The 72089-nt window shown below is 39.3% G+C and overlaps 1 protein-coding gene and 3 long non-coding RNA genes across 8 annotated transcripts; 2 read left to right on the top strand and 2 right to left on the bottom strand.

Moving 5' to 3' along the window:
* Nucleotides 1-19164: 19164 nt before the first annotated feature.
* Nucleotides 19165-25323, bottom strand: MYCN (MYCN proto-oncogene, bHLH transcription factor). Of its 5 annotated transcripts, none has more exons than XM_084512888.1 (3): nt 25188-25323; nt 21838-22679; nt 19165-20706 (listed from the first exon to the last, which is right to left on the bottom strand). In XM_084512888.1, exons 2-3 carry the CDS (start codon nt 22574-22576, stop codon nt 20108-20110), a joined length of 1338 nt encoding a protein of 445 aa, XP_084369014.1. In that variant the 5' UTR covers nt 22577-22679; nt 25188-25323; the 3' UTR covers nt 19165-20107. The 5 variants fall into 5 exon arrangements, with proteins under 5 accessions (XP_084369014.1, XP_084369017.1, XP_084369016.1 ...); XM_084512891.1 differs by having other exon boundaries at nt 25154-25224; XM_084512890.1 differs by lacking the exon at nt 25188-25323 and adding an exon at nt 24215-24314.
* A 4810-nt stretch (nt 25324-30133) lies between these two features.
* Nucleotides 30134-53481, top strand: LOC311435052. The gene is made up of 5 exons (XR_014691888.1): nt 30134-30383; nt 35764-35837; nt 41053-41175; nt 51455-51537; nt 52732-53481. It is a non-coding gene; the product is annotated as an uncharacterized lncRNA (long non-coding RNA).
* LOC311435051 lies at nt 32323-67586 on the bottom strand. The gene is made up of 7 exons (XR_014691887.1): nt 67404-67586; nt 60345-60432; nt 59137-59180; nt 50653-50749; nt 35109-35251; nt 34333-34469; nt 32323-33317 (listed from the first exon to the last, which is right to left on the bottom strand). It is a non-coding gene; the product is annotated as an uncharacterized lncRNA (long non-coding RNA).
* Nucleotides 65805-67280, top strand: LOC311435309. The gene is made up of 2 exons (XR_014692051.1): nt 65805-66502; nt 66922-67280. It is a non-coding gene; the product is annotated as an uncharacterized lncRNA (long non-coding RNA).
* Nucleotides 67587-72089: the final 4503 nt, after the last annotated feature.

Raw genomic sequence — 72089 nt, 5'->3', positions numbered from 1 at the left:
ATTTGGGTGTGGTCTAGGAGAAATCACAGAAAATTAACCTCCTGCTAAAAATGAAGTCATTATTCTTTAGGGGTTTAGGACCCCATCTGCAAAATATAGACACAGTGCTTTATTTCATATTTATTGGGGAGAAAGACTCAGATTGAATATTTAGTGGGAACTTGGTACCTCAGATAGTGACATTGAAATTTTGCTACATTTGATCAAAGTGTTAATCATATTGTCTAGTGGTCTGTTGAGCCACTGCAGAATACTGTGTGTATGGAACTAAGATTAAAAACAAGTGACTCTACATTCAAAATAATATTTTAATTCACATCCACAACTACAACAGTAAACAAGATTCCCTCTAATAACAGAGAAAGGGAGTTGGGTGAGGGGTATAGGACAGACAATGAAAATAAGTCCAGGCTTTCATTTTCATAATTATATCCCATCATTCATGTCCAATTTCATAAGTGTTTAATAAATGCTTAATAGAAATACTAAAAAAAATAAAAAATAAAGAAGTTAGTACAACTTTTTATTTCTTTTTTTTGAATGTTTCTTGCTATAACTGATTATACATGTAATTATGAAAAAAAAAAAAGATTAATTTTCTATCAGTTTACTCATAGATAGATAGATAGGATGAATTAAGATGAGTATACGTTTTTTTCCTATGACATCTCACTGGAGACTGAAGTTTAATAATATCGGTATTTATAATTTTTGGATTTTCTGATCCATTTGCCATAAACTATTTCCATAAATTAAGCTTACTAGGGGCAAGATGTGTTTGAGGCAATAATGAGGCATATAATGAGGCAATATTGCTCTTTTCCATGGTTTTGCATTAATATATTCATTTTACTTTAGATGGCCTTGTATTCCTGGAGTTGGCAATTCTGATTTTATAAATCCTAAAGTAGTTGCACATATTTAAGGATTCCAAGGCACTTTACTGACTTTGCTATATTTAGCATATTTTAATTTAAGCAATTATGCTCTGCCTATCAGGAAACCTTCCTGCCATTTCACTTAGTTTAAACTACTCCTCACTACTGCTGGATGGTTTTCATCTGCATTTTAAGAGGAAAGTGCCAGCTCCTGGCTACAGTAAGCATCATTGCTCCATAGAATTGTATTGATTTACACCAGCTCAGGATCTAATCCATATTTTCTATCTCTGTGACATGATTTAAGCTAAATTACACCCTATAAATCTATTCTCAGTTGTTATTTTCTGCTTCTCCAGCCTCCAATAGGAAAGCTTGTATTCAGGTTTCACAGCCGGGCAACAAAAGGCTTCCCCTGGGTACTATGCTACTCTTTTAAAAACTAAAGCACATGGGCTATGGAGGCACAGCATTTAAATAGCAACATTCATTACCCAGGCTGAAGGAAAAAAGGTCAGCTCCAGCAGTAATCTCATGCTGTAAATTTGCTAGAGAAACTACATGCCAGTAAAAGTACACATTAAACAATATTGTCGGCACTAGGACACTCGAGCCCCACCAGCATTATCAGTAGTGTTAAGCACAACATTCACGGGAGCCCTTTGTACTGGGAAGGAAACCACCACATGCTTCCCTGACGGCCACCCCACAAGTTGCGCTGAGGCTGCGGGGTCAGGCCCAGTCACCCTAAACATTCACATATGCATATATATACATGTCTATAGACGTATACAATCCACAGTGCCCCATGAGGAGGGCGTGCAGCGCACTTCAACCCCAGGGAAGAAGGATCCCCCATGAGATTGCGGGCAGCAGCCCCCGCTGACAGATTTTTCAGCACGTTGCAGACGGGTTGGCCGGCTGCCTGGCAATCCACTAGGGCTGACACATTTTGGGCAGAGCAGCGGTACGGAGGGAGCCATGTGGCCGATGTTAGTAAACATTATCCCGCACAGTCTGGCGTGCCACCGCCGGCAGCGGGAGGGTGAGCGGCTGGCGGGGCGCAGGGCCCGGCCGGGGCGGCCGAGCTGCCCGGGGCTGCCAGCCAAGGCCCGTCAGCCAGCAGCTGCTCCCGTTTCTGTGGCAACCGTGGCTGAACAATGGGCTGCAAATCCAGCGGGCGCCCTGCGTGGAGAGGGCCTGATGGAGATAGAAGGCCCAATACCAGCACTCCTAGCCCCCTAGATAAACAATATGCCCTGAAAAAAAATACAGAAAATAGCATAAAACAGCACTGGGCTGTGTTATCTCCCCCACTTCAGGCACATTTCCCCTCGGTACCTGGACGTTCAGGCATATGGGGTCCTCCATTTTGGTTGTGCCTCACTAGCCACTGAGGCGGAGGGGCCAGTGTAGGAGTAAGGGGTGGATTGCACAGCATTAAAGTAACGGGTTCAATTTCAATGGAAATTTGTTGGGCTCTGAAGGAGTTTTGTCTCTCATGTCATGATTTTAGACCTGGGTGGCAGAGTCTGGGTTTTGGTATTTATCTCAGTAATCTCAGAGGCAGAGGGGCTTCTGGGCATGGCTGCCCCCATGGGGACAGCCCTCTCTGTTTTATGCCCAAACTGCGCTTTCAGCCTGATTCTGCCATCAAAAGTAAGCCTTCTTCCCACAAGCAGTGAAAAAAGGGCTGGATTTAATACTCCTCAAGTCCCTCTTGACAAGTAACTGAGCGGTCTTGAGCTTCCCACTCAGAAGCCTGAAAAAGCAAAGGCAGACTCCCTCATGCACTTGCAGAATGAAGAATTTCTCCCACTTGTAAGGCCTCTACAGCTGTGCACAAACAAGGAAATCTTTGCAAGAGGAGTGGACACAGTCATAAACTTGGAAAAAATACAGCAGCAGCCTCTGTGTGCAAATAAAAATACCATCCTCTCCTAGTAAGCCCAATATTAATTTACTGAAGTCTTTTCCTACCAACCATGGTATCCCAGAGAAGCTGTTCCTTAACAGGTGTCAGAAGCTCCTCTTTCACCTATGTTATTGCACACAGATAACAAACCCCAGCAGCCATTTGGACAGCAATCCTAGATTTTTTAGAAGGTTTATAGAGATAAGCAGAACTTTTCTGGAATATATTTGAGTCTCCTGTCCTCTATCAGGCACAAAATCTTCAGAAAGTACAGTTTCATAAAACACAGCCCTTTCTTCATACCAAATCAGTCTATTGGGACTGATGTCTCTTGTACAAGACTCTTGTGGATTCTCATACAACTTTTAAGAGCAATTGATTCTTATTACACAGCATAGAAACATTCACGCTTTCCTCAAAACCTCTTGGGAATCTGTTAGCCAGCAGAAATCTGTAACCTCATATAATTATGTTGACTTACCAAGTGCCAACACAGGAATTGTGTGTCATAAAGAACAAATGTCCTTGTGTGATAAGAAAGGACTGTATGGAAGTGTCTTTGCTTTTTCTGCAGGAGTGTGTGTATGTATGCAAGATGACAAGAGCCTAACCTATGGCATGGGAGGAAGTAATTAAGAAAAATCTCCCAAATGCCAACCATGACATCTCTATGGGTAATATGTCATATGTAGTCCTATGAAAATCCAAAAGAGAGCTAGAGCTTTTGAGTTCAATATGTATGTGCAATGAATACTTATGATCATGATTTATAAAATGTAGTAATGCTCTTAGAAATGTTCTGAACCCCAAAGGAAGTTCAGTGTATGCAAAGTGTGCTAATTATGAGATACCGTACATATGTCACCACATTTCAGTCAGCAAGTAATCTATTGACTATATGTGCATTTTGCATCTGAGGTGCAGTTCTGAAAAGCAGGGAGGAAAGGAAGTGAGATGTTACAGCTTTTACAGCCTTGACTGGCCACATTCTTGTTGCATAAAGGAAACAAAGAGAATGAGAAAGAGAGTCCTGTATTGAAGTAGGGGTGAGAGACAAAGCTGAGAGGCAAAACTGGAGGCTGGATTTCCTACCTGTCTCTGTATGTCAGCTGGGACCTGTAAATGGCCAAATACAACAGGAGAAATCCTTTGACCTTGGAAAAACTCTTCTGGGCACTACACATGAATATGAGCTGCAATTAATTAAGTTAGTTGGCATAAAGACAAAAGCTTTGTTAGAAGAAATCTAGAATTAATTGGGTCTGATTATTATAGAAGTAATTGAAAGACTGAAGTTGAGAGACCTTTTTTTTTCCACTTGGACATGAAAAATTAATGGTTATATTTATTACAATAATTTCAATAGGCTGTCTCTGGACCTAAGTCAAATTGTCATGGTGTGGTACATCATATATGGTTGCTCATAGCTGTTTGCATTGATAAAACTAAGTCCCACGCGTTCCAGCACAGGGTGGCCACATCCAGATTGCTTGTTGGGAGTGCTCCCTGGCTGCTGCTAATCCCCAGCTGTGCCTGAACACAGCTGTGGAAATGCTAGTTGAGTCAAAGCCCTGCCAGAAAGCGTTCTGATCATGTAACAGTGGGGACAATCACAGGCCACTGCTAATGTCTGTGCCCTGGGCCTCTTACTAGCTCATAGGTAATCTGTCAGATCCAAATGCTAAATCAGTAGGCTTCAGTAGAAACTGGGTCAAGCTCAGTTTGTCATTCTGTATTGAATTTTCTAATCACTGGTTCTTAATTTCCCCAGCTCTAGTTGTTTATAGTACAATTATAACATTGCAAAGCAAAAGAAGAAAGAAATAGGATTAGGAAGTTCAGAACAAACAAAATCGGGCATTCTTGAATATGTACAAGGTGGGTCACTGTCTGAAGAAGGCATGATTAAGCCCTACTTTAAGTTAATTAATTTCTTTGTAAGAAAATTGGTGATGAAAGACAGCAGGAGAGGTGGAGAGAAAGTCTGGGAATCAACAGCATCTACTTTGAAGCCACAATACCTTTGTCTTCAATAGCGCTGCACAAATCACTCAATCCTTCTGCCTTCACTGCCTACTTCAGCGGAGGAGTAGAAGGCTCTGCAGAGCTTTTAGCATTCTAAAATACCAAGGAAGCCTGAATGTGGAAGAGGACTCATAACTCCACTGCAACTAGTCAAATATCATGGATTTACTGAAGGCCTAAAGCTTTAAAAGTACTGTTCTCTTTGGGAATGGGGATATACATGTAAGAAAGTTTTGTAAACTCTGCACTGCATTGCATATTTAGGTGACAAAAAATAGTCCCTCCTCAAAAAAGAGTGCCCTCCTCAGAGGAATAACTCACTGTGGTTTACATCCTGATTTATGACTGAATGAAATGAAAAGAGATTCCTGCTGTTTTACGTGCTCTTATTGTTCACAATTCACAGGTACTTGGTAGGACTTTTGCTGTTGTCCAATTGTTATTCCTTCTTTTTCAGTCTTTGTAATCTTGTACTCTGGTTTATTTGTCAATACATTGCACATAATGCTCCTAGTAACAAAGTACAATAAAAATCAAAATATAATGGATTGGCTGTAGTTAGAATAGAAAACAGATGGGATATGTTTCAGCATGCTTGAAAAATTAATACAGAATATCTAATAACTAGCATTATTCTCATTATTCTCATTATTCTCATTTTGCCATTCATACCAGAAATAGGCATTAAATCAATAACCTTGATGAGCATCTGTAGCTCCGTGAGGTGTGTCTCACTGCCCAAGTTCTGGGATGGACACCCTGCATTGGGGGAAGTGATTCCAGAGTTTTTCAAGGTTCTACTGGTGCTGTAATTACTGCAGTATCATTACTTAGTTTATTAAGTCAAGCAATTTGGAATGATATTTCCTGCTTTTGTTTTCACATTATTTTCATTTTACTACATTATTTTCATTTTACTTTCTTCATCTACAAACGTATGCCCAATATAACATGAGGATAAAATTGTAAGGCTTACCCAATTACTACTGCATTACACCTGTAAGAACAATGCAGATACTGAACATTAGACAAATTACTAATAGAGCAATGCAGCAGTTCTTTCTTTAGCACAAGATTTCTCTGGGAATGTTATTTTATTGTATTTCATTTACTGCTTATTTGTTTAAGGGGGAGGAACAGACATTGCTGTATTTCAGTTTGATTCAGCAAGCGTTCTGGCCTCAATCCAGCAAATCATTTACACATGTGCTTAACTGTAATGAAATAAAATTTTAGCTCTTAGTACTGCCTATGTATTTAACATATTGCATGAGCTGGACCAGAATGATCCAGAATGATGAAAAACCTTAAAAATAAGGCCCATGCATTTTTACACACACATAAAAAAAAAAAAAAAAAAAAAAAAAAAAAAGATATTGTTAAAAGGGGCATTTTCTACTGCCTGTGCTATGAAAATACTGTGCAGCTCCTCCCACCCCTCCCCAAAAAGCCAACTAACTTTTTTTGATCTGACAATCTGACAGCTATATCCTGTGTAACTGCCAGTCTGGCCCTTTTTAAAAATATCCTATTAAGTTAAGTGGAAGCTTTGCCTGAGCAAGGTATGCAGAAATGAGTCACAGGGAGTATATGGAATTTTCTCAGGACTTAGGGCTGTGCCTGTTGTAGCCAAAGGCTAAATCTCTGGTGGAGCTCAGTAGTGTTTCTCTGAATACATTCACTTTCTGTACCAATCTCTGTTTTAGTGGGAAACATAAAACCAACATGAAAGTCATGCTGAAACATACCACAAAGAAAGGTGTGTTCTTAACTTGGGTTACCTAACCCAGGTTAGATAATTTAAGCTGCGGTTGCACAGCAATTTAAACTAATCTAAGTCTTGCCTGCCAGGGAGGGTGGAACCACATCAGCCAACAGTTAGGTGGGCATCAGCCACCGCTGAGCCCCAGCCCCAGTTTCAGCTAGCAGCTCAGAGAGACAACGTTACCTAGGTTTGCTAAAATGGACCATGATGCACAAACCCCACTGAAAGTCTTCATTGTGTCCATGTAAAGACATTGCTGGATATTTATGAGTTTTTTCAATGTAGACCTGGAGAACTTTTTAGAGACACAGCAACTTACTGGAGCTGACAGCTGACCACAGTAAAAAAAAAAAAGACACAGCTTTTTCTTCAGGAAGCTTACAATCCGTATGCTGTATTTCCACTGTAAAGACCTTAAGCTTCTAGCTGAAAGAATAAAAGAGAAAGAAAAAAAAATAATAAGTTGACTTTACTATTTATGAGAAGCTCCCAGTGTAAAATAATAATAATAGTAATTGTTTTGCAGGTTAGTTGTCTAGGGATTTATTTATTTAAATATTTGTTTTCTTGTTTCTTCCAAGAGCAGAAACAACCCTCTTGAATTGCTCTGCTGTGAATCAATCTTTTTTTTTTTTTTTTTTTTTTTTTCAACAGCAGCATCAAAAATGACTAGGTTTCATTCATTAACAGAATAATACATGTATTTTGCTCAGTAATGTTTGTTTGAATTACAACTGTGTAGAATTCAGAACAAAGGTAGTGTGGCTGCACTGACCTGCTCAAAATTCATATTTAGATAGTTTCTCCTATAATACCTGATTGAGTATACCAATTACCTAAAATATTGAAGTTCTTCTGCTACTCCATTTCATTAAGAAAGAAAAGAAAAGAAAAGAAAAGAAAAGAAAAGAAAAGAAAAGAAAAGAAAAGAAAAGAAAAGAAAAGAAAAGAAAAGAAAAGAAAAGAAAAGAAAAGAAAAGAAAAGAAAAGAAAAGAAAAGAAAAGAAAAGAAGAGAAAAGAAGAAACATGCACGTGTACGTATGAACAGCTGTTAGCCTTGATTTTTAAAACAATGTTGTGCTGCCCCATTTATCTGAAGATTTCTTGGTATTTTGAACGATAAAGGGGGGTACAGATTTGCTTTTCTTGCCTTCTCTCATGTTTAAATTTCATTTCTGAATGCTAACTTCAGCACCAGGTTTCTCTGCATACCAGAGGGGTGGTCTCTGGGGACAGAGGGAAGGGGAAATGGTTATAAGAAGAGGCATATTATATATGGTCATATAAAATTATCCAAGGTGTCTGTTTCTATCTTATTCCTTTTCTGGTGTACAGAAGAAAATAAGCATTATAAGCCCCAAGGCACTTCTCTGTGTCTGCTTCTGCAGAATGTCTACCCCTGAGGCTTACAGGAACACCCACAACTAGGAGAAAGGATTCAGCCCAGCATTGAAAGACTGTAGTGTTTGGAAATGGAAAATGCATGAAATGTGTGTTAACCCGAACTGGAAAACCTAAGCAAGTCATTTTACTTACAGCCAACAAAACCTTCAAGAAAACTTGTACTGATTTATGTTCATGTATCCACATTTGGATCTCCATCTTACCTGTCTGGATACAGCTTTGTGTTTGATTCAGTGTAAGGATGATGTGAGGCAACATTGTAGGCGTTTGTGTATTGGATTTTGGCTTGTTTTGTAAGTGCTATAGAATTTCCTGTCTGAAGATTGTTGGTCTTTTATCTTCTCATCTCTAATTACTACTATTATATTCCAAAAGACTAGAAATAAACTAAATTCTGTGCTAACCTGAAACTTAAGAGCAGAGGATGAGGAATAGGGCAGAGAATTTGTTTAGTTTTGATCTAAGGTAGATCAAAAACAAACAAACTGTTTGAGAGTCTACTGACTCTCATTTAATCCAGATCTCCTCCTCTGAACTATCTCTGAAATTTCTTACCACAGACCTAGAAGAAATTGGCTGTTTTTGTATCTTTTCTTCACTCCCTTGCAGTTTCCTGGAGGTCAGAGAGCTGTACCAATCTCTCTGGCCCAGTGTGGCCCAGGAAATTGCAAATATTTTCATCTGTGTCAGGTTCTACATATGCAAGTTAGGAGGTTCAAAGGGAAGCTTAATTGACACTAATCCTCATCTTGACTTTTGCTCACCTCCTCCTCTTTTCCCACTAAGACTTCCCACCTTCCCACCTCAAAGCCACAGAAGCTTTGCAATTTTTCTTATAAAAATATATATATTTAACCCTTTGGCAATCTCTTAATGCCCTTTTATTAAATCCCTTAACTCCTTTTATTAAGTCCAGGGTAATTAAAATGATTATAAACCTCTCTTGAGAGATTATTCCCTTTAATCACAGTGCATATTTGCTGAGATGTAGGCGACATTTGTGGTATATCAAATATATTTTGGGCAAAGATGTTTAATAACAATTTTTAAAACTAAAATCTTGATTAAGGGGGTTTAAGGCATTAAAAATCATATCTACATGTGGTCATGACAAAACATTGAAGGACTTCAAATACTTTTCTGCATGTACAATGGCACAGTTGTAATCAGGTTTCTCAATTTATTTCAACTCCAGCTCCTCAACTGGCATAATCTGTCCTAATGCCATTGGCTCCCAAGGTGCTACACTATATCGGGTCTGTTTTCTGGGCAACCGGAACAAATGAACAGTAAATGCAAAGTAAAATCTTTTGGGGGTCATTATTACCTAGTCAATGGGAGAAAAATCAAGGACATTTCTTCTGAAATGAGCTTAAATGTTCTTGGCTGGGACTCCCAAACTGCACTCATCTCATCTCCAGCATAGTAAAGTGGTCAGCTGCATATACATGAAAATACACAGGGTTGGATGTTGTTGGCAACGTGTTTATATACAATAATATACAAGCAGGTCTAGGAACGCCTATTCTGGTGTAAAATTTAAATACACTCTAAACCATCATGCAGGTTTGGGGTTTAATGTGGACATTAGCTAAAATTTCTCATAAAAAGTAGGCTTCATTGTGGATACCACATTAAATAAGACCAAGTGACTGCTAAATCAGTCCTTAGCAGCAGCTAATCTTTTCTCTTAACTATCTGTGATCATTTAATCTCTGTTTCTTTATGCCTGTTAATATATGGTCTGAATTTTATTTGGTACTTCTAGAACCAAGATCCCCAAAGTTTAAGAGGTGATGAGAGAAAAAGGTGATAACACACACACATTATAGATGCTTGCTACTAGACTGATTCCAGAAGATTCAAGATTAAAGAATTCTGATAAGAAAAACACTAGGTGTCCAAGATCTGTTTTGTTTTATTGCTATTCTTTTTTTCTTTTTTTTTTTTTTTTTTAAAGAGATGAAAAACATTACATAAAAAATAAACATATAATCAAGAGGATCAATAGCCAAATGTCTTATTCTTGACCACTTCTAATTGCTGTTTATTTTCACTGGTGCTTATATAACTTAAGCATCCAAGCACTACATATTGTCAACACCAGCAGCAGAAAAGAAAGATATAAAGATATAAAGTTCATGAGTAACTCAACTGCTCCTTGGTTAAGATTGAATCGATATCCTTAAGTTGTTCCAGAAGAACAAAATTTATTCTTTAAAAGCCCTTCTACCTCTGACAAAAGTGAAACAATACTAATTTGTTATGCTTTATTCTATCTGTTCTATTCTAATTACATGCTTGCATTTTCATAAAATGCCCTTTCACAAACAAACGCCGGTGAGAACTTCAGAACTCCAAAGAGTGAAAGAATATAAAATACAATTCAATGTAACTTGGTATACTTAGAATTTTTATTTAGACATCATTACATGCCTTGGGTTCATGATTTATACTTTTCTACAGAGGTCAGCAGTTACAGCCATTCACCAAGAGTTCAACAGGTCATAGAATGGGACCCTGTGTTTTATACTTAAATAACAAAATTACATTAAAACATAAGATAACTATTAGTAAGGGTGAACAAGACTGCAAATCAAAAAAAAAAAAAAAAAAAAAAAGACTAATTTAAGTGTTTGAATCAAAAGATGGATTGACATGGTATTGAGAAGGGATTGATATGAAGCAGTTATCAAAGACCACAGGAGCTGTGAAAAGAAGTAATTTTTTAAAAGGAACAGAGAAATAGGTCTATAAGTACTACTACAGTAACTGTACTGTAGAAACAATTGAAGGTAAAGGTGAAGGTAATCTCTGGTAAAGTTAGAACTATAAGAAGTCATATAACAGATCTAGCTGCAGAAGTTAATAGTGATTTTTCTAAACACTCATCTGCTCTGTTTTTCGTCTGTTGCTTTACTTTTTATTCTTCTATGAAAACCAAGTGAGTTGTGCTATCATTTCATTTAACTTAAAACGTTGTCAGTTTATCAACATCTAAAATATATCAGCATGCCTTGTAATTGAGCTTTGTGTAGGTTCTGAGAAGCAGAAAATAAGGTCCTGCTCACCATGCAATACAGTAACCTGAGAGATATTTTAGGAAATTTTATCAGTAACGTAGACAATTTTCTGGCAATGATGAGTACTGCTATACATTGATAATAAGCAGGATATGTGAAAAGACAAAAGAAATATAAAGGTACATAAGTTATGGAGATATTATTATAGAAAACCAAAGCAAAATATCATTTTCCTTGCTTGAGTGCTGCAGAAAAGACAACCTAGATGGAATGGGATTTAAGATCACTTGACTAATTCAAGAAAAACCTTCAAATGAGTGAAAGAAATTTGTTGAAGACACAAGTAGTGGGACTCTTGAAATTAGTTGTTAATACATAGGTGTTTACCTGTGCACTAGAGAACTAATTCAATTCATCCTGAAATAGACATCTATGCTGAATCACTCTCCAGACTCCATTGACCTAAACAGGACTTAGACATCAAGCTTTCAGTTAGGTATCTGTACAAACACATCTAGATCTAGGTCTCTTATGGTGAACCCCATGTTAGATATCTACAGTGTTGGTATATGTATCTGGTCATCCAAGGCTCCACTATAGTCTATAAAAAAAAAATGGGTACCTCTAGGGCAAGATTAATTTGTATTATTTCAAATAATTATTTAAAGATTAAATTAATTGAGTGCTAAAAATGCGTTTTCTTTATTGGCAGAAAAGAGTTGGTATCTATATGGTCAGGTGAATCCCCCTTGCCTCGTGCATGGTTACTTATCTGAGGGAGGCAAAAAAGTAAAACCAGAAGTCATAAATCAAAACATCATAAAAATATTTAAAAGTTAAATACTGTAGCATATTACACCATTACATAGCTTCATTAGCAACATTAATGTAAGCCTGAAGGAAGAAAGGTTCATATAGATTCACAACACTATATTTCCAATGCTATTTTGTATACCTACGTTCCTATTCCACTCATGCAAGAAATCCTTATATGTACATACTGAACAAATAACACATTGGAGCTGAAGCACATGACATTCTACCCAGGCTCTTTTGGCCTGAAGTAGAGCTTTTAGAGAAAAGCTACAATTCTAATTATAAATATTGAGGATGTGACTCAGGAGTGGTGCCTGGGAACCATGACCAAAACTAATGCTTGTAGGAAAATATGAGAAACAAAAAGCCCTCAGAAACAGTTTACACTATACTTTTCATGAGCAGGTTTCTAGATAAAACAGAAAAAAAATGCATTTCTGTTAGATTTTTGTCTTTCGTTGTTGTTGTTATTGTTGTTGTTGTTTATTTATTTATTTATTTATTAAATAAGAATTTTCTAATCCTTACTTAAAAGCTCGTGCAGTTCTAAAGGGAGAAACCTAACATTCCCAATTTCTTAGGATAGAGGAATATAAAGCATGTACTTCTAAACTTTTCCTAAAATAAACAAATGAAGAATAAATGAATAAATAAATAAAGCATTGCAACTTTCAGGGAAAGGCTTATTTATTAAAGGCTGTTGGCAGTTCTGTGTTGTTCTCTGTTTAGCAGCTACTTTAGCAATCTAAAACCTGCATACAAAGCTGGCACAAAGCTGTGCCAGGAAGGTTTAGTTTAGACTGGACGTTAGGAAAAAAATTATTTACCATGAGGTTGGCCAAACACTGGAATGGGCTTCCTACGAGGTGGTTGATGCCTGTCATTGTTCAAGCAGCATTTGGATAATGCCCTTAATAACATTCTTTAACTTTTGGTTAGTCCTGGAGTGGTTAGGCAGTTGGACTGGATAATCTTTGAAGGCCCCTTCAAATTGAACTATTCTATTCTATTCTATTCTATTCTATTCTATTCTATTCTATTCTATTCTATTCTATTCTATTCTATTCTATTCTATTCTGTTCTGTTCTGTTCTGTTCTGTTCTGTTCTGTCCCGTTCTGTCTCGTTCTGTTCCGTTCCATTCTGTTCCGTTGCATTGCATTCTATGCTGTTTTATTCCTTGTCCTTTAGGGCCGCATTCACAGACCCTGTACAGGTGTTTAAACACCCTTCAGTTTCACAGGACAAACATTTATACAAATAATTTGGTGGTAGGAAACTGTAGATTTTAGATTTATGTGCTGTGACATCTATATCTATGCTTAAATAACTGACTTTCTCCAGTCCTGTCCTCAACTGCTACTAACCCCTAAGCCTCCTGAATTCCATTCATCATATGTGTAAAGTGGCCAAAATACTGCTCTGAACTTAATGAACTGCTCAGAGACTCACTTAGTGGATGCCAAAGCTTTGTGATATTCTTGAAATGAGACAGACAACACCCATCTCACCAGTACTGCAAAATCCTGTAGGCATGCTCTGATCATGTCCAAGACATTAACACATGATGGGTCTCTCCACACTACAGCTAGAAATAGATGATGGATTGAAGGACTCTATGATGTTCCCACAAAAACAAAAGCAAAAACAAAAGGAAATTGTACATGCTGCTTGCTAGGGCACTCATTTTGGAGATAAAATATCCAGTCTTTACTCTTGCTGTGGAACACCAGAATAAATCCTGCAAGAATACACTCAAGCATCACCATTGTCTAGTAGGTCTGATTTTACTCCCTTTTATATGACTGATTACATTTGTAGGGAAAATAATGAAGTCTTTATCACTTGCACTTTTTCCTCTTCCTCTTCCTCTTCCTCTTCCTCTTCCTCTTCCTCTTCCTCTTCCTCTTCCTCTCTTTTCCTTTCCCTTTTTCACATTCCTCATACTAAATCAACATTTTCCTCATAACTCCACATGCAGTCCAGAAACAAAATTTTACCTTAAAGTCACAGGCATGTAACGCCAAGGATATGAATATCGAAGATACTTGATCTCTAAATCTTTACTCTTTGAATACAGAATTTCCCTTTTTTTTACATTGTTCCTTTAAAAACAGTGGCTGAAAAAATAGTATAAAAAAAGTGACCAATGTGATCTAATTTTAGAAGACAAAGGGAATTTCTTCAGGAAGGATCCTTGACTAGCAGTTACTAAAAAGCAAATTCATAACAATATTTCAAGGTTATTTAAGATTTGAAGAGTTTAAAAGAAAGAAATTATATAAGTCATTAAAATTGTTTGATGAGTACTTGCCACTACCACACTCTGATTATAATGGATAGTTCCCCCATTTCCTACATAATTAATTGCAATAGCAATTACATATAAAATTAAATTTAATGCAATATTACTTACAACATTATTATTATTAAACCTATGTCATAATGCCGAAACAAATGAAATATGCCAATTAAATTAACTGTATACTTCATACATACTTCTACATCCATCCATACACTATTTTATTGCAATAAATACATCTATTAACCTGCAACTCAAAGCATTGCTTTAAATTTAATTTGTTAAGTAACATCAGCTACAGGTCAAATTACTCATTGATGGTACCCAACAGCAATAAAGAAGCCCTTAACATAGTTCCCGTAACTGCCTCTTTCACATTGCAATCATTTTTCTTCCGTGATACAGAGCAATGTACAGTCTCATTCCAGTAAAAGCCCAATATATGCTCTGAACTGTCCTTTGGGATGAACCTGTCTCTCTCTGCTGGTGACATAAAGAGAATTAGGAAGCTAAGCAGCGAGGTGCTTAATGTGCCATGCTTGTAATGCCTGTAGATTAAAAGATGCAACTAAAAGAAATCAAAAACATGATTCATGCTACCTCTAACATTAGACTAGACTGTATTTAGATGTTAGACACTGTTTTTCTAGACATAATAGTGTAATGATTAATGTAGCAATTCACAGGACTACGAACTCACCTGTTTCAGACAAATAACAGAATACAGTTCATCTGCCTAAATAAATGCAGCATAACACAGAAAGCAGTAAACATTTAAAGCAGACAAATGAGGTTGGAAAATTGGGACCATGAATATGACAAATAAACAATCTTATTTTACTGTAAAATTAAAATATTTAAATTTATCAAAGCAATATTGGATGGAAAATCTATATCATGGGAAATGGTATAGGTCACAAACTGAGCAGCTGTAATAATATACATGAAGCCTAACAATGATTATGCAAATTAAATTTAATTCAACAGTTCAGAGATGAGTAACAAATAGGTCTAATTCAGTTATGTCTGATGCATGCTACACACCCATCCATTTCACCGGGGTGTTTAAAAATACTGGCTATTAATTGATTTATTTTGTGGATATGTTTAATTTTCTAGTTTTGCATTGTTTAGGAGTGTCACACAATAATTGTAAATACAGGAAACAAAATACACTTGTTTGCTTGCTTTTTCTTCAAAGGACCAACTGGCCAGTCTTGTTACTTACTCGGTTAAAATACAGACTTGGCCTTATTTAGCAGGGTTCATGAACTGACGCATATGTATAGCATACATTTTAATGTATACATAGAGCACATATACAAGGGCTTTTCCTAGCTCACAGATCGAGAATTCATTTTATCTTCTTTGTTCCTAATTCACATATACCTAATTTAATTGAAGGAAGGATCTGGCCAGCAGAAGCACAAAGCTGCACACACAACCTAACCCCAAAATGCCCATTTCCCTGGGGCCAAGCCTCCTTGCAGGGTCAGTACAAGCAGAAAGCAAAAACTAGCCTGTGTTTAGGTAGCCCAGAAGAAGAGCAAGCTTGTCTGGGCACAGATGAGGGCTCAGGATTCAGGCAGGCTGCTGGGGCAAGCTGCCACCCTGTGTATTGGTGCTACAGCACTAGCCAGAAGGGCTATGGCAAAGCCCACTGTGCTGGCCCTACAGTCAGCCTGGCCAATATTTTTCTGTGAGCCTTCTGGAAGCGTTGCACATCTCATGCTTCTACCGAATTCTCTGCGTACTTTACAGGGGTGATGTGACGCCCTTTTGATAGCCTTGGGTTCCTGAGAGAAAACCCCCATTTCTAGCATAAAGGAGAAAGGGGAAAAGGAAAGGAGAAAAGGAGTCAAGGAAGAGGAAGGAAGCCAGGTATAAATCATGAAGCAATCGCCAAGAGTGTGATAAACAATATGCTACATTAAAAAGTAGTTAAATTCATGATCCCAACCTTAAAGCTTTAAATAAAATTAATCTTTTGATTTAAAGTAGCTACCAGTCAGGAAACTCAGAATGGGATCCTTTTAAAGTCATTTTTTTTTCTAGCTTGGTTTATCAGCATATTTACCAGGAGCAAATGTGACCTCTGCAAATTATACACATCATGAAAACCCAAGAAGTTCTGCCAAGAGCTGGTGATAAGTTGCTATAACAGCAGCTTGGGGGTTGAGAAATGCACTTTCCTTTGCACTCATGGTAACAGGTGACCTGGTGGTAATGACATCATTAACACATTTCACCTTTTTAAGCTCTCCCGCTGGTGTTTTACTTATACTGGTTTATGGGGGAATCATTTAATTTTGGTGTTTGAAGTCCCTTGTGTTCTTAGTGGTATTTTTTGGGGAAAAAAAAAAAAAAAATGGAAAGAGATTGTCCTCAGGAATGTGATTTGGGACAAAACCATTTGATTCTATCAGCAGATTCTGTCTTGTGTGAAAAAGAACTTGGGAGTTTTTATAGTGATCAGATAAGATTGTGATTAATCTAATTCGGTTTTCCCTTCAGGAATAGGCAATACCCTCTTTTAATAAGCAGTTATTAGGCACTTGCCAAATCTTCTAACAGCTTCTCCAGATATGTATGCATTTTTATGCAAGCTAGGTATGTCTATGAAAAACAGAAACCAAACCAACAAAAAACACTCCAAATGGAATAGTTTCTCCATTCGATACTTGACAGTCCTTATGGACTCTCCACTCTAGATATGCATGAAGCAGGATCTTTTGTTCCTGTTGTTACCATGTCTCTGTGTACTTCTCTATGTACCCTTGTAGGTAATGATTTTTCTGAAAATATTATCAAATGCATTGTTTATCTCTTCTTTTCAAAAGCTGTCTTATGACACCTCTCCTTTTCATTTCTTGTAAATATAAAAGAATCTGAAACTCCTATTTAACAATTGCAATTTAATAACATCCTACATCCGAGATTTTTATTTACAGAAACGTTTGCCCTTGACAACTTGCTCCCTACATCAACAATGTGAAAACAAACCTATTAACCCCTGAAACTTACAAAGAGAAAGGGAAAAAAAAAAAAAAAAAAAGAGAGAGAGAGAAAGATAAACCCACCCACAGCAAACACTACAGCATATGGAAGCATTTCTGAAATGTATGGGGCCAGATCCTATCTCCATTGACATTAATCAGACGTTTATCACCGAATTCAAAAGGATCACCCACTGAAAAAGAAAAAAAGAAAAAAAGAAAAAAAGAAAAAAAGAAAAAAAAAAAGAAAAAAAAAAAAGAAAAAAAAACGAAAAAAAAAAAAAGAGGCTTTCAGAATGGGATTTTGTGCTCAATTTCCAAACAGACTTGAGTATTTGACACCTTTATTATACTCTAAATGCTTGGATAACACAACAATACAGGACAGGACTGTTTTCAGTCTCAAGAAAGGAGAAGTAATTGCTGTCTTCAACTACATAATGGGAGGTTACAGAAAAGGTGGAGCCAGACGCTTCTTCGAGGTTAAACACAAGAAAGATGGGAGGCAATGGACTGAAACAGCAACAAGAAACATTCCAAAGAAATATTAGAAAAATGTTCATAGCAGTCAAAAATTGAAATGTGTTGTCTAGCTATCGAATCTCGATCCTTGAGGACATTCAAAATTTGGCCGCATATGACTCTGAGCACCCCGATCTCACATAGAATTTGCCCTTTATTTGAGTGGAGGATTTGGATCAGTTGTCCTCCGGGAAGGGCAGGGAAGAGCAGGGAAGGGCAGAATAGAATAAACATTCTATTTATGGAACAATTGCGGTTCTCAAGTCTCCTTTGAGAATATTTGAGAATATATTGCTTTGATATATTAAGTCTACATATTCAGACCAAATCTTCCAATGGCAAAACTGAATTCAAAAAGCATTGTAGAAATTTGTGCCAGTTGAGGATCTGGGTTTGCTGCACTGGAACAGAAGTTCAATTCCAAATGTTCTTGGTACAGAAGTTGGCTGGGGCCCAAGAATGCACAGGCTGTGGGTACACAAACAAGCTACTGTAGGGCATGGATATATGGCACATATGCTACTGTGATTTTGTTCCCATACTGGTCTTACTCTGTTATCTCATGGCAAAGGAGATGCTCCATACACCAAGCAATCTACATCCCCTGTATCATAACTGAAGGGTAGGATGTCCCAGATTAGCTCCTTGCAAGTTCATCCTTATAACATTTACTGGTCACTGTTCAGTGATCCACACCTTATTTTTCAGGTTCAGTGCAGGGAAAAGACAGCATCACAAATACCTGTGCAGTCCAGAAAATAAAATAGCTCCTTCATCTTAAGAAGCCAACGAAAATACAACCAAATATATTTCACAATTTGCAAGTCTTGCTCCTGTCACACAAAATGCCATCACACCACTTCAGAAAGCAACCTGCCGAATTTTGTTCGGACTACGTACATACCACTTGACGCATGCCTTGCAGCTCTCTGTACCTCAGAACTGTAACTTCCCTGTGATTTTTATTCTTCAGTAACTTAGCACAGTGGTAACAAGCAGGATCTTTGGCTAGACAAGAAAGAACATCAATCCTTCTGTGCAATGATGGACAGCTTTAGGGATACGCCTTTTGTAATGCAAATAAGAACTGCCCAATAAGATCTTGGTTTACTACAAATATTTCATTTTCTGTAGTAAAGTCTACCTTCACCATTTACTTTTCACCTGTCTGCTCCATGTGGCCAATCCCTCAGCAGCTCCCTTTACAATTCTCCGCATACAGGTCCATATTCCAGAAGTCCTTATGACACTGGAGTCTTTCTGTTAACTGTGGTATGTCCAGTCCCCTGCAATGATCCTGACACCACAAGAGATATCTGAAGTGTGAAAGAATTGAAAAACTGTTCTTACAGTTCTTAGATATGCAAATGTCCTAGCTAGCTGACTTTTCATAGAGCATCAAGTTTGAAAGCTTACTCGCCCATGATATGGGACCATGTTTTTGTATTGCATGAACATTGCAAAGATAAAGATTTTATTTTAAAGAACTTAATTTAAAAGAAAAATAGTACATAGCATATCATGTAATTGCTATTTATTTTCATAAACATGAGGTATTTCAAAGTGCTATAAGACGCAGCACTAAATGTACATCGGAAGAAATTAAACACAGAACTTTGCAGTTACCCAGTTCTATGCACCAAACATTAACAAATACATTAACTGGAAGAAACAGGCTAGGAAAAGGCATATATAGTAAATTTCTTTACAAAAGTTTCTTAGTTCAAAAAAGTGATAAAGTAATATCTACTCAAAACTTTCACAACTCATTTTCATACGAAAATATAAGTATCAAATTTAGTTATGTATCAGCATCATACTAAAGTATACAGGCAATGTAAGAATTAGTACAGTACATAACAGAGATTAACAATATATTTGTATACAAAAACATGCTCCTCAAACATTGAGGTATTACAGTACTTAGGTATGAACTTCCAGTCTAATACTGGTAGCAAAAGCCACCTCTCATAACCCAAGACATGTACAAAAGGCAAGTGTGTAGATGGTATTTACAGAAAATTCCCACAGGGGTACAAATGCTAACCCCTAAAGTAACATCTGTTAGAACATAAGCACCATAAAAATTAGGAGTGAATGTTTTAAACTCAACTATATGTCATCAGCAGCTCCAAATGCTCACAACAATAAAAAAAAAAAATCCCCACCATCTACAGTTCTTAACAAAAAAAAAAAACAAAAAAAAAACAAAAAAAAAACAAAAAAAACAAAGGCAGTCCATTGTTGTTTGGTAGTCTTGCAATAAGCTCCTTGCAAGAACATCCATTTGCTCCGTACCCGGATAATATAGTTTGTCAATTACTTCAGGGACTGGATTGAAAGTAAAACCAACATTCTTAACGTCAAAAAACACAATTTTTTTAAAGAATCAAAAATGTGCAAAGTGGCAATGACTGTCCTGGTCAGCCAAAAAAAAAAAAAATTTTTTAAAAAAAAAAAGCTTAGCAAGTCCGCTTGAACTCTATTTTCTTTACCAGCTGTTGTTGTCTGGCTTGCAATTTCTCCTTTTCTAGCAATAACTTCTGCTCCTCTGCCTGAAGAGAATGGACATATTCAGTGGCTTTTTTCAAGATCACAACTTTTGCAGCTTTCTCATTTTTAACCAATTCTGGAACATGGTCCCTTAATGTGAGGAAACTTGACCGTAGATCATTACGCCTTTGACGCTCCAGGATATTGTGGTTACGTCGACGTTCACTATCCTCTGAATCCGAGTTTCGAGGACTTGAACTCTTAGACTTTGGTTGGATCATGGGTTTTACTGGACGGGGCACCTCAGTTTTTAACTTTTTCTGTGGTGGAGCATCTTCACTCTCCATGTATGGAGAAGGAGCGGCATAATTATGCTGCTGGTGAATTGGTGCGCAACGCTTTAAGATCAGTTCATTCTGCTGTGTCCTGACTGATGGAAAAGTGGTATTTTTAGGACGCACTGTGATAGTAAGAGTCGTAACAGCCTTGTTGGAGGAGGAGCGTCTTTTCTCCACTGTCACAACATCTATTTCTTCTTCTTCATCCTCTTCCTCCTCGTCTTCATCATCTTTTGGTGACAAAAAGTAAAAAAAAGAAAGATGTTATTCCTTCAGAAACTACTCTGAACAAGTATTAAACCAGATGTATTTACTGACAAAACATGTACATTAAAAGCAGTAATGAAATAACTGGTATTTGTAAAAATAGGGTGTGCCCACCAGCTAAAATCAGCTATGGCTCTAGAAAAGTACAAAATATGTACAAAATAACTAAAGAAAAGTGATTTCTGAAAGTTTAACAACTTTTTGTTTGTTTTTTTTTTAACTGCCTCTACTTTTCAAGAAAAGTGGGGCTCCCACCCAACTGATCTCAGTGGCAGAAAGAGTTTTCATACAGAATGTATGAATTTTTAATACAGCTGTGGAGCTGGGGTGCAAAATGCATGCACAGACTCACAACACAGCCCTTGCTTGGTGGAAAAGCAGCCGGAAAACTAAACAATTGCTGGGTTTGTTCTAATGCAGAAGGTGAAGCTGCTCCCGCCGGGGACCCTTTAAGCCGGCGTTTGGTGCTCTGCCAAGAAGACAGCTGTTGGAAGTGCTTCCTCACCCAAAGCTGTCAAACCAGACATTAAAGGGACAGCAGGCTCTGCAGCCCGGGATGGATCACCAAGTTTATGCTGATGGTCACATGGATTGGCTTATGGGCACAGGCGGAACCACTTTTCAACAGAACTGGACTTCTGTGCAGGCACAGACAGGAGATGTCTGTGGGCATTTTAGGTTCTGTCCATGCAAAAACAAGGAATCCTCTGCGAGGCTACTTAGCCTGCTACAGCCTCCCAATGTGACACTTATGGATATATTCACCACCCTCCACGAAACGTGTGTTCATCATGAAACTACCACCCTCCTCACCCCCAAAACACCCCTGGGGATGGTGGACACAGGATAAGGGGACAGAAGGAGTTACGGAAGCTTCACAGCACCACAGCAGGGTCCTGCTGCCCCTCAGGGCCATCTCCTGCTGGGCCACCAGCCCCGGACCCCTGCCCATGCCTTCCCCATGGGGCCGCTATCCCCATCCCTGCCGTGCCTGCTGCCGCCTGCTGGCCAACCCGCACCCCACACACCCCACACACCCCCCGCCCAGCCCCTTCCTCTCTTTCGAGGCCACCACCACCCTCCCATGCACTCACCCGAGTCACTAAGGGTGTCGTCTCCAGAGCTGCTGCTGCTGGCCCGGCTGTCCCCAGCTGGACGTGGCGACCGAGAGCCCCGTGGCGCCCCCCCGCCGCCCGCCACCCCTCGGCTCGTCCCCGTCACCGTTGCCTCCCTTTTGGTGACAGGAAAGGGGAAGACAACGGCTGGGTCCACACACTCAGCCGTTGCCACGGCAGGGACGGCGGCGGTGGTGACAAGGGCAGTGGTGGCAGCAGCCGGGGGGGGTGGTGGCGGGGCGGCAGTGGTGGTGGTGGCGGGAGGCTTGCCTTGGAGCTTCTCGCTGACCGCCCGCTCCAGCTTCTCGCGGGCAGAGAAGCCGCTCCACATGCAGTCCTGGATGATGATGGAGTTGAGGTTGTTGGTCACGCCAAGCCCCGACTCGAACAAGTCCCCCCCGTCCGTGCCGCCCCACAGGTCGGCCTCCGGGGGCAGCAGGAGAAGCTCGGACGCCCAGTCCAGGTGGTCGGTGGGGCGGCAGCCCCCCAGTGCTGCCCCTCCCCAAGGCACCGGGCCCCCTCCCGGGGGGTGCTCCTGGAGACCTGCCCGGCTGGGAGACAGGGGAGGGGTGGGCAGCAGCTCAAACTTTTTCCAGATGTCCTCCCCAGGGGGGGCAGAGTCCGGGCCGCACAAATAAAAGTCATCTTCGTCCGGGTAGAAACAGGGCTGCAAAGAGTCAAACTCGAGGTCGGGGTTTTTGCTGACCATTCCTGGCATTACGGGGGTCTTCTTGCGGGTTCCCGGGTCGGGCAATTGTTTTAGAGGCAGGTTTTATGGTATTTCCACCAAGGGGAAAGAGAGGTCCTCCCAAGACCTGAAACTAAACCAAAAATAAAAAATGATGGTAAAAAAAAATAATAATAATTACAACACGAAGAAACACACAGACGCGACTGTAACTCCCTTACTCTTAAGTGAAAAAGCCATGAAACAGAACAAAACCAAAACACGGTAATTCCATCATCAACAGCAAGAAGCCGGGAGCCTTTTGCAAGTCGAGCAAAAATGCATCGCACACCTTTCCTCCCGACTCGGGCATTAAACGAAAAGGGCCAGGTAGAGCTCCGACGTGCAGGGCTCTCTCCGGGAGGACACCCAGCAAGGTACGGCAGGGATGCAAAGCACCTCTGCGCTCCTGCACAGAGCACTCCCCGGACTCCTTCAAATGCTCAAAGCAGCAGAGTAACTGTAGACAGATGCAAGGCTTTGATACCGTAATCTCCCCAGAAAGCCCTCTTAATATGCCAGCAAAAGTAGAGGAAGTTTACTCCTTTTGTCATCTGCAGAGCAGCGCAAAGAGAGAGGGGGATGCAAAAAAGGGGGCGGAGGGGGCTCTTCGCAACTTTGCAAATCGCCAGTTCATTCACTCAAAGCGAGCCAGAGAAAAATCCACACAAAACACACGGGGGGAGGAGGAGGAGAAATTCAGCAGCAAGAGAAATTATCGACCTTATGTAATAATCTCACATACACACGTTACAAAAAAAAAGAAAAAAAAAAAAAAAAGGCACTAAAATCACCCCGGCGCCACCAACAAAGCCTTGTGATTTGCCAACAAGGTACAGAAGTTTCTGTCCCCCCTTTCTTCCAGCTCAAGACGAGAGCAAATGGAGAGGCTGCGAGGGCGACAACTTGGCAGATTTTGCCCCTTGGTGCACTAAAAGCCTCCTGCAAGCAGCACTTTTCCCCATCTCCCCCGCGGAAAATGCGCGCCCCCTTACCTCGGCCGGACCCCCCACTCGCTAGCCACGACCAGTCACCCGCACCCCATTCCTCTTCCAAGAGCTGGGTTGCATCAGACATTTAACAAAAAAAAAATAAAAATAAAAGATGACTTTTTAAGTCCCAAGGAGCCGCTCAGCGTCTCTCCCTTCGCCTCGGTTAACGTGCCGCGAAGGGAAAGCGTTTGGCTGGGTTGAGAACAGCTGACGCTTAAACGGCGACCAAAAGGGGGGAAAAAAAAAATCCATTAAAAGCCTTATGATGAAATGCAAAGAAACGAGCCTGGCTCAGCTGCTCTCCCCCTGCCCCGCCCCCTGATCACTTCCAGTATTGTACATTTTTCTGCTCCTGAAATATATTAAACCGTTAAAAAAAATGCAAAGCAGTAAAGAGGCACCTACAAAACCCAGGCGAGCTCAGCGCGACAGCTCCAAAACAAAACCAAAATATCCGCCGGGATTTTCTTCTGCTCAATGAAAAACCCATTCACGCACTGCAATGCCCCTGCACTTCCTCTCCATTCCCATCCTCCCTGATTTCGCGACTCGAACGCGATGGGGAATTGTATTTATTTCATTGGGTTTTTGTCCTCCTGCTTATTACAGCCCAGACCCTGCAGCTTCCTCTTCTTACCTCCTTGGTGATGGTGGTGGGTGTTGCAAGGGGGAGGAGTGGCGGGGGGCTGGGGGGAGGGGGAAAAAAGGGGGAAAAAAAAAAAAAAAAAAAGAAAAAGGAAAAAAAAAAAGCAGATGATCTTGTATGTTGCACTTTACTGAGCCCGCGCAGCCCCCGAGGCTAACCCAAGCCTCCACAACCACCCTTTGCTTGCAGACAGATGACTGTCACTGGCAGGCTTTGAAGCTCCTAGCTATTATTTCCCCCACACACCAAAAAAAAAAAAAAAAAAAAAAAAAAGGACAGCAAAAGCTGACACACCCGGGGAGGCATTAAAAAAAAAAAAATAAAAAATTAAGACGGGGGGTGAAGCGAGAGCAGCAAAACCCCACCTCCTGATTTCCATAAGGCAGGGAGGCGCCTGGCGTTTGGCGCCAAAAGCCCCATTTGCTCTTTATGCGGGGCAGGGCGAGGGCCCGGTCCCGCTGCACGCGAGGGGGGGCCCGGCTGCCCCGAGCCGAGCCGAGCCGAGCCGTGCCCCAGCTCCGTCCCCTTCGGGTCGCCCCCTCCCCTCGTCCCCGCAGCAAGGGGGGGGCGCTCACGGGAGGAGCGGCATCCCCCAAGCCGCGGCGACACCCAGGGCGAGAAAAAAAAAAATGAAAAAAAATAATGATAATAAAAAAAAAGAGGAATAAAGAAGTGGCTGGAAGACGGAGTGGCTCCCGACTGGGGGCTTTGCAAATCGTTAATAACCATCCTGCCGGAACGAGCACCTCCCTCAGACGAGCGGGGTTTGCCCGCATCCCCCCCCAACGCACACCCCCCGCCCCGCGCCCCCCTCTCTCCCTCCCCGCCGCCCGGGACGTGAACACTCGGCGGAGCCGCCGCGGGCCCCGGCTTTCCGCTGCGGACGGCGACACCTTGCGGAGGGCCGGCGGAGCTCGGCACGGCTCCCACCTCATCTTCCCCCCCCCGGCCGCCGGGCACCCACCGCTCTCTCGGCTCCTTCCCCGCGGGCGCGGCGGGGCCGGGAGGGCGGCGGGGCCGGGAGCGCGGCGCTGTCTCGTCGGCGGAGCTTGGCGGAGGGGGGCGAGCCCGGTGGCGAGCGATCGCGATCCGGTGGCCGCTGCGGGGTGGCGCCTCCTCGCTCATAGGCTGCAGGTTGAGGCGGGGACTGCGGGGCGTTGCTCGCAGGATGGCTGCCGGCGGGCGGCCGCTTTGTGTGCGGAGGGGGCTGCGCCGCCTCCTTCCCTCCTTTCCCTCGCTTGGTGGTGGGGATGAGCCTGGGGTCTTCCAAACTGGCCCCTTTATCACGTCCCCTGCCCCCCACCTCCCCCCATATCGCAGCCTTCGGGCTGCGCCCTCCCGCGTGGCGATGCCCCCTCGCCTACATGTTGTGCTTCAGTGGCCAAAGCTGTGAGGCCTCAGGGAAGGGGAGGCATTAAAGCATTTGCACTCTTGTTGGGGTGCCCGGTGGGGAACCGCGAACAGGAGCAGCAGCAGCGCGGGGTCGCCAGGGGAGGCAAAATGGCGGCTGCTATCCCACCCGCCTCACCTGTGGGGACCCAGCCATTACGGCTGCCACAGTAAGGGTGGCAGCGCCAGCAGTGGCTGCCAGCCGCTCGAAAATGGCCACTAGGCAGGCAGCAAGTCCTGCCAGACCCCCTCAACTCGCCCTTGCCTGCTTTTTGCCCCTCAACGTAGAAGTGGCTGAACGCTCGCCTTCCTGAGGAGCCCTCAGTGGGCTCTGGTTGAGTGTAAAAAGGGCCTCTAGAAAGCAAGTCCTTCAAGCTTCAAGGTACATGCTGTTCAAGCACAGGGTGTTGCCAGTTACTTTGGATACCCTGTAGTGAATTAAGACTCATTTGGGAAGTGGCAACTGCCTGATGTCAGTTATGGAGGGGTCGTGCACCCTAAAATAGAGGAGTGCCAGACCTCTACTGGCCCCCATGGCAGTAAGCTGGTGAGATGTTTAAGGACCAGCGTGCCTGGACTTCGTGATTTGGCCTCCATTTCCAAAATGCACTTTGGGTTCAAGATGGCAGATTTCATTGATTAGTCAATGTGTGCTTTGCACTTTAAAGATTTCAAGTCTTATGAAAGTGCTGAGCTTTATGAATTTGTATGTATGATTTAGTTGGACAAAAAAGTGTGGGTGGTGTTGATTTAATTTTCTTCACATTTCAGTAGCCTTTAAAAGGTTGCAGCATGTTAGTATTTGTTTCACCAGATATGCAAACAATTTATTTACACTCATCATTCAAGGATATTCCTCAGCTTATCCAATTATTTTCAATTATTTTTGATTTGTTCCTTTAAAGTCATTGTCTTCCATATTGTCCATATTTAATGTTGATATACATACAAACACTGATACGTCCACACTTTGGAGATGGATATGCACTGTTGTCTGATCTAATATTTATTCATTCTAAAATTCTCATCTAGATTCTCTCAGCAGCCTTTTTACATATTCCTTTTTTCTTTTTTTTACCCATATTTTTGTGCAGAAAGAAACTTAACTATCAACTTTTAGGAAAGGTCTACTGTGATGTGTAGTGTGATATCTTTTGTACCTTAATGTGTGTGTTAATGAAAGACAATGCTCAAGACAAAACATTTAAAGTAATTTTCATTGTGGGGAAAAAAAAAAAGACAAAGTAAAAAGCAGTACGCAGAGAAACATGAAAACATGGCTGTTTATAAGCACTAATTCTGTTTAAGGAAAAAAAAGTTGTTAAACCCAGATCTCTTGCTTTGTCTTGTACAGTTGAGAAAGACATGAAAAATTGTGCAAAGCTTTGGAATGACTACACACGTCTTTTTTATTTATTTATTTTTTCCTTGACATTTCTGGCTATTTTATCAACATTTGCTTTTCTTTCTCTGTTTCTATGATACTGTGATCCCTTCTGTCTCTGAAATGGCAAGTATCAAGAAGCCTCTAGGCAAGTGGAAACCTGAAATTACTTGTGGTTACTCTGAATTTATAATTGCTTCGTTTCATTGAAACAACTTGGGAGTTGAGATGTACTGATTTTAGAACTGTGTCCCAATACAGACCATAGAATAATAGAATGTTTTGGGTTGGAAGAGATCTTAAAGATCATCTAGTTCCAACCCTATTGCCATGGGCAAGGACACTTCCCACCAGACCAGGTTGCTCAAAGCCCTGTCCAACCTGGCCTTGGAACACTTCCACGCATGGGGCAGCCGCAGGTTCTCTGGGCAACCTGAGATCTCCACTGCTTCACTACCGTCACAGGGAAGAATTTGTTCTTTATATCTACTTGAAATTTACCCTCTCTCACTTTAAGGCCATTACTCCTTGTCCTGTCACTATATGCTCTTGTAAAAAAGTCCTTCTCCATTGTTCTTGTAGTCCCCCTTTAGGTACTGGAAGGATGCTATGAGGCCTTCCCAGAGCCTTCTCTTTGCAAGACTCAACAACTCCAACTCTCTCAGCCTGTCTTTATAAGGCAGGTGCTCCAGCCCTCCGATCACCCTCGTGGCTCTCCTCTGGACTCATTCTAATAGATCCACATCCTTCTTGTGTTCATGGCCCAAGACCTGAACACAGCACTCCAGGTGGGGTTTCAAGAGCAGAATAGAGGGGGAGAATCATGTCCCTTGCCCTGCTGGCCATGCTTCTTCTGATGCAGCCCAGGATGTCTGACTTTCTGGGCAGCAAGCACACATTGCTAGCTCATGTTGAGCTTCTTGGGTGAGCAATTGGCTAACGGGCAGGGCCCAAAGGGTTATGGTAAATGGAGCTGCGTCAGGCTGGCGGGCGGTCACCAGTGAGGTCCCTCAAGGCTCCATTTTAGGGCCGGTACTTTTCAATATTTTTATAAATGATCTGGATGTAGGAATAGAGGGTATTTTGAGCAAGTTTGCTGATGACACCAAACTTGGAGGAGTTGTGGACTCAAATGAGGGCGTAAAGGCCTTGCAGAGGGATCTGGACAGGTTGGAGAGCTGGGCGATCACCAACCGCATGAAGTTCAATAAGAGCAAGTGCCGGGTCCTGCACCTGGGACGGGGAAACCCTGGCTGCATGTACAGACTGGGCGATGAGACGCTGGAGAGCAGCCTAGAAGAGAGGGATCTGGGGGTCGTGGTAGACAGCAAGTTGAATATGAGCCAGCAGTGTGCCCTGGCAGCCAGGAGGGCCAATCGTATCCTGGGGTGCATCAAGAACGGCATCGCTAGTAGGTCAAGGGAGGTGATTGTCCCGCTCTACTCTGCGCTGGTGCGGCCTCACCTCGAGTACTGTGGGCAGTTCTGGGCACCACAGTATAAAAAGGACATGAAACTGTTGGAAAGTGTCCAGAGGAGGGCTACGAAGATGGTGAAAGGCCTGGAGGGGAAGACGTACGAGGAACGGCTGAGGTCACTGGGCCTGTTCAGCCTGGAGAAGAGGAGGCTGAGGGGAGACCTCATCGCAGTCTACAACTTCCTCATAAGGGGTTGTCAAGAGGCAGGAGACCTTTTCTCCATTAACACTAGTGACAGGACCCGCGGGAACGGGGTTAAGCTGAGGCAGGGGAAATTTAGGCTGGACGTCAGGAGGGGGTTCTTCACAGAGAGGGTGGTTGCACACTGGAACAGGCTCCCCAGGGAAGTGGTCACTGCACCGAGCCTGTCTGAATTTAAGAAGAGATTGGACTGTGAACTTAGGCACATGGTCTGAACTTTTGGGTAGACCTGTGCGGTGTCAAGAGTTGGACTTGATGATCCTTAAGGGTCCCTTCCAACTCAGGATATTCTATGATTCTATGATTCTATGATTCTTGTCAACCAACACCCCCAGGTCCATCTCCTCAGGGCTGCTCCCAGTCTATCCTCTGCCCAGCCTGTATTTGTGCTTGAGATTGCACCAACTCAGATGCAGGACCTTGCACTTGACCTTGCTGAACCTCATGAGGTTCACACAGGTACACTTTTCAAGCCTGTCCAGGTCCCTCTGGATGGCATTCCCTCCCTCCAGAATGTTGACCACACCACACAGCTTGGTACCATCAGCAGACTTGGGCTCAATCCCACTGCCCATGTCACCGATGAAGTTGTTAAACAGTGCTGGTACCAATACTGACCCCTGAGGAACACCATTTGTTACTGACCTCTACTTGGACAGTTGACTGCAGTGTGACCATCCAGCCAATTCCTTACCCACCAAGTGGTCCATCCATCAGATCCATGTCTCTCCAATTCAGAGAGACAATGCTGTAACCCCAGTGTAGAAGGCTACCAGATTTGTCAGATAAGATCTGCCCTTAGTGAAGCCATGTTGGCTGTCACCAATCACCTCCTTATTTTCCGTGTGCCTTAGCACAGTTTCTAGGAGGGTCTGCTTCATCATCTTGCCGGGCACAGAAGTGAGACATATTAGCCTGTAGTTTTATGTCTCTTTCTTTTTTTTCTCTTTTTGGAAAAAACAGAAGAAAGCCATCCTGTAGCCTTCCATTCCAACTCTCCAGTCATGGGAGCTGTCCCACCACATCTCCGTGATGCCAGTGAGATCATAGATGCCAATAGGATCATACCAGTTGGGTAGCAAATATTTTAAGGCATTGTAAGAAGATTAACTATATTCTCATAAGTGTTTGAAGTCTAAGCACCTTCCAGATTCAACAGGGGAAGCTGGGAGCATAAAAAGTTCTGAAAGCTGACAATGAACTTGTGAAAGCATTCTTAATTGCATATTTTGAGAGTAGTTTTCTTTGTGGTAGTCTGGATTTCTTCTAGGCATGTTACTTTTTTGGAGAATTCTGTAAGGTTCTCTACAGCGAGGCTATTGCTCTGCAGACCTATAGATTCACCTTTGGGAAGGTAGAAAAAGACATTGTGTACAGATGGCTAAAAGATAATTTTGCTTGCACAGTGGTAAGAATCCAAGGAGATACTGCAGTCTTTAATTTGGGTTAACAAGTCTGCAAACCATTGTGCTGAGGGCTGAGACAAACACACCTGGGTGTAATATGTTCGTAAGTTACTGGTGTTCAGAGCTATGGAACATTCTCCTTTTCATCGTTATTGATTCATTAAGAAAGCCTGTGTAAGGGAAACTATATGTGACAATATGTGTGTTTCTCTCACCCTTACGGCCAGCAACTACCCCAGCAGATCAAAAGAAACAGAAGAGTATTACTTGGTATGTGTGGAGTTGTCTTCCTCAGAGACTTTGGTATGTTTCAGTCATCTGAATTTTCTTTGCTAGTCAGTAGTAATGTAAGTACTCCCATGAATCCATCTTAAATTGAAGGAAGTTTTTTTAATAATGGTTTTCTTTAATTGGGGATGAAGGATGTCTCCTAGGTGTATTTGACAAAAACATGCCAGAATTTGAATAATTTACCTCATTCTGTCTCAATCAACAGCAATGAGATGTGAAACTTTCGATATAGTACTAGGAAGGATCTATGAATACTCAAAATTTTAGGTGTTACTCTTTTTTTCCTTAAACAAGGATCTGATACAATACCTATTAGATAGCAGTAGCAACATTTTCAGATGGAAAAAGTATTTGGAGGAGTTGTAAAAGAAAAAGTTAACGTAGCAGTCATAAAGCTGCCAGATTTAGAGCAATGGATTTATTCCTGCCTACCTTCAGTAGATTTGCAAGGTAGATTTACCAATCCCTGCTGTGTAGCTGCTGAGTGCATATAATCTAAAATATTTATCTTGCTACTTTCCCTGAAGGTAGAGTCTAGTATGACTTTTACCCTCATTCGGATGAGACAGGGTAAGGGACTTGCCCAACATCACATATGGAAATTGAAGCAGATTTCCCCAGTATGCTAATTGTTAACAGCGTGAGGTAGCAATTGCTTTCCCACAAGTTTGTGCCGAGTGCGTCATCATCATCTATTAAGATGAAAGAATACTGCAGCCTCTCAAATCCGTTGGATGTCATCTCTGCAAAGAATGCTGTTTTCAGTGCTACATTCACAGATGTTCCTGTGATATGAAAACTTTTAAATACCAACTGTAGTATCTGGGCCTTGTATCATGATTCACCTGGCCTAGACATTGTAGAAACACACCAAGTTATTCCTCTCACAGTCACTGTGGAGATCACCTGTCATTCTCATCTGTGCACTTAGGAATGTTTTGAGGAGTACCTAGTAATCAGAGGACTAATTCTATTTAATTAACACTAATTTTGAGGTCGCATAATCCATAAGAAATATTCTGATAATTAAACATCACTGTGGCTGCTAAGAAAGGAGGAGATGCTGGATTTAACTGGATAACTGGCTGAATGGTTCACCTCTGAAGGCTCCTAGGTGTATCATAATCCTTACCATCTTTCACAATGATAAAAAGATAAAGAGCTTTCTTCCTTCTGTGCATCATCTACATCAAGTTTCTTCAAAAGTGATTGGTCTGACAGGCATTTGTATACTAGTCTTCTCCCTCAGCTTGCTTTAGCTGCTCAGAGAGCACTGGAGGATTTTCATTAAAACCAGAAGGACTAGAGATGTATTTTTTAGATTTGGCAGAAGCTGATAGCAGTTGCTCAGGAAAACATCCTACTTGCAACAGATTTTTCAAACCCTCTATATGGCTAGATAAACATCTAAGCATTTGGTATCTTACAGATGTATTCTAAAGCAAAACAAAACAAAATGAACTTCAAATAGTTAGGGATAAGACCAATGCATGAAATGTAATAGAAACAAGGAATTTTGAGAGCCTGGTTTCTGATGACTCTCTTTTATGAGAATTCTTGATGTCTAATAAAGAATGAGCTTATTAACTTTTTTTGATTAAAATATTAATAGGATCTCTTTTCTCTCTCCAGTTTCCAATTAAAAAAAAAAAAAGTAAGACTTTTAAGATTTTTTTAGACCTCTCCCCCTCAGTAATGTTTGGTTGAAACTTCCTAGTGAGTTCAGAATTCACTTTAGGGAATGACTGTGTTAAACATGCTTTGCAGAAACTAGGTCAAGAAGTAATCAAGTACCTGAATTTTAAAAGGGGACAGTACAAATCACAAAATTATTAAATTTTAGAGCTAAAGTAATCAGTTTGTGTACCAAAAAAAAAAAAAAAAAAAAAAAAAAAAAAGGAAAATACAAAGGAACCTTCCTCTTCTTCTTAAACAGCCACAAGAAACATTATTAATACAAAATCTGTGGATAAATTTATTATTGTAACCCCCTCACACACACACTATTACAATAATTGCTTCCTCCTAAATGCATATAGAGTACATGAGGATACATCCGAACTGTAAAGTCACTTCCAAGCATTTATAGTTCTTGCATATATTCCTTCAGGAGGAGGAAGGTACAAGTTTCTTGAACATAATCTTACTAGAAGTTTTTGCTGCTTAGTGTCATGTAGCATCATTGACATAACAGTAGAGTTGGATTGTTCTCATGGTATATTCCTGTTTTCATAAACACGTGACACAATAAATACATTTGGTATGTACACGTATTCATGTATTGCAGGACGACAGCAGTGGCAAAATGCTTTGTAATAGATGATTAGGCCTGTTAAAAATGGCTTGATCAGAAGAATGAGAAAAGTTCTGTGAAAACGTGTTTCTTTGGTCTGAATCAGCTATACTGCAGATCAGTGCATTTCCTTTTCACTTTTTTTTTTTTTTTAATTATGATGAATATAATTCGTGTCCAGCACACTGAGACACTAATCTGTATTACCATGTTACAAATGAAGTGTAACTGCCATCTACCAATAATTCTGGAGATATCAACCATACAAATTTATCCAGTGTCCTTCAGCCGCGGCAAGCCTGGTAGACCTCTGTCTTTATAAAATAATCTCATTGCTGATCTTCAGATTTTATTTGAAAGTCAAGCTTATGCAGTCAATGCCCATGCCATTGCCTGTTTGAGTTAGAGAAAAACTCTTTAGAAAAAGAGTTTAGGCGAGCCCAGGATAGTCATGCCTATGTTCTGCAGTCTGTAAGCATGAAGTTGCTCACTGCTTCTGTTGACCTCCTGCAGGTAATAGGTGGGAAGGGGGCTGGTGATTTCTGACAGCTTCATGAAGCAGGTTTTTCTCCTCATAGGGGACCATGGTGATTCAGTAATGCCACATTATCAGGCGGTCTTGTTGATCTGAATCAGTTGAATTCTCTGAAAAGCTGAGTTTAGTTAAAGCCTTGTTAATGGCACAGTGAGAAAGAGTGGGCAGTGAATGTGGTGGCTGTTCATGCTGCTTGTAAAATGGGCTGCTTATGTGGTTTGTCCCTGAGTCTTACTCAGTTCCTCTTCTACCTGCCCCCCTCTGCACATTTTCAGTCATTTGGTGGTTTGAAGCATTAGAACAGTTTATGTTTATGTGTACTTAAATGCTTTAACTTCTTTTTGAGCAATTAGCCATTTGTGCATTATTATGCAAGCTCACATTACTGGCTGTTTTTGAAACTTTAGCTCAAAATGTTTCACTGGTTGCAAACTTTTTTAAAGAATTCATTATTATGAAATATTTTACCAGATAATTCACTGAGACAAATCTGAAATGTGCAGTTGGGAAGGTAAAATTATAACCAGTCACATAAACCTGTCTTCATTAGCTCCCTTTCAAACATCTCCAAATGTTACCAATAGAGACAGACATCCTCGGAGAGTGTTTTGAAGCGTGAATTCTTTAGTTTTCAATTGGAATCTGCTTTATGTTTAAGAGGAAGGCTTTCATTTCCTGCATCTGAGATTCATTTTTAAATGCAAGCTAACAGGAAGATTAGCCTTTAAGGGCTATTAGTGACTGGCCAGAATGGTGTTGGAGACTAGAACATAAAAGAAAAAAAAAAGAGGGGGGGGGAGAAAAATAAAAATACGGACGTAAGGAGTGAATAAGGCGATGCATCAAGCTATATTTTCAGCTGGTGTCAATTGAATGGCTTCCTTCCACTGGAACTGTGCCACATTACACCAGCAAAAGATCTGTCCTGTCATGGTTCCAACTTTAGTCTTGGTCCACAACTTGAAAGTAGTTTTCTGGATTGTTTAGTGTGTTCTTATTTTATATGCAACAGATAGAGCTTTTGCTGATAACCTGTGGGACATTCTTCAAAGCTTTGCCATAAAAACTGTTAACAGCAAAGGAAACGCTTAACACTTACTGCAGTAATGAAAATATCTTCTTTTATATCTTACCATTCCCTTCTCCTTCTGCACATGTTTTGTGCTCTCTCCCAGAGGGACATGTCACTGTCCTTCATGTCACTGGGGCTAATTCTTCTTTCAAACTCTCACCCTATAGACACAGGGGTTTTCAAAAAGGTGTTCACTGTCTGTGTAAATTAATAAATGATTGCTAGAGGTGAGAAACCAGACTCAGTAGATGCAGGTTTGGATCTGTTTCAGCAACGCCTACAAAGTATTCATATTTTTAACATATTCATATGTTTTTCCTGTTAAATGCAAGAGTGTTTTATATGAACCACAGTTACTCTATAAGTTATTGCTTTCAGTTGAACCATGATCAACAGGAGGTTGAAAGAGGTTTTGTAAAATTTTGTCTAGTTCTGATCATTGTACATTGTACATAATTATTATAAAATTGTTTGACAAACTTTCAAAAGTAGAGAATTTTGGAAGCAAATTACCACAGCAAATGTGGTTTATGAATTCAATTTTTTTTCTCCTCGATCAGTAATAAACTGTTTATTGTACAGATCATATTTGATCTGTTCCTGTTGCTTGCAATGTTGCTTAAATGTTTTAGAGCTCATCAGCATTGTAAATTCTGTCTTGGTTGTCTGTGTATCTTAAGATTTTGCACTGACACATTTCACTGAAGTTTCTGAATATGTGCTAGAATATCTAGACCTGCCAGCTTCCCTCTATACCTGTTTCTCATGAATTTTAAAAGCAGTTCTGCTGCCTAACTCCTTAGTACCTAAAGTGATACGGGAAAAAGGAGAGCAAACCTGAACAAGGTGTATCCAATATATGGGAAGCCTAGGTGCGGTCAGACAGGGGAAGTACAGCAGGAGTCAGGGCAGTGTGTTGGTCTTGTAGCCATCCAGAAGACGGTATCAATGAGAGAAGAAAAAGTTGTATGCAGTTTTGGCTGAATGATACTATAAAGCATTATAATAAAATAATTCAATTTTCATTTAAATCTGCTCACTTGTTCTGTTTTTACTTCTGTCAGAATGAATTATTTTGATCTGGGTAACTTGAATTGTTATGGCAGAAGAAGCAATTCAAGACAGAATGTTCTTGCAATGCTTAATAGTTGAAATAGTTTGAAAATATCGCTATTTAATTTTGAGACAAGGAAAATAAAAAAATTACATTTGGCATTGTTTCAACTAATTGACAAGCATATTCTTGATTTTTTCTTTGTTGCTTGTTAAATTCTCTTTTGATCATTGTACAGGAGGGACTTCCTTGTTTTATTGTAATCCAAAATATCCACAGCTGTAACTCTATTTTGGTAGTACACAGCTATATTTATGTGATAATACATTATATGTTAAATGTCTTGTTTACCAGTCATCAAATATTTATGAGCCATTACAGTGTTGAGGCTTAGCTAGAGGTTTTCTGTACTAATAATGCATATATTTTGTTTTCCAGTGACATAATTCCATTGTTAAGAACAACTTCTGTTTAACATGTCAGCTACTGAATTGTTTCTGATACCCATGAAGGTAATTTTCCATAATATTTTCCGTAATATTTTTTAAAATTTTCTGTTTACAATAGATGGGCCACATTAGTAAAGGAATACAGAAATGTACGTTATCTCAAAAAAAGCTGAAATCTATGTTAAAGACAGTAAATAACTAATTGCTGAAGATATATTTTGATTTCATACTGATGTTACCCAGGTCTTCTAACAACAATTTTTATTGCATCAGTTCCAGAGTGCTAAATATGTTGTGTTTTGGCAAGATCAATGCCTCAAATATATTAGTACTGTGCTGGCGTTCCCTCTCCTTTGACTTGTATTTTGGGTACAGGCAGCTAGATTGGCACTGATCAGTGCAGAAAATCACTCCTATGTGCCAGAGTTTCAGACTACTGGTAAAGACTTGTTCTTGGCAGGATGGCAGTGTAAATACAAGGTTGGAAGGCATCCTCCTTCTAAGTGCATCATGGTGTGGAGGATGAGTTTTCTTCATACTCTGGAAAAAAATACTCAAAGTACTCTTGTGTGTGTATAATTAAGAAAAGATTGTGCTTTTGTAGCTAAATGTACCTAGGGCAAATAGTAACAAAGGTGCTAGGTGAACATACCAGTGGGAGCAGAGTACTGTATTTATATAGAAGCATGTGTCTGTGTATATGTTTGTGTACGTGCATGTGTGTGTATGAAAGTCTGTGCTTTTATATTCCAGCTTACCATATAGAAGTAAATGGTCAAAACTGTTTTCCTGTTTCTGAAAATAAAAGGCATTGAATTTTTGTCTACACTATTTTTCTTTTTTATATGACAATCCACACTACTGTTTTAATTAGATGCCCTTACAGAAAATTTAGAATATGTGTACATGAGGCAGTAGACCATAATGAAAACAGTCCTCAGCTTACCTAGACTGGGCTGGTAAAGTGCAGTATAGTATATTGGTGATAGCTCAAGTACTAGAAGATAAATTTTACTTGCCTAGCCTGCTGCTCAAGACAGTAGATTTTGTCACTTCACAAGTCTAATAAATTTGGCTAATAATTTTGAAAGTGCTATGGTGTGTTTCATTCTGGTGCTAACTTAAGCAATGCCAGCTGGGCAACTGCATCATGCTACAGCGTGTTTGGTGGACATACTGTCTGCTACACAGGGATAGCATTTGTCTTAAGTTGTTGCAAGAGAATAAATATTTTACCTTGTTCATTTCATATTTTTCTTATTAATCTTTATACTTACTTTTCATACCTATGAATTTGTTGAATAGTATGCAGCAGAGCTGGATTCACAGTAGGTGATGGTAATTCTAAGGTAGGGTGAAATGTAGAAATGTTTTCATTCAGGCAAGTTCACGCTAACTTCCATGTTAACTTTCAATTTTCCTCACTTGTGAAACAGGTATAATGATGGTTAGTACCTCTGTCAAGTGTTTTGAGAACTGGTAAATTGAATGTTGCTAAGTAAGCCTGTAAAAACCTAAGTAAGCTTGTTAAAAAGGTGTTCGGTTTGTACCATGTTTCTGCTGATGGTGGAATAATATTCTGCAATGAAGGTAGGATTGCTGTACTGTCTAGAAAGACTAAATACTGGAAAGAAACAGAAAGGAATTCATTTCACCTTAAGGGATGGCTGCAATGCAGACATGTACATCGGTGGTAGACATTACAGGCTGCCTTTCTAGTTGATAGAGATCACAATCCGTTTGACTTGCTTTAGTCTGCTTTAACGGAAGATGAATAATGCCTAACAAGCAATGTTCATTACATAATTTAATCTTACCTTCTATCATAGAAGTACCTCCAGCTGCTCTGAGTTGGCTCAGATTGCTTTGTTAAACTAAGGCATCACTTTCATAAAGTTATAAATTAGCTTTGAGACTAATTTGAACAAAAATCAGTATTTTTAGTGGTGACACTATTATTTTTGTTCTCCTTTTTCCTTTCCTCCCGTATTTTATGTTAACCTTCAAAAAGAGTTAATGAAGTCTATAAATAGTTGAAACATCTTCTCAAATAATATCATGTTTAAAAATAACAAGCGCTGAGTGTTGGTCAGCAACTGCTGTAAAAAATGAAAGGTAAATTTGGCATGAAGCAGTGAAATGCTGAAGTGGTGATTAGTCTTTTGACAAATAGATTAGTCTGGCTTGTCCAGCTGTCAGGATGGTTGTATACGTGTTTTGCAATATTACTTCGAGTGTAGTACGTTTGGATTTGGCCACAAGTTGGTATAATTGCTTAGAAAGATGTGTCACTGTTACACAAGGTTATAAAAATGTGTGCTGTTTCTGCGGCTCCTTCTGAGATGCACTGACATTTCTACCTGGTCTGTGAATCTTGCCATTGCTGTCATTTATTTGTTGTCGGTAATGTGAATACAAGATTTCCCACTATATTTACAAAAATGTGTTTCAACCTCTTTGGAACTGGGATGTTGTTATATACAACATGTATATAACAGCAGTAGAGAGTAACTACATGTTAATAGTGTGCTGTTTGTACAATCTTGTTCTCATGAAATGATCACTGAGAGAGTTTCTATATACGAAGTAATGTTGGCTGTTTTTTTTTTTTTCTTGGAGCTGAATTGGGAGTCCAAGTTAAAAATAAAGCTGGATAATGAAATGTGGTGTATGTGTACATTCCTTAACCCATTATGCTGATAGCTCTGTATTTGGTATTTTGGAGAAAATATGAAAAGATAATGAGTAAGCCTTTGTGCATATCCTATGGATCAGAGAAGAAAAGAGGCTCTTCTGAGAACTGCATGCCGTTAGCAGTGAGTATTGGAAACCCCCCTCTGCTTGTCCTGCCTTGTGAGAAGTGAGACTTGAAAGAACTTTCACTTCTTTTACTGGTTTGAAAACATATTTGACCTCTGAGAAAGGAAGCCAGAGAGAGCATTGAATAAGTTGATTTACCATCTCTTGAAATACCTCCTTTACTGGTTCTGTGCCAGAATCTGAAGTGCTGTAGTGACAGCAGCCAAAAGGGAGTGGGGATTTGGATGGAGATAAAGGGAAAGATTAAAAAAAGAAGTCTAAACCTATATTTAATCCAATGGTCTCGTTATCTGAAGCTGGCCACTTCCAGGAGCTCTGCAAACTTTTGCTTTATTGAATGAATTGAGCCCTGTGTTATAATGACAAATACTTCTCCTGGGAAATACTTATGTTGTGTTACATTAATGCTACAGTGAAAAAGTACAAACTGAACTAGATATAAAAGATACGATTATTTTTTTTTTTTTTTTTTACATCTGTGGTACATGTGGATCACAGAGGCAAAGATGACCCAACAAAGCTGAAGCTATGTGTCTGAGCTGCTGAAATGCAGGTTTTGGAACGGCATTCCAAAAACAGCTGCAGTTGAGTACACAGCATTGTGAGGAGTGCAGTGTGATTATCAGTGAAATGTCCAATTTTTCTTCATGATAATGTTTCTTTAGTCCAAAGAAAGGGGAGTTTACTAGTGTTTCCGATGGATTTACCATAAAGTGCTGCTACTTGAACATGATTGTACAATTTTAATTCACATCCCCGTAGTAGACTTTTAGCTGGTTGATTTCAGTAAACTTGTACTGATTTAAACCAGCTGACAGTCTTTTCTACAATCATCATGGTATTACTCACTTTGAAGTGTGCTTCTGTACTGTAAACTCTTTGAGACTGAGAGCTCCAAAGTCCTGAGAAAAGTGGTTTCAGGTCTCTTTGGAAGCAGATTCAGCCACAGATGTTCACTCCTAAGTAACAGTATTCAGCAACATACAGCCTAATTTGAGGATGCCCAGTAATTAGGCATTGCTGAACTGAATTTATCAGGAGCTACGTCACTCCTGTGATTCCGTGGTACCTTCAGAGATTTTGGCATTTTGTATGCTTCCTATAATTCTACCTAAATCTTACATCCTCCATTTTTTCACACTTATTCATAGAAATGACTGCTCAGTGGTTAAAGGCTCATAAGCTAAACATATAAGGCTGTGTTATATGTTCAGTTTTCCCAGGCGTGTCTTTTTTATTCTGCCTTTAGAGCCTTAAGCAGGATATATGGTGAGTACACCCTTGTTCTACATTTTATGAAACCCCACCAAAGCTGGAACCAAACTGTTTTGAACTGTCCATAACAGCGTGAGTAATTACAGTTTTGGTGATGAAGATGGCACCTGTAAATCAGAGCAGTCACAGCAAGAGGATGTAACTATTTTCAATTGAAGTAAAGAGCAAGGCATGGCAAAATGGATGTGAGGAATTGAGAAGAGATGTTGTGTAAGGTTGAGAGCAGAGAGCCTTGGTGTAAGAAGCATTTGAGCATCTGATTTGCTTTAATTAAGAGAAATGGACTTAAAATTCAGCACTCTGGAGTAAAATAATTCCCATACAGAGCCTTTAGTGGGAAAGAGTCCTTTCTTTTTATTGTTATTTGAATTTGCTGGCACATGGGGATGTCATCAGAAAAAATGTTTGTTGCTTCTTGTTTATTCAGGTCAGGAAAGATGTTCATTAAATATGTAGTCACATAGTAATTATGTCATCAAATACGCTGCTACAAAACTCTCCTCAGTGAAGAGGAATTTCCTTTACACCTGACGATAACATTTTTCAAAATAAAATATGTCAAAGCTTAGAAGTTTATCTTGGCAGAACATCATACCATTAAAGCAAGATTGAATGTATCCTGTCCAGATCTCTTGCTTCTTGTAATGATGCCTAAGGCTACAGTCCTCCAGATGTTGATACTACCAGCAGTTACATTTTGAATGGAAAAGCCTCTTGTTATCACAGACACTTTCAGTAGAAATTCTACCCTTTTTTTCAGTATAGTTTGTCTGATGTAATGCAAAAGAAATGTGATGAAAAAAGTATTTTTTTCCCCCCCTTCAGAATTCTTTGCCCATAGCAATGAGAACGAGAACGGATAGGACAGGAGATCATTCATGCCCCTTGCTTCCCAGTCCAGGTTAAGACTGCGTGAGTTGTCCATAAATAGCTAAAAATTGCTTTAGTCACAGAAAGGAAGTAGAAAACTCTCTACAGCAGAAATAGTACCGAATGGGCAAGAAAAACTTTTCCTTGCACTAGCACTGGCCAGACATCATCAGGCCTCAACTGCATTAAACTTAATGAGCTGTATTTACACAGAGTCAGCTCACTCTGCTGTAGCCTTGAAGGGGCCTTAAAGCAAGTGAAAATGAGAATCATTTCCTCTATGTTTTGATAATTAACACAATTACTCCCACAGGATCATAAGACGGTGGCTAGACAACTCCATTTTCCTCGTAGTGGTATGTACTGAGGACAGCTTGCGGGATTCTGCTGAGGTGGTGCGGTTTCGCAAGATTTTATGAATGGAAGACAGGATCAAGTAAGTGCTCAAGGGATGAGAAAGGGAAGATTTAACAGGGAACTGTGAAGAGAAATACATATTTATTGGTGTATATTCTTACTAAAGTTATATATAATTCAACAGGAATGAACAGGCTTCAATGGGAATTAGGTTTAAAAACCAACAAACTGTATCACCACATGCTGATGTGTATTAAGATTGTTTTGTACCGCTGTCACTCACAGGTTTAGCTATGTTATGCGCTTACAAGTTTTGCTGGATTGGTATCTTAGGCTTGAATCTAGTAAAGAGATTCACAGTGCAGCTGCCTAGACTAATTTTCTAGTCCATTGCTGTATTTCTTTGCTGTAGACTCTGAATCAGAGCTTACAAATGTCAGTCTGAAGAAAAAAGGCATGGATGATTGCTGGTACTTTCAAGATCAACTGTTCAGCTCACCATCCTCCAACAATCAGATGAATTGAGTCTTGGTCAGACCGTTAGAAACAGTTCCCAGGAGTCACAAAAAAACCTCACCAAGCAGATTATGTATACGTTACTTTTGTCATGCATTTGTGGTTTTGTGGTAGTGAGATATATTTGAGAAGTAATAAAGGTGAGAAGTAAAGCACTGAGTTTACCATTAAGGTAACTTAAAAAGGTGACTGATTTTCCCAGCTGCTAATTTTCCCCACCTAAGCACGGGAACACATTGCTAGATATGATACTGGGATTGTGATGTGTCCTGGGTTGATTTACAGGTTATACTTAATCAAAATAGGAGGGATCAATCTAAAAATTACTTTTAATACTGATTTTATGTAGCAACTGTAATACCATCAGATATATGTGTATGTTTCATATGTCATATAGTCTTTGTTTTATGCTTGCACTTCAAATAATTTCTGTTCAACCATGATATCCTGTGGCATGGATGGATGCTTGTTAGTAGAACAAGTAACATAATTCCTGAGTTAGAAAGGTCATAGATAGGGCAATGGGACTTGGGACCCAAAGCTGGAAAATGTATTAACATAGTTTAATCAGTCATACTAAATTCCACTGTGGCATATTTCCTCAACAAATTAGTTAAAAGGATTCTGGGTTCTGTCACAGGAAAAGAAAACACTGAATCTTCTATTCTAAAAAGAATATTTATTCTTTAAGTATTGTGTCTGAATGCTTTGTGGTTTGTTTTTTATACTTTTTTATTGTTTGCTTAAGTGTTCATGATCTAATATTTAAAACATTGTATTAACATATCTAGCTTCTCCTGTAAATTTTGCCAGAGCTTTGTTGTGCAGCCTTGATCCAATTATTCCTGTGTCTTGGTTTTGCTGTACTCAGCTAATAGACTCTTCAGTGATGCCCTAAACTTTTGTGTGTCTGTAAAGTGCATAGCACAAAGCTGATATCAGGTGGAATTTCAAAGAACTGCTGCAGTTCAAATAAGTAGTAATTATTTGGGTTTTGACTAAATTGCATTATCCAGCAGCTTTTCTGGTGAAGAACCAATACTTCAAGTATTTGAAAGAATGTGCATGCAAAGCATTGGCAGGCCAGCATGTTTTTTGGTGGGAAGGTATGTTTATGTAAGCAATCATAGCCACGCAGCATGATTCAGATTTTGATTTTCTCAAACATAGGAATGCAAATGTGGAAATGTATCAGTGAGTTCCATCTGAATGGTAACTGCAGTTCCATTTCCTAGAGGACCACGCAGGATTTGCGAGTTATGCAACATTAACAATCCCTTGTATAGTTTGAAGCTAAAGTTGGAAACCAATTTACAACTGGTTTAGTGCAGCTGTTCTTATGCATCCTATGCAACTCATACCCTGCCTTCTCCTTCCCTACAGAGAAAGGCTGAGAAAAGTTACTTGAGGAGGGAATACAGTTCCATTGCTATGTGGAAATTCTGTAATAATTAACGGCACTCTTGTTGAGTTGCACTCTTAATACAATCAAAGTGAAATTCCTCTTCTATAAGAGCAGTTGCTCTTTTTGACAAGTACCTCGTAGAGCTTTATAACTTATAAGCTTCATAATGATGACATCCCACCCTGAAACACAACTGTAGTATGATTCGCTGTGTTGAAGAACTAATGTATTGTTACTTTTTTCTTAAGTAGATATGACTAATGGAGTTTTAAAAAGAATAGAACTAATTCATAAAGTTCAGTGATTAGTGATATGGTTAAAATAGGATTCCTCTAAATTGCTTTCAAAGTTGGCCTATTTCCATCTACGCCATTTAAATAGGTATCAATTTAAAGCCAGCTGCTTCTTGACTTTTGCATTTCAGTATTGCTCTGTTAGTTTTTCTTTTTTCCTCCTGAGGATTAAATGTGTGTCCTGTAGGCTTATCAGCCCTGACTTTTTGTATGTGACAATGCTCCCTATGATCTCCTAACTCATCAATCAAATGGGAACTATGGTCTTCAAAAGTGTTAGAGAGCCTCTCTCTTTAACAGTACACTATTTCTATACTAAGTATATACTATACCGTAAAATAATGTTTATGTTCCTTTAGGCTTAGTAGCATAACATTCGTGAGCACAAGTGCTGAAGCAATTTAGAAAGAGATGTTAACTTTATATCCTACCAGAGAAGTAGTTTTATTACTGTGTATGCAAAGCAAAGCTTTCATATTTTATTAGCTATCATTATCATGTTTCAGGGCCTTTTCTTGTATCCAGTATTTGCAGACATAGAAGTCTTTCTTTATGAGCATACCAAAAATAAATCAGGAAATTAATAATGTGGCTTCTGAATCTTTAGAAAAAGCATTTGCTTCAGAAAGCGAAGAACTGTTTCAGTGATGTATGTCCCAATAATGAGGCTTACAAATGCCAGACGTAAAAGAATAACACTGTGCTTTGGCATTGGACTATGAAAAGTAGAATGAAGATAAAAGCAGTTATCTTAACTTCCATGTAGAGGAATACCACTGTTAGTAATGCTAGACATTTAAATATGAGTCATGTCCCAACACAGTCCTGAAATATCCTAAAATATTTAGCTTTTATTTGCTGATTTTGCTCATTGAGGTGCATTTTCTAAGCAAGCCAAGATTTTCAAATAAAGTGTGAATTTTAAAGTATCAATATGAATTTTTAAAGTATACAAAGTATCGTGAAAGTCCATAGACTTCAGAATACTGTGGTAAATGCTTTTCTGTGGTACAGTTTACAGTCCCTAAAATGTTTTTTTGACTATCTTTGGAATCTGAAATTCTACACTGAGAAAATTCATGTGGAGTGAAATGTTCTGGTTTGGGCAAAGTTTAAGTTTGTGTGTTTTGTCTTTTTTCATATACATATGAGTTTATATTTCTACTATAAAAGACTCAAAAAGTACTGTATAAGGATGCTGAGAAATTAATTCCTAAAGGGGTATGTTGACATTCAGACCATCCTCCAAGGAAATTCTAACAGAACAGAGTTTCCTATAGAAATAAGTGATGCCCTTAATTGTGAGAATTTTCACCGTGTAAGAGCCTATTTGCTAATTGCATTCTTAATCCAAAATATTTAATCCACCCAGGAAATGGAATGCCTTGAACATAGATTGCATTGGGTTAAAATAAAATAAAATAAAAAAAGCCGTGACTTTACATTGTGTTCTGTAGGAATCAGAACACTTTTGTGTGGGAACCAGCCCAGAGAACCATGAAGACTCCTCATTTATTGCAAATGAGCTATGGAAGTGGAATCTAAGTAAAAACAATTAATGCATTTGATTAAATGTGGCACAGTAATTGCCACATCACAATTGCTGCTTCTAAACATTTAAGCATCATGAGTCATCTTTGATTTCTGAAATTAGTCTTTGAAATATTGATACATATGTGAGCTCTCTGGTCTTGCTTCTGAAAACATACAATACAAGTTATTTATTTGATGGAGTTCACTGAGTGCTGTTGTCTACTTTGCTATCATTAGGACTAGGTCAGAGGTTCCAGACCTTGATAAACTGGAAAATTATGTGCAGGTAAATTCAGTCCACAGCTTGATAAATTTAGATTCCCATGTTTAGGACTCTCATGTTCAGGAAAAAACAAACAATCAAACAAACAAAACAAAACAAAACAAAGAAAAAAAGAAAAAAAAAGCAAGCAAACAAAAAGATGCCTGGGTTTTGTGGTGGGTATTAAAATGACTGACATGGGTCATACTTAGACAAAAAAAAAAAAAAAAAGCATGTATTACTCATGCTGCAGATTTAGTTCATTAGTTGGACATATATATTACCAATAAAACCCCTCTAAGTTAGCTATAAACTCTGAAAAGCTTCCCTTTGAAATGAAATGCTTTCCATCTTTATACCTCTTGTCTGTCTGAGGTTCAGTTTCAGTCTACTATTCTTTACCTTTTAACAGAGTTTATCCAAGTACTGGGATATTTTGATAATAATATTTCAGAGAAAAATTACAGCTACTTCCTATGTACTTGTTGCTGACATTGAGTTTGATGTTTGTTGTTGCATGTGAAGTGCTGGAACAACCAGAGAAAGATGTGATCCTAGCAATGAGATATTTCCCTACCACTACTGTTGGGTATGTCTTTCCAGAAGACCAGAAGCCTCTTATACATGGTGGTGGGCATGCCATTTCTTGAGAATAAGGCAAGAAAATTCTGTGGTTGGCAAAGTTAAGCTGGAAAGAGATCTACAATGAAACAGTGTCTGCATCCTGTCCACTTGTAGAAGGTCATTTCTAGTACCACTAAGGTATTGTCGGTCTTGGTATGAATCAAGCTTGTGCTAGGTCTACTTTCTTAGCTTCACTTAGATTAATAATAATGTGGTTTAGGTAGGTTCTGAATTAACTTATACGGAAGGAGAAATTTGATGTGCTTTTTGGTTGTGTAGAAATTGTGAAGGATTACAAAGAGTTAACCTTAACTGACTTCTTCATTGCTAGTCAAACTATTTTGGGCTTGAAGGATTAAAAAAAAAATCTTTCTTGAAAGTCCTGTTTGTTACTGTTGTAGAAAAGGCCTCTTTTGTGAATCAGTAAAAACGTGACTAGGTGGAGATGTTTTAGGGTAGTGATTTCTAAGTTTAATTTGTGCTGGCATCTACCTCACCATGAAGTATAAACTTAAAGAAGGGTCATATGGAATTATCTCTGGAGTTCCTCAGTTGGTCCTGAATCCATTTTTCTGCCTACTTTCGTATCTTTTACTTGTACTGAAGTTCTTCCAAGAAATAAACTGTGTGTCAATATCAATGTTGTATGATAATTGAAGTTTCAATCTCTCATGCCCCAAAATCATTAAATTTATAATGAACATTAAATTTATAAGGAAACTTCACATTTAAAAATAACCATGCATCCCTAGTTCAGCTGTTGTCTGTTCATGTTACAGTCTCTTGATGGCAACGCATCCTATTTTTACTCTAGAATCCCACAGCGCAAAGGCTGTCCTCCTCCAGAACCTGTATCAGTGTTATAAAGTGCAAAATGTTGCGCTCAGAGGGGTTGTAGAAGTTGAATGAGGCAGAATATTGCAGAAAGAGAAAGAAAGATTTCAAGATCAAGTAAGAAAACGTCCTACAAAGTAATTTTATGCCCGTCCTCCTGATTGGCAAGTTATTTTTAACCAGATTCTCAAATTTGGTGAGGAGTTGCATGTTCTTTTTTTTTTTTTTTTCAGGGTGCCATGACATTTTTGGGCCCTTGACTTAAAGAATCCTAAACACTAAAACTGCATCAGGGGTCTGTGGTTGTACCATGTAAAATGTTACAAAAAAGAGAGAGCATATGTAAAGAACGGACTTCCAGAACTAACATTGCTTTGGCATTTTTTCAGTTTTTTTAGGAACAATTTTTACTCACAGAAGGGCTGTGAAGATAAATTCATTGCCTTTTGTAGAGTGTTGAGGAACTATCACGGTATCAAAAAGCTTAGGAGGAACTCATATTAGTTCAGTGTTTAATTAATGCACATATTAAGTACAGGCTAGGAAAACTAAGTTGTATAAAGAACAGAGGAGATCAATGTGATAAATATCGCTTTACTTTTGTGAATGCAATCAATGCCTTCAACTCTTTTGGTCATACCCTGAAGCGTTTACAAGATTAAAAACCAGAATACTATCTGTATCTTTTGCCTGTGCTTTTCTTTCAGAGATGCTTAGCTAAGCATGTGTTTAAGCTCATATTTAAGCACAGTATAATTTTAAACACAGAATTAGTCTTTCTAAAATCAGTCTATGAACACATAAAGTCACACAAAGGATTCGTAATCTTAAATTAAATAAATAATTAATCACTTTATCATTGGATGGGAGGTAAATGTCTAAACTGTTTCCTATTTCTAGTCAATTATAACCATTTTGTAGGGCTTGTTGATCATCTGGTTGCCAGGAGATAAGCAGAGAGAAGCAACTGGTTAACAGCTGGTTGCATCTGGTCACAGCCAGGAACGCATAGCAATAGAATAAACAATTCAGTTTTCAACAGCTGCATTTGCAGTTACACTCTACTGAATCAAATAAGTGCAGCTTTCCAAGTATAATCTGTGAGCTAGAAACATAAATTACCTTTAGAAACATTTAGAAATAAAGAAAAAAAATCTTTATCCTGCCATCATCTCCCTTTCTTACTTATTGTTAATTCACATCTTGATTTTAAACACTGGAAACATCTACTAATAGACAAGATACTTGAGCATTTTAATCCTTCACTGTGTTTTGTACCTAGATGTACATATCTCTATTCTAGTTGCTATAGATTCTGTGTTCTGCTGTTTCATTTCTAGAAACACTTGAAGACTGTTAGATATTTCCTGATACCCACCAAAGATCTTTCTATAGGCTTTTATTGTCTGTGGAAAGTCACCAGACACAATATTGATGGGTAACAGTAGAACACTTTATTAAAGAACAAATTGGATTTAGAACAAAGTTACCTAATGGATTGCTTGAATGTGCTACTGAAAGCTGGCTGAGACCTGGAGGTGGTCATACAGATGTCTTGCTATTTGGAGACACCATGCCTGAGGCCAAAAATGGGTATATAATTTCTCAGATGGCAGCAATCTCAGATGCTGAGATTAAAGGAAACTAAGTTTGCCCAGGATATTATAATACTAGCTGACAGTTCAGAATCTCAGGGGAAGTTAATTGTCAAAGAATGGTGAGTCTCAGTCTGCAAGTTCATACAGAAAAAAAGAACGGGACTGTTTTACATCAGTCCTTGTGGTAAGTGGTAGTTAGAGAAGACTCTCATTGCAATCTGATATCTGAATATGCTGATTTACTCTGAACTGATTTGAAAGCAGTATATGTCAGAGTAGCTACTGAAAAAGTTCTTGGTACAGAAGATCTTAAAAAGGAAGTGATCATGCCACTTGGTCATTTGCAGGACTGATTAATAATGTGCCTGAATAGGTGTGTATGTATGGCAGTGTGTCTGTACATATGGCTGTGTATACTCATCCTAACAGGGTTCAGAGAGATGTCCTAGGACCAGTTTGTAAGTTGAAAGACTGGGGAGCTGAGAAGACTGAGGAGCTGAAAAGACTGAGTAAGTTGAAAGCTGGGGAGCAAAATCAGCCCACAGAGGAGTAAGTGGCCGGTTTTCCTTAGGAGCAGTGAATGTTCAGAACAACCTATGCTCAGCCTTGTCTCCTGGTGTCCTGACTTATTGATTGGACTTGCTGGATGGACCCTGGACCTGTGCTGTAGTTTGCCATGTCTCCAATCCTCTCTCTGGCCTTGTCTCCACCTGTTTCCGACTGAATGGACCCCAGACATGGCTTGTTTCCTCACCTTGTCTGGGACTGCCAATGGTACCTGTCACTGTCACCAACCTGGTCCTAGTCAAATGCTGCAGGACTATATCCTGGTCAGGCTGGTCACTGCCCTGCCTGTACTGTGGCGCCCTCAGCTCCTGGCTTATCTCTCTTTTGGACCAGTTCTGCTCTTGCTGCTACCTACCAGGCTATGTCTGGTAGAATGCATCATCTGGATTATTTTTAATAGGATTTGTTTTGTATTTTGAAATAACTTGCAGATAGATACACCACAGGCACTAAAAGCTGAGTTAATTGATGTTAATGTTTATTATTTCAGTTGTCAAAGATTCTGGAAGCCCCAGATGTAGCCCACAGCCTGACGAAAATAGGTTCTGTACAACAAAATGAAAAGACAAATTGACTCTATTCTAGCCGACTTGAACTATAAGTGTAAACAAAAGATAGGAAAGCCCAAATCACAAATGATCAATGGACCTGATCACTTGATTAATGGATTCATAAAACAACTTAATTGCAAGGTGACATTTGAGGTGAACTATACACCCTGGGAAAGCATGGTTTTCTTAGAAAGGTGTAGTATCCCAGAATAACACTCTGCTTAATTTAGTGCTCCTGTAAAACTTACAGTGCTGCTGAAAACTGAATTTGCAGAATTTATTGTGAAATCAGACCAGAGTTACAAAAGAATTGCCTCAGTGTTTATAGCTATATCAGCCCATATTATCTGCCAGTCTTGGAACTGGAAACAGTAGGTTGTGAACAACAAAAAGAACTTTAAGACCACATGTATAACAGATTTCTAAATTAGGGCATATCAAGTTCAGGTAAGATTTTGGCAGATAAAAAGGCCTTTCAGGTTACCTTTTGATCTGCATACCATTGTAACTGAAGTTACTTTTATGTAGTACTTCTACCAGCACTACACAGAGAGTTATTTCCAAAGTAGACGGACAGTAGACAGAAAAGTTTGTATAAGTTATCAAAGAACCTTAACAGTTTCTTCAGCCTGTTCTTATCCCTTGGTCAAATATAAACTGCCTAATTATACATTTACTTGGGACACTAAAATACTTTCTTCAAAATCATTTTTATGACTTGAATAACAAATCCATATTTTGTAGCGTTTCAGGACATTTTATTCACTTTTTTTCTCATAAACCGAACAAACATTTGGGGTCTGATTTCATCATCATTTACTTAACCTATTTTGATTATGGTTGCCATTTAGTCTATATAAGGACAAGAGGAATGAGTCCATGAATATACTGTAGAACTTTGTCTTAAATAATTCTGAAATGGTGTGTGGCTCTTGTAATAATCTATTCATGATTTTCTATTTCAGATTCAGGTAGATATTATGATATTCTATTTTGGATTGACATGGACCAATACAACAGTAAAAAATTATTTCAAACAATTCAAAAATTATTTCAAACAATTATTTCAAAAAATTATTTCAAACAATTCAAAAATTATTTCAAAAAAAATTATTACAAACAAGAAACCTACTAGTACAAGTTTTTGGTCCTCAAACAGTAACCTATTAGTGTTTCCTCTCCAATAGAGCACACGGAGTTTTATAACATTTTGTTTACTTATTCATCTGGCCTTTAATATATAAAAAGTGTCACGAGACAGAAGAGACAGTGATTTCCTAACTATGACTGTCAGATGGACAGTTGTATATATTTTATAAACAAACAATATTTAAACCAATAATTTAGAATAACCTATTTAACTTTAAACTTACCTGTATGAACATGTGGCTTTGGTTCACAAAGGTGCCTGAAAAATGAGCCTAATTACAATAATAGTGTATTCTTCACCATTCCATCTTTAGACTTAACCTAAAACAACATTAGAGGGAGTCTAATTGGCATTACAAGTACATATCTGTTGCAGATGTTTTTAGCACATAGTCCAAAGATCAGCAAATCTAACATCTGAACATGAAAGCCCCCTTGTACTGGTGGAGTAAATGGCTCCTGCTAGAACCAAATCTGTAGATGGGTTGAGTTGGTCAGTATTTATGCAGACTCCGTGTTTCACTTGAAATGTTTTACAGCCTTAGAATTTAGCTTTAGGTTGAACATCTGAAGAAACTTTAAATTACTGCAGTCCATATAGAGCTCAGTTCAGCCCAGAATCAAAGAATCAGGGATCTGAGTGTGTTGAGACAAGAAACAAAAGTAGGAACAAACAAACAAAACAAAACAAACAAACAAAAAGGAGAGACAAAAGAAACTTGGTTTTCTGTTCACTCTCAATAGAGTAATAAGCAACTTGTGTAGAAAACACAAAATGTGTTAGGGGTTCTTCAGTGTAGTACTTCTGCAGAGGGAATGGTGTAAAGTGTCTGGTCCAATCTGCAGATCTGCATGAATGCTCCATATGCCTGACAACTGCTAGAATGGACCTAAAGTCTTTGATATCAGCCCATCATTATTGTCCAAATAGACTGCAGCCATAGTTACTTACATTAGAATAAATATAGTTCTCTCTTTTGTTTTTTTTTTTTTGTTTTGTTTTGTTTTGTGTTGTTTTTTTTTAAGCACTCCCAGAAGGCCAGAGGGAGGAGTGAACGGACCATTTTATTCTAGGAGATCTATATAGCAGTACTCCTCTGTGACTTCAGGTCAGCTAAATTACAAAAGGGAAATTGGGGACAATGGTCATGTCTTGAAGCAGCATTTAAATGTGTAATTTTAGCCATAAACTGCCACAGGTTAAACATACACATATTTTTACTACGTACTATTGCTATTTCTTGGTGTCAGTAACTCATCTACATACATACGATAAACAAAGAGTAGTGGTTTACCCTGTGAGTAAATACACTGATCGGATTATTCACAAGATACAATTCTACTGTTTGTGAATGAGGCATGGCACAGTCATAATTATACAATTGTTTGGTCTTCCAGAGACCAACATAGGAGACGTTTCGTTTCCCAGAGCCATAGCACTTTAATGATAATTAAATCTAAGCTCATTACCATTGTGTGACAACTTTGGATGTCAAACATTGTGACTACTTAAAGAGGCACAGCCTTTCAGAAAATAAATAGTACTATTAGAAAATGTTTTTCACGTTTCCATTATCTTGGTGACCATTGAAATTACTGTGTCAGCACTGAATCTGATCCTGATCCAAACACAGAAGGGTTGAGATTTTTAAAAGCCAGCCATCTGTTTGCTCATTAAAGGAATGCTGATCAGCCTACTAATGTCATTGTCAGTGGCAGGTAGAGGAATGTGAAGAATGCTTAGAAAAAAATCCATAAAATGTAACTCTTGTTTTCTTATCTCTTCTGTCACAACAAGAAGGACACCTAGCATCACCCTGGTAATTGTCTTCTAGCAAATTGTTTCTCTAACATTTCCTGCTGGAGAGAGAACAAATGCTCATTATTCATTTAACCTTAGTTTATCCTGATCTAGCTGAATAAATGTAGTATGGCCACAAAAGAAACCTTTAGAAAATGGGAAATAATATTTGCCATTCAGTGTCAATATTTGCCATTCAGTGTCTTAGTCATTCATATTTTGTTTTGTTTTGTTTTGTTTTACCCATTGCTGTTGGTTTCTTTTTTGAGAGCAGCAATAGGAGAAAATAGCAGACACATGAAAACATAAGATGCATCTGAGTAGCATCAGGGTAGTGTTCTAGAAGACAATGGAAATCAATTTAATTTTTTTTTTCCTAACTCCAGAAGTCCAAATCATAGCTTTGCATGTGGTCTTGTTCTATTGTTTGTGGCATATGCTGTGATTCATTTAGTCTATGATGACCTCGAACAGTGATTTTTTTATTTTTTTTTATTTCTAGTACAGCAGTTCACCTTTTTTAAACATAAAATTATAAGAAGTCTGAGACCTTTAAAGACTCAGCTGCTTAATCTGTGAGTGAGTTTGGGATTAGAACTGTTAGCTCCTAAATGGATGCTTCTTCTTAGAGCAACAGAGCATTGCAGTACTACTGTGAAATCTGTCTTTACAGCGTGGAGAAGCCAAGTGACCCCATTATGAATGGCGTACATTGCTGTGCAATGAGCAGGGCAGCATTGCTGGCTGCTTGCGGATAAGGCTTGCTTTTATCAAGCTGGTGGGCACCACATATGCTCTCTGGAAGCCAGGAGACCTGAAAAACAGAGCTGACACTGAAAAAAAATGGATGTGTGGGCTTTCACCTAATGTATGTCGGCACAGGGCCATGGAGCTATGCTGGTTTATTAAATGTAAGAGCTGCTGCTTATGTGTAAATTAGGACTGCCACCTGGCTGGTTTCCAGCTGTCTTGCCTGGTTTTATTCTGAATTTGCTGGCTGCTGTTGGAGCTACTGTACAGATTGGTCTGGACATTCTCAGCAGAGATTTTTTGGAAGGTGGCCGGCCTTTTCTGTGTCAAAGATGACTGCATTTTACCTGGGTATTAACAATAAAGTGCCAGTGAAGTCACAGGGGTGATTATTCTAAAACATAAATGGTAGTGGTCACCCTGACAAAAAAATGGGTCATTTAAAACAAAATGTAATAAAACCAGGTTAGCTTTATCTAAATAAAATGATGATGAAAAGGAATACATTGTGTTTCCTTTTATAGCCTTTCTGAGTTATAACAGTTATGTAGATAGTATATTATATTAGAAGCATACTTCAACACTTACTGCAATATAGATTAGGCAGGCAAGGCTAGTACATAGAACTTTCATTTTCTAAGAACTTCATAAGTGTATTTCTTCATTATTTCTTTGTTGTCTTTTATTTGTCTGGCTCTAGGCCAATTGACCAAATTGTGCTGAATTCAGGTACTAATAAGGCATACTTCTTCTGTTTCGTAGAGAAGGTGCTCAAAACAGTGGGTTTCTAGACCAGTCAATATCCTTTCTTCTGCAGTAGCCATTATGAGCTAAATCAGAAAAGATCAAAAGTACAAGTGCTGGATGTTGAAGTTCATTTCATGTCCAAAATGTCTAAAGAATTATTTTATGATATCAATGGATTGCTATTTTTAAACAAGGAATGACACTTCTAAAGTTCAGATAGGTCCCCAATTTTTTCCTCAGAATTCAAAGGCAGCATTTGTATGCTGACTCTGTATAGAAATGTATGTCTGTGCTACACTATATGAAGCCTAACTGAGGTACATTTGGTCAATGGACCTCTTTGGCTTCGTATTCCTTTGTGAAGTTGTATGATCTTTCTTATGGCTTTGAAATAGTCTTAGCGACCTCAAAACTACAAAAGCTACAAGACACTTGCATCATCCTGTATGATGAGAAAAAAAGAGTGACCATTAATTCCAAGTAAGCCATCAACCCGATTTTTTTCCCACATATAATAGTATCCGGATGTTCTACGTCTGCTAGAAACAGCTCACTAGCACCTAATACTTACAGTATGTGTATAAACACAGAGGTCTTGTTTACATGCCAAATGCTTGCACTCACCCTGCTGTCCGGTGTTGGAAATAGAGTTGTGTGGCTGTGAGTGATTCTGGTCCTTTGCAGACATTTTAGTTCTGCAAACTGAGTAATCAGATCATCATAGGTATCTATAACACATGGGAAAAACATGGGGATGGGTGGCATGGGCATAATTAAATGAAAATATGAGTGCTGTTTTCCAGATCTGATTAAGTCTTGGACCTAGGCAAAATATAAGCATTAAAAAAGCCCCCCCAAGCAGAAAAAATGTTGTTTTGTGCTTCTTTTAATATGAGGTAATCTGCTGTGATCAGATGTTCAACATATCACAATGTACTATTCTCATTTCAATAATTTTGGAAAAGAAAGCAGAGGAAATTTGATGAGGCATGCAGCTAACTTTCAGGATCAAGATACTGTGTTCAGATAAGCTTTTAAATTAGCTTATTATTATCTTATATCCTACGAGTTCATGCAACAAGTATAGAAATGTAGGGCTGAAACATATACCTTGTGAAGAGTTTTGCATTCTAAACACTGTTTCCTAGCAATTCAGGTAACATCAAATTTGTCACCTTTATGGTATCTCACTGTGATGTCTCTCGCATTTTTATTTGGGGGGAAAAAGGTCCTAGAGATGCTGAAGTTTATAAAAGAACTTTGCCTTCGGGGGCAACAACAGCTCACAATCTGGAATGTATCAGCAACCTCTCTCCCCTCCCTCCCAACAATTACAGATTTTAAATTTTGCAACATTAAGACAACCAGAAAGAAAAAAAAAATCCCATAAAAATATGTACTTTCTGTTTATGCATGTAGAAATTATCAAGTAAGATAATTGTAGCTAATGGATTTTAAATGTTCTGTAACTTTTGAGCACTCATAGTATATATGTGAAATTTTATTCTCTAGTCGTTGAAATTCATGCAATCTTGCTGACTTTTGTCGATTATAAACACAACTGTTGGCAGAGCCACTTTTGCTGGCACCTCATGTCAGATTCCTGAAAACATTTTCAGAATTATTTCAGATACCAGGGAAGTCATTAGCACATCATGGAGATCCATCTCCTTGTTATTGCTGAATACAGCAATGATCTAGGGTGCTTTTTTTGTTGTTGTTCTTACTTTGTTTTGTTTTCCTATAAGAAAAATGTTTGTTTGTTTGTTTGTTACAATTTTCTCACAGCTGCAAAAAGCTGAATGAGCTTGGTCATGGGAATAGTACTCACAGCCAGAAAAGAAACCATGTACTCAAATAAAACCCTGGTCCATTTCCCATTTAGGAAAATGTCAATGAATCTGCTAACCAAAACAAAGGTAAAAAAGGGAGCTAGTGTTCTCTGCTTACCTGGCATGTTTCTTAAGCATGAAAGAGCAATGTAATTCCAGTCTGTACCCATTAGATTGCATATACTGCTATTCAGGTACCATGCGTGCAATCTAATTGTGTAATGAACATGTCTTAAGGTCAGTATTTAAGTATCTAATATTTACTTTTGAAGGTCTTTACCTCTGTAGATCAGCATCTGTTCTGTCTTTTGCTTCAAACCTTCACATAGCTGCCTTTCTAATAATTCTGACCTTTTAATGTGTTTTTGACTGTAAATTATCTCAAGATTTTTAATCTGTAAAAAACGCAGTGGAATGTTGCTGGGACCTTGGAAAGTGAAAAAGTAAAGGGATGAGGCAGAAAACTTTGCTTGTGCAATAGAAGTTTTCAGGTAAGAGTGCTGGATGATTTTCCAGTGGGAAAGAGCTGTACAAACAGGACACTCCTCAAGTCACAACTAGGGCATCAAATCTCATTAGAATACAAATGCAACATAGAGTCAAATTGAAGGAGATATGACCAAAATATATTGATGTGATAAGGAAGAGACCAACCATTGTGTAGTAAAACTAGCAACCTGGATGAAAAGCAATAAGAACTGGAATTTCAAATGGTAAAGCACTTGGACATGATCAAAGTATTAATGATAAAGAAAATGCAGAATTGCTCTGTATGTACTTCTTTTCTAAATTTGGAAAGGTGAACCATGAGTCTGAATCATTTAAGAAAGATTAAGTCCTTTATTCACCCACCAGCCAAATGGAAACCAAAAAGAGTATCAAACAACATATTCTAGGGGTAGTCTTTTTGATATTTTTTTTCTTACATCAAAGAGTCCTTGAAGAATTGGTTCCTCGTGTATCTTGCATGATGCTTTTTACTTGTAACTTCTAGAAAAACTGCTACAACTTCATCAAACTATTAAAGTGTTAGTACAATACTACTATTTAGTAAAGGCAAGTAGGAATACTTGAGTAACTGCAGGCTAGATAAGTGATACAAATCCTGGGTGGGAGAGAGCAACACAGCTGATTTAAGATTCAGCTGGAAAAGAGTGAAAGGTGAGGACTATCGTTGGTGAAGATTATTTTCTGAAAAGTAGTTTTTCTCAAAGAATTTGAAGTGATACTTAAGAAGACTTTGATTGTTTGAGAAAACAGTTATATAGCTTTATTTGGACCCCTGTAGGGTGAATGGCTTCACTGCTTGACACTTATTCAAAGTACACAGTACCATACAATAACAATAAAGCATAATGACAGATTAAGAGATGGCTAACTGACAGATCACAAAAATAGCTGTCAATAGAGAATTGTCATACAGGTGTCTATTTCTGCATTATATATCATGCTTTTCAACAATTCCATCAATGTCTTGGAAGCTGACAAAATCACTACTGAAGAGATTTCCATCTAACAAAATAAAGGGTGCCCTGAAAACTACTGATGTGAATAGTACAGTCATGCAAACTAGCGGAAACTGCTTAGAAGGCTGTCCCATGCCAAAATGTTTCTAATGTCAGTATTCAGCCTGAAGATCTCTGAAGATTTTCTTGTCTCTATTTGGTTTCTCTGATCACCCTGCATCTCATCATTGGATAATTTCATTGACTCAGGAAGGTTTGGCTGCCTTTTGTCTGCTAAATGTCTTATGAGTTCTCTGTATTCACAAATGCACCAGACTACTCCAGACACAATTCCTTAGCTACATCTGTAAAAACAAACCAACAAACAAAATACACTATTTTTAAGGCCAGCTGGCATCAGCCACTTCCATAATGTTAAATTTTCTTTCCTTTCAGACCAGGATGGTTTCATCTAAAATGCTCTTTGGGAGTGGTCCCTGACCGCTGCTAGTTCCCAGACCATTGGCTGGGAGATGAGTGGTTGGAGAGCTGCCTGGTGGAGAAAGATCTGGAGTGATGGTGGATAGTCGGCTGAATATGAGCCAGCAGTGTGCTCAGGTGGCCAAGAAGGCCAACAGCATCCTGGCTTGCATAAGAAACAGTGTGACCAGCAGGGCTAGGGAGGTGATCGTCCCCCTGTACTCGGCTCTGATGAGGCTGCACCTCAAGTACTGTGTTCAGTTTTGGGCCCCTCACTACAAGAAGGACATCGAGGTGCTTGAGTGGGTCCAGAGAAGGGCGACGAAGCTGGTGAGGGGCCTGGAGAACAAGTCCTACAAGGAGCGGCTGAGGGAGCTGGGCTTGTTCAGCCTGGAGAAGAGGAGGCTCAGGGGCGACCTTATCGCTCTCTATAGGTACCTCAAGGGAGGCTGTAGCGAGGTGGGGGTTGGGCTGTTCTCCCACGTGCCTGGTGACAGGACGAGGGGGAATGGGCTTAAGTTGCGCCAGGGGAGTTTTAGGTTGGATGTTAGGAAGAACTTCTTTACTGAAAGGTTTGTTAGACACTGGAACAGGCTGCCCAGGGAAGTGGTGGAGTCACCATCCCTGGAAGTCTTTAAAAGACGTTTAGACGTAGAGCTTAGGGATATGGTTTAGTGGGGACTATTAGTGTTAGGTCAGAGGTTGGACTCGATGATCTTGAGGTCTCTTCCAACCTAGAAATTCTGTGATTCTGTGATTCTGTGATTTTCTAGAATAGTGGCAAGGTCAAAATCCTGGCAACAACTGCAAAGCCAGTTGACATTGTGGGCAGATGAGTTCCAGGTACTGAGCCTGTGCCTGCACTATGCATTACTGCAGATACAACCTTTCTCTGCAAACTGAAATTCTGCCTTCTCTCTCACATTTTTTAATGTGTACTCCTCTGACAAATCACATTCAGTATGGAGGAAGCAAAACATGTATTTCCCTGCCTGCCATCAACACTTCTAACAAATAAGTCCTCACTGATACTGCCTTTCTTGATCTCTACCATCTTTGCCAGTCATATAGAATGACACTCTGAACATCCCCTTCAACTCTACACTCTCCCTCAAGCATGTATCTGTCTAGATGCATCAGTAACCCAACTCAGCTTACACTCACAGTATGAGTATTAACAAATTAAATAATGAATAATAAGAATAATATCATCTGGGAGTAGGGTATTTGAAGCGTACCTTGGAATGGGGAAGGCATTGAGAGCACAGGGAGAGCTTATCATAGAAAGCATGAAACAGATTTATAGACTGTAACTAACATATGGTTAAACATGAACTTTTAGAAAGATGTGTGAATAGGTAACCAGGGATTACAGACAGGGACTTGATTTCATCTCTGCAAATGACCCTGATCAGTAGATGTAACTACCCCACAATTTCTTTTCCCCCTGAGGAAAAAAAAATGAAGTAGATAGACTTCTGATGTGTACATTTTCAAAAGAGATGAGGAACAACTGGAAGCAGTGTAGAAAATAACTAAAAATATTCAAGGACAGAAGAGAATACCATAAAAAAGTCTGTTTATCAAAGCTGACTGGATAAAAACATGTAAATACCTTCATGTTACCTGATACTGAATGAAAAGAACACTTACCCTTGACAGCAGTTAGGAGGTGAATAGGAAGAACCTGTTCCAACCTGAAAAAATGTTAGAATGGCAAGGAATGTTAAGATATTTGCTTCTTTTTTGTTTAACTGTTTCTGCTTTATATACACTAGAATATTTTTTCACTCAAAGAACTTAGTGTCACATAGATAGTTTGGGTAGGCAACCAGAAAAGCAATGGTACTTTTAACAATGAAACAGTCATGCAAAATTAGTGTATAAATACAGAACAGCCTTTGTTTCTGAACATTGAGGGTTTGTTGGAAGTAATGCCCAGATAACTAATGCCACTTTAATATGCTGCAGCCTTTACCTGCAGCTTGTGCCTACTATTTGTTTATCCTTCCAGGTGTCTAAAAATGTGTGTTAAACACATGAAAGCATGTGCTACATGGAAAGATTGCTGAAGATCTGGAATGTAAAGCCCCTAAGCCAATTGCTTTGCGTTGTATCTCCATTTAATGCAACTGAAGTGAATAAAATTTCACCAGTGATGAATCTGGCTCAAGCTGTTACTTTGCAAAACAATGTGGACAAGGGAGAAAATAATAGCTCTTTTCCTGAAGGTATTTCCTGAAGATATATATTAAGTATCAAAGCATACCATAAAGAAAACTACCTCACTGATTTGTTAACAGCATATAGTACAGTGCAATCTGAGCAGATACTACAAAAATGAGGAAATTTTGGGCTGTTTCATTTAGCTTCTTAATTATACTTATATTTTTTTTTTCTTTGCCATGATGTCCTGCATCATGTAATGAGTGTAACTATTGGATAGCATAGACATCACTCCATCAGGTACATATTCCACAGTAATTTTTACCGCAAAAATATTTTCCCTTTTTCTTTTCTTTTTTCTTTTAATTCTCCTTCACTCTTATTCATTAAGAATTACCACTAGTAATGAATAAGATAATAATGAATAAGATAATAATGAATACCCTTTGTTCCACCTGTCCAGGTCTTTGAGGACAAATATCACCTTCTCCCTTACTGAGGATAGATGAAGGGTCCTAGGCATGGTCCTAGAAACATCACAGTTAAGTGCCTGGAGATAAGGGGGATGAAGCCTGGTTTTCACTTGCTCTCCAGTAAGTGTATATAATGCACATTCAGAGCAGAAGAATGAAGGGAGATGTAAACTTGGATGCACTCTACTGAAGTCAATAAATTCCGTGGGGCCAGTATCTTACCCTTTCAAAAGTGTGGTTCCATTGATTCACATTATGATGAGGATCTTTCCTTGCATATTTTCATGGGCATTGAATAAAGTCTTCAGCTCTAAAAGAAGTGAATATTAGAAGTCTACAATTAGCACTGTAAAAAGCTTTGTCCTATTCGCATTGTCTGGCAGCAGCCAGCACAAATGTGTTTATTGAAACCCATTCCAGGGCATTGTAATTGTCCTTATTTAGGCAGCCCTAAAAAGGGAGCAATATATAATTCATGGCAATCTTTAAAAACTGGCTGACCAAGGCTCATGACAAATGCTTACAAATGGGGATTAAAACCTGAGTTGTCAGTGAGATAATTAGTTTATTCCAGCACACTGAAAGTCTGTGGTTGTGATGATGATGGGTGCCATCTGATGAGTAAGGAGTCATGTTACAACACAAGCACACGCTCCCTCTTCCCCTCCCCTCTCCTTCAGTATAGACCTTATTTAGCCAGCTATGATACTGCTTTTCAGAAAGAAAAAAAGAGTTGGTTTAACTCTGTTATTTTCTGGATCTTTTCAAATGGTGATTGACAGTCCCCATTTGGCTACAGTAGCATCCGAGACCACAGATGTCAAGGAGAAATATTTGCAAATTCTGTTCCCTCTCCTAAAGCAATTATTTTTAGTTTCTGACGAGCAGGCAACTATACCCAGATATTCAGAAACAGATTCCTAATGCAAAGGCTGACAGCAAATTGGCCATATTACAACACAAATTGTACCCTCTGTCAGTAGGTTCCATACTCAGGATTTTCTTTCTGCCAGCATCACTGGTCACACCATGAGAAGACTGCAACTGGGTCATTGTTTCCCCATCATTTTTATATAGATCGGACAGCTGTGGAGGGAGAACAGGAGGGGAAAATTAGGTAGCTCTTCTGCCGTAGCATAATGCAGAGCATAACATAATCTGCCGCTAGTCAGGAATGTGTGCCGACAGAGGCTGCAAATAGACTGAAGCTATCATCACACTAAATAACCTGTAACTAGGGACGTTTTAAAGACAAACAGCTCAGTTTGCAAATTCTTATCTTGCAATCTGTGAGAATACAATACTGAAAATTAGGCATATGATTGCTAGCAGCCATCTTACCATGTGCCTGATCCACAAATAACAGAATGAAGACAACTGTGAAATAAAAATAAAAGTACAGCAGAACAGCAACATCTCATTGTAGAATGTCATCTGAGTTTGTCAAATAATCTTACTCTTTTTGTTCTTTATTACCTTCAATTCATCTAGGTTTGTAAATTTATTTTCTATATTATTACTTTCTATATTATTACTGTGCTTTCCGAGTCTTTTGCAATCAGTCACATGAAGAGTTATTACTGGATTTCTTATGACAGGCCCTAAGATACATAGTCCATTCTAGGGAGAGTAGAAATATAAGCAAGTATAGGAAAAATATTGTGATCCATTAAAAAATACTTCCAAGGAAAATATTTTTCATGAGCACTTAGCCTGCAGATGACAATAACTCCTATTTGGAACAAAACTAATAAAGATACATTATGAGAAGTTAAGCATTGACAGCTCCATATCTGAAGTTCTTTGTGCTAAATGAAGTCAAAGCAAGCTTGCTGTGACTGAGAGAGCTGCCTATGTGAAGAACAGGTCTAGTGAAAACAGTTTTCCCCAAATGAAGAAGTTAACAAGCAACAGAGGAACTGAAATGCATTCACTTCAAAATAAATAGTAAGTCATAGACCAAGAATCCCAAGTGTGTGTAGTGCTAGAGATGGAACTTATTCTCATTACCCAAGTAAATGTAACATAATACAAAAGTATCCAATGGAAAAGCTAAGATGTTATTCATGAAAATGAAGCTTACAATTTTTTTAAAAGTGCAAAAGGACAGCATGCATTTTGTTGCTTTTCATGCTTGTTTAGGACAGTTCAAGGAAGAAGTATGAATTGTTTCAAATTTAAACCTTGTGCCATGCTTAATTATGTTTTATCTGTGGGATTCCTGCTGATGTCACTATGGCATTGAAAGCATCATAATGCAAATGTAGTGATACTTGGAAAACTGAAATTTATCCAGATCTCTGGCCATTAATACATTTCCTGTCACATGTATTGCTTCTGGTCTCACTAATTTCAGTCTTGGTGAACTTCCTCCTTTCATGACTGGTGAAGTGCCTGTGGCTGGATAACAGAGGTTAGTTATTTTCTAAATGTCAAGTTTTACAGAGCATAAATGATTGGAGAATATAAGAAGCGTAGTGCATGCGTGTAATACTTTGATGTGTCCAGATTAAATATTTGATAAGATAAATATTTCCCTGTTGCATCAAATGTTGCTTTGTTTTTTCTTTTTTTTTTTTCTTTTTTTCTTTTTATTTCTTTCTTTTTTTTTTTTTTTTTTTTTAAACGGATAGTTGCATGATTGCATTTGTGATAATGAAAGCAAAGGCATTTCACTTGTGAACTCAGTCATACCTCCTCATAGCTCCTTTTACATGAGTTGCTGGCTGATCACATGACCCAGTATGTATCATGATGTACTTTTGATATGATAAGAGTGTATATGGAAACACTCACTCTTAGTTTGAGGAGATACTATCAATGTCCTTTTGCTGTGAGTAGATTTCTTGAAATGAACCTGCCAAGAGATTTTCCTTGAAAGCTTAATTCTCAGAAACTGGTGGCAGATTTCAGGTTTTATTTCAGTTAAAAGGTATTTGTGTAGTTAATACGGTCACATCCTCCCTTTGGTCACATGCTAACGTGACACTGTGTTGTGTGGGTAGCTCTCAGAAAGGGCCTGGCAGCACTTTTATGGTAACCCCCTGTGCCAGCAGATGTGCTAAACTCAGCTCATAATGTTAGGAAAGTGTGCCAGTCAGCTGGGGTCGCAGGGGGTCGGTACTGGGGCAGGAGGTCTCTAAGCAGAAATGGTATTGGTAGAATCAAACATTTATGATCTCTGCAATAAAAGTCGATACCTTTTAAATTCAGAAGCTGAGTAGATTCAGGTAAAGCTTGGGTGTTTAATTGCTGAAATTTAAGCCTGGAAATTTAAGCTTGGCTAATTCCATAGCAATATATGTGGAACTGCAAATAAAGACAGCTCAGTTAAAAATGGCTGTCAGGCATGGCTTGCTTGCAATATTGAGAGTTAGGCAGAGATGGGTGATTGGCATGAGCTGCATATTTTTAGTTAAGAAATGAAATATCCATATAATTACTGTTTTCACCTTTTTAATTGTAAAAGTGGTTGAAATAAGAAACAACCAGATTTTAAAATGATTTTTTTTCATTACATTAATTAATAATTGGCTTTTAAAATTGCTTATTCATAAGAAAATGGATGTGCTTGGTTGACTTTTTCCCTTTCTGTCTTCAGATTTGTCTCCAGGGCAAACATCTCTTCAGCTACACACCTGGCCTAGAAGAAACCTCACATTTCAAACTCTACTTGTTATGACAGTGCCTGGTATGACAATCCTGCTGCAAAGCAGGAGGTTTGACAAAGCAAATTGCAGTTCAGAAAAGAGCTAACCCTTCCAAGTCATTCTGCTGTTTCAAAGCAATTTTCTCACAGTTCTAAGGTAAAAAGGTGTAGTTTGGGTGTGCAAGGTTGGGAAATCTCTGTGGTATATTTCTCTGACCAAGTCTACAGACCTGTGTTCTCTTGTCATCTGCAGTAAGTCATGCTAGCAGTGCTGTCTGGGGCTAGCTTGCCACCCTTACAGAGGACTAATGGGAAAAGGGATTTCTGAGGGTGGCATTGTGAAAGTGGAAAAAAAACATTCCACAGGTACCTGGGTGTAGGAAGAACACTCAACAGAGGTTTATACAACCTTCTGTCATTGTGTTTTCCTGTCTTTACAGGATCTTGTTCTGCTGGCCAGAAGAAAGACATAAGTCTTTTTATGCTAATCTAATCTAATGTTTGTTAACACCAACATTGTCGTTCCTCTGATGCATCTTTACATTTATGCACACATACAGGATGAAACAGATTCTGCTCTTTTCCATTCTGTCACACTTTCCCCTTGGAATGTCCTCAAATACTTTATAAACAAGATTGACCTGTTTATTCCAGTATATTCATATTAATCACAGGGTAAACTGTGGCTCCATTGTATGTGGGGTGCAAAAGAGACATGAGAATGTTAGTTATGGACTCTCCACTTTGAATTACATGACTCAGGCCATCTTTTGTTCTCCATCAGAAACACAGCAGGAGCTCTACAGCAGGAGCTCTGTCCTATCCTGCCCTGCTCGTCACACTCCTTACTGTCTGGCTGATGGACCAGTCAGGCTGTGGCAATGGGAAGTTACTATCTAGAAACATAACAGTTGAATAGTTTCTTTCTACAAGAACCCGCCCTAAAGCAGCACAAAGGACATAAAATGCAGTGGAAAATCAATCTGAGTTTGTGTTTGGTGTGGGGGGGTGTGGGGTGGAGATAGCGTTTCCCTTTTAGGTTGTGACATGAAAACAAACTGCTGTTATTGCAGAGGGAACTTTGTGGCATATGTATTATCTTAAATATATTTTTTTCAAGACTTAGATTAAATAATATTTGAAGATAGTACAGCTAGCTCAAACTGATGTTCATAATACCCTTGCACAGTGTCAGGAAATGAACATACCTCATGGTACAGGGGTACCACAGTAATGAAGACTTTAAGCGCTTCCGTATGAAGGCAGTAGGACTTACAGGTCTGAGCAGTCAGGGGCTGGCTCAGTGATCAGTAATGCAGTGGCTTGTTTTCATATGTGCTGATGCCATGTAGTGAATGAGGACTGGGTTCTTTCTTGCGAGCTTGGTGAGCTTAAATGTATCTTGTCACCCTGTTTCCCCCCGGTAGCACTGATACTGCAAGCCCTCGTCCCTCTTGGCAGAGAGAATTGCGTACTAGAGCTATTTCACGGGAATACTAAAAATAATGGAATAATAGCAGGAGTGGAAGAGGTCTGTTAAGTCATCTAAAATGTAACAATCACCTCTCCCATGTGTTTTCTGTAATATTGGCTGGTCTTATGTTAATGTGATAGTTTCTAAACTAAAAGCAAACTAAAACCACCTTCCCCCCATTCACTCTCTTCCACCTCCTCCCCCCTGTGTCACAGGGAATGGGGGAATGGGGGCTGTGTCCCTGATGCTTTGTCTCTGCTGCTCCCACAAAGTCAGTCTCTGCCCCTACTCCATGTGGGGTCCCTCCCATGGGATGCCGTCCTTCCCGAACTGATCCTGTGTGGGCTTCTCACAGGCAGCAGCTCTTCAAGAACTGCTCTCACAGGGCTCTGTACCATGGGGTCCATCCTCCAGGAGCAAACTGCTCCAGCACGGGTCCCCCACGGGCGGCAGCTCCCCCCAGACCCCCCGCTCCTGCGTGGGCTCCTCTCCATGGGCTGCAGCTCCGGCCTGGGGCCTGCTCCTGTGGGGGCTCTCCATGGGCCGCAGCCTCCTCCAGGCCACATCCCCCTGCTCCACCAGGGGCTCCTCCATGGGCTGCAGCGTGGAGATCTGCTCCATGTGGGACCCATGGGCTGCAGGGTGTTATATATGGAGTGGTAATTCATGTGGAGAAAATGGTTGATATTAACAAAGGGGGAGATTTGGGAGTGTGGCCATGGGGGTTGGAAAGCCCCGTGGTTGACATAACATTAGACTCTTAACGATGAGGCCATCAGGAATACAAAAGAGTTTAGAGGGAACAAAGAAGGGTGATTCAGGAGACTCCATGCAGTCTCGGGTTTCTTGTTCTTCAGCCGTTAAGGCATGGAAGTTTCGGGGTGTTTGCTGTTGTTACATTCAAAGTTGTTTGACCAATGAAAAGTTCTTTTGAAAAGAACTGCTGTGAAGAGAAGGGTGTAAGAGGGGATCCTGCCCTCAAGATTAAAAAAAAAAAAAAAAAAAAGAGCAACACGATGTGATGAAGTTATGTCATCAATAAAAAAGCAGAAAGAAGGAATGAAAAGGAACAGGCTAGCAGAATGGAGACCAGGACGGGAACAGGCACACTGATCGCCTCATGAAGATAGGTTCAGCCAAACTCAGCAAACCGCTCAGAGAAACTCGTACACGAAGTCGCTGGAAATGGGCGCACCGGAGCTGCGAAGAAGCTCAGGCTGAGAGAAGTGGACCCATGCACACAGCTGCCCCTCGCTGGTAAGGAGCTGCGCATTATGGGGAATCATACGTCCTTAGAAACAAAGACTGTCCCGGTAACCTTACAGCTTATTCTCCTTATTAACAATCGGATAGTTTATGACCCTGAAACGTGGGACCAAATTGAGGTCAAGGTGTGGGACTCTGCAACTAAAAACGACAAGGTTGCGGTGGGATTGCTCAGCACCTGGCGAGCAATCTCAGAGGCCTTAAAGAGCCATGTGGGGCCACAATCACAAATGTGTGGCTTGCCAGATAGTGAGGGAGCTGCGAGCTCCTTTACTGCTACGCCATCGGCCCCCCCACCACTACTGCCATCGCAGGCCTTTGCTGTTACGCCCCCTGCTGACCTGGACGTGCCTTTTGACCCAGGCCTATTGGCCTTGAAAAGGAGATGAATAAGCTTTTCTTTGATCCAGGAGGAACGGGATATGTAAGGCCTGAAGACCGAGTTGCTTGACAACGTAAGGCAAGACATACTGTTCAAACGGAATGGAAAATGGAGACTAGTTTGTAGTCAAGAAAAGGAGTGGAAAATGGAGACTGTTAAGTCATGGAACTTAGAGGATTGGTTGTTACCTTTTCTGATTGGATGTACGTATAGGCATACTCACGATTAGTATGTAAAGCAATGTTCTATATATTTAGAATGTTTGATGTTCGTGTGTGTGTTGGTGGAGTGTAGACTCCCCGCACACCCAGCGCTGTTTACGTGCATTTTATACCTTTTATACCTTTTATAAGTATAAATATTACAAAATTCAGATTGAGTTGAGAATTCATTTATAACAATTCATTTATAACAAGGGGGACAGCCTGCTCCACCAGGGGCCTCTCCATAGGCTGCAGTGGAACTGCTGCTGCATGCCTGGAGCACCTCCTGCCCTCTTTCTGCACTGACCTTGGGATCTGCAGGGCTGGGTCTCTCACATGTTCTCACTCCTCTCTCCGAGCTGCTGTTGCACAGCAGTTTTTTCCCCTTTCTTCAGTCTGCTTTCCCAGAGGCCCAACAAGCATTGCTCCCTGGCTCAGCTCTGGCCAGCAGTGGGTCCTTTTTGGAACCAGCTGGAGCTGGCTCTGATGTGACATGGGGCTTTGGGAAGTCCACCTGCTGGACTTTGCTCACAGAGGACACCCCTGCAGATCCCCTGCTACTAAACCCTTGCCACATAAAACCCCCAATACAGTTAAATGTCACAAGCTTACAACTTTTACTACCATTCAAGCACAACCCTCATAGGTAAGAAGCTTCTCCAGATGTATGTGCCATTTCCCCAAATTCAGTTAAACACATATACTCAGAGCTTAAATTCAATTACCATTAAAGAGTATCTTATATATATAAAGGGTATCATATCTCTCAAGCTGCAATCATGTTCTTAGAAATCTATTTATTTATTTATTTCAAGAAAATGTTCACCTTTAGGAAACAAGGCGACAAAGAGTATAGCTTAAGTATAGCAGTTACAAAAATAGAAATGTGAATCTAAGAAATCCCAAAGGAAAAAAAAAAGCAGGTCTGAATCAACACATGCCTCTTAACTGGAAATCAGCCCTCACTTTCTAGTGTTAATTATTTTAAGTCAGCACTGTGTTTCATTTCCATAAAAAGGGGATAAGGAAGGTTACAAATCTGTGTCGTCTACTGTGAGTGAATTCTGATTTCAAAGGTCTCCAGCCTACGGTATTTAAGTGATGCCATCACTGAATATTTTTCCCCAGTCAAGAACTCAGCCTAATGAGCCAAGAAGAGCACATGCACATGCTTAGTCCATAAGAAAGGATATTTATGCTCAAAGAGACCTGTGGAGCTCAGAAAACTGTACAATCACCACTTAAAAGTCTGCAGAGCTGACTTAAAGCAGCAACTTTCTATGGTGATGCACACAGTAAGAACTGCTTTGAAAGTAGCTCCTGTAAAACAGCTATGACTCTTCTGTTTTCATTTTCTTCCCATACATTTCCTTTGTGCTGTGAATATTACACTGCTGAACAAGAAGCAACTCGGTGATAGATATTTTAAGTCAGAAAGCAATTTCTAAGCAATTTTCACGTTTTTTTTTTTCTTTTAACAGTGTTACACATAAAGGAATAGATTCTGTTTTTCAGTTATACCACCATAAACATCCAACAAATTTAACTTGATTTACCATGGTTTTGCATACACATACATAGTCTGGCGGAATATTTACCAAATGTGGAGAGGGTTAAGTAAGACATCCCAAAGCTGAAAATGAGCTTGAGCTATTGAGGTAACTAGATACTCTATACAGAATAATATTCTAAATAGCATTCTTCTCATTTCTTACAGAGAAGCTAAATGGGCATACTTAGTAAGAATCAGCAATTGAAAGAACTGGTTGCTGAAACATATACAAAGTTGTGAAAAGCCTTCATCCATATATTCAGCTGTAGTTAGGGGCAACATTAGAATAGGGAAAAAGTCATTTTGTGGTTTAGTTTAGTACAACCTGAATGCCAAAGAAATCCCCGGAATGTCTGAATGACATATGCAGTGCTCTTTTAGGCTCGCTGTTACTGTCCTGAGAGACCTTCAAAGCATTTTGATATTTCCAGCATGCAGGAAAGTTGTGTTTCGTGTGAGAGAAATTAGTGGCTTTCTTTCTCCTAATAGTGTTGCTTACACTTGCTGTCAGCTGTGTCCCTAGTGTGGACACGGACACGTGAAGAGATATTTCCTCTTTATGTCACCTTGCACTGGAGATGGCATACAAACTAGTTGTTTTAAGGGAATAAAACAGTTGATTTATAATAGGACAAGGTAATGGCCCTTTCTTTTTCTCACAGAAAACGAAGACCAAAGAGGTTCCAACATTTTAGACAAGATTTTCTCAGTCTGAAAGCTTTGAGAGGGTGCCAGTTTTGAACACTTGTTTTGGGGCTTTTTATCTACAAGATCTATTCTTCTTCCTGTGAAAGAAGTGAAAAGCAAACAATAATAAAAGATTTTCATCTGAAAAAGACATGAGCACAAGTTAAACAAATGAGTATTATTCTTTTGATTAGCTCTCCTTTGCTACTGAACTGTGAATTTGCTGCTTCGTTAAACATGAGGTGAACAAAGGGAAGCCTAATTAAAGGTTGTTACCTCTCCATATCATCGGTGCCTAAAATCCATCATATCTCTACTCCCTGTTAGATAATGTATTATAAAGAACTGATCACTGTTTTTGTCTCAAGTCCCAAATATGGTATTCTGGGTCATATGCTAAAAACGTTTGTCATAGATATGGTAATTACACTTCAGCAGTAAGCTACCTTATTGTAATTTTAGTTATCTCACAGGACTGAAAGCATAGCACAGTCCTGCTGAAATTAATGAAAGTTTTCTGTGAATGAAAGTGGGAGCAGATCTGTAAGGAAGAACTGTCCTGACATACAACACAATATATAGTTTGTATTGACAAATTGTTTGTCTATTGTATAGACATACGACACAATATATAGGTTGAAAATCAGGTTATTCACAAATGCCTGGGGTGAATGTGCGAGCTTGTTAAATCCCAGCGGAAAAAAGCAGCCTTGATACAACCGAAGAATGCTTCATTTGCTGTGCACAGGACAAGGCATCCAACCAACAATGTATTTCTTCCAAGTTCATCAAGGCTAAACAGCCTGTGAACTAGGAGGGTGGCTCTGTGTGAAGAAAGACCTTTAATACAAACATCGTACCCTAACACATTGGATTAGCTAGCCAGCTCCAAGCCCAACTTTGAAAGCCAATTTCATCTCTGGCTACAATGCATATTAAAAATTATACACATACATGTAAAAACACACAGAATCACATGTAGATTTGCACGTATAGCAAATATGTATTTTAATGTATATATCAACTGCTAGACATTGGTTGTGTTTCAGTTTCCAAGCTTTGTCACATGCAGAGAAGCTATAATCTCTACTATGTTTTACTTTATGTGTTCAAATTCCCTGCTAGTCTCGACTGAGGAGATATAAAACTTCTTTCATCTTTAATATTTGGAACATATTCAGCATTCTACTTTTGCAAGAACTGTTGTCCCACTCCAGCAGGGATGTCAAACAAAAGCCAGGGGTGTGCGACTTGTAAATAAGTACATTTGCAGCAACAGTCAGTAGCTGGTCCTTGAAGGTCTGTCAAGGAGACGAGCTCTTAAATTACCCAGTTGCTGTCAAGCCAAAAAAAAAAAAAAAGGAAAAAAAAAGGACTTAATTTTGCTAAGATATGAAAGAGACAGTGAGAATATGACTTGGTTCTGCTGTTTTCTGGACCCATTTTCACCAATAATTAGAGAGGTACCTGCAGCTCAGATATCATGGGTATGTTCTATATCCTTTTATTCCAGAACAGCATGAAGTCGGCACAGTTTTCTAGTGAATCTGGCCAACAGAACTGTTTATATGTTTATGTGGTTACTTACACTTGAGCAAAATAAGAGTGTAGAGCGGGCAGAAGCCAGAGCCGGTACATTTCAGCCAATTACCCGAAGCTGCCAGCATCCCAGAAGCAGGTCTGTAGCCTGAGTTGCAACATTAGCTACTTCAAAAGCGTCAGGTCTTTTGTAATCCACACTGGACTTAGTAGACACTTGCACCTAAGCACAGCAAATCCAAGAAGTCAGATGCATCCAACGTGCACTGAACTCAAATCAGGTCCAGTACAGAGTCCTGTGCTTGTATGCTGTGGCTTTATGTCCACAATTTCCAAGGAGATATAAATTTCTGATAGACATAAGGATCTTCTGCTATAATTTAAAGAGTTTTCTGCCATGATGATGTTTCTTTGAAGAACATGTAAAGGATTGTTGTAGCTATCAATTAGGGACTTCAGGTGTGTCTATATTTTATATTGTGAATAGTATTAATTAATTGTGTTTACCCCCAGAGGATTAGAAAAAGACATATATCTGCTTTCACACTTATAATCAATTAAGCTCTGTGCCTCAGTGATGTTTATTAGCTTGGGCTAAACATCATATAATATGGTTAGATAGTTTCTTCTCAGAAAATGGACAAAGGCAAGCTTATACTTGGCCAAAGAAGGTCGTATAAGCTTACACAGTTTCTCTCAAAGAGCTTCAGAGATGGTCTGGTCTATATGCAAAAGGTTTTGAGAGTTGGATACAAATAAACCTCAAAGTGATCAGTCTTAATCCAATATCAGAGTGGCTTTTTTGGTCTGTTTATGCCTCTTAAGAAGAGGTTTAAGTTAAATTGAAAAGCCATGCTTAAAGTAAAGCAAAGCTGTTTACACTGGGGATTATACTAGCATAGCTTCACCTAGACAGCTATATCAGCATGGCGGATAAAATGTAGACAAAGTCTACAGATGTAATGTGATAAAAATGTAATAGGTTATAGGAAGGAGAGGAAGAAGGACAAGAATAACAACAACAATTTGCTGTTTGTATTTTGCAAGCTTTGAACGTTTTTTTTTTAAGAAATAAAAATATTTTTCTCTTTCCTGTTTCTGTGTGAAAGACTCAAACAGACAATAGGGGAAAATAGTCCTGTGAGGATTTAGGAAACTACACTGCTGACGATATAGAAAATGTGCCAAATTCAGGAAATAAACAGGCTGAAATAA

The sequence above is a fragment of the Aythya ferina genome (genome assembly GCF_964211825.1).
Source record: "Aythya ferina genome assembly, chromosome: 3".
Taxonomy (NCBI): Eukaryota; Metazoa; Chordata; class Aves; order Anseriformes; family Anatidae; genus Aythya; species Aythya ferina.
The sequence above is the reverse complement of the archived record's forward strand: the minus strand, read 5'-3'. Positions and strand labels throughout refer to the sequence as shown.

Coding starts and splice junctions, on each gene's coding strand:
- MYCN (XM_084512888.1), bottom strand. CDS start 22,576: ATGCCAGGAATGGTCAGCAAAAACCCCGACCTCGAGTTTGACTCTTTG. Junction 20,707..21,837: donor CGACACCCTTAGTGACTCGG/GTGAGTGCATGG, acceptor TGTCACCAAAAG/ATGATGAAGACGAGGAGGAA.